Source organism: Elaeis guineensis, chromosome 5 (assembly GCF_000442705.2).
Source record: "Elaeis guineensis isolate ETL-2024a chromosome 5, EG11, whole genome shotgun sequence".
NCBI lineage: Eukaryota > Viridiplantae > Streptophyta > Magnoliopsida > Arecales > Arecaceae > Elaeis > Elaeis guineensis.
This window is the reverse complement of record NC_025997.2, coordinates 41,525,267-41,597,355: the sequence shown is the minus strand read 5'-3', so window position 1 is coordinate 41,597,355 and position 72,089 is coordinate 41,525,267. Positions and strand designations below refer to the sequence as shown.

At 35.7% G+C, this 72,089-nt stretch overlaps 1 pseudogene; it reads left to right on the top strand.

The window, feature by feature from the left end:
* Positions 1 to 30,613: 30,613 nt before the first annotated feature.
* On the top strand, positions 30,614 to 31,170 carry LOC140857994 (uncharacterized; annotated as a pseudogene).
* Positions 31,171 to 72,089: the final 40,919 nt, after the last annotated feature.

Sequence of the window (72,089 nt, the reverse complement as noted above, 5' to 3'; positions counted from 1 at the left end):
TGATCATCTTAAAAGTAAAGGTATTCTCTCTGAATGGATCCCTCCTAATATGCCTCAGTTAAATGGTGTAGCAGAAAGGAGAAATCATACTATGATGGATATGATGCGGTCCATAATATGCTTCATTGATCTCCCAATATCTTTCTAGGGATAATGCCCTAGAGACTGCCACATATATATTAAACAGAATGCCTTCAAAGTCTGTTGCAAGCACTCCATATAAGATATGGAATGGAAGGAAGCCTAATCTTAATCATCTTAAGACTTTGGACTGTCCTACTTATGTCAAAAATATTTTTTGAATATAAACTTAGTGCTAGATCAGACAAGTATAGGTTTGTAGAGTATCTTAAAAAAATAATGGATACTATTTCAACCATCCTACTGAACAAAAGGTGTTTGTTAGTAGGCACGCCACTTTCTCGAAATATGAATTTATCCAAGAAGGAGGCAGTGGGAGGAATATTGAATTTATAAAAGTTTATGATCTACAAATCGATCCAGAAATATCAGTGGTTGGACCATAAGAAGATCCTCAATCAAAAGTATCCAAGGATGAGGTACATCCACTATACACACCTCCTCTCTGAAGGTCAGATAGAGTGTGTCAAGCATCTCTGAGATATAATTTTGTCATTGAGAATAATAATTCTATCAACATCATTTAGAATGTTGATCCACTGATCTATTCGAAAGCTGTCATGAATAGAGACTCAAACAGATAACTGGAAGGTATGAAATTTGAGATGGACTCGATGAATACCAACCAAGTGTAGACCTTGGTTGATGCACCTGAGGGTGTGACCCCAATAGGGTGCAAGTGGATCTTCAAAAGGAAGATCAGAGTAGATGGCCAAGTAGAAACCTACAAAGCTAGGTTAGTGACGAAGGATTTTAGTCAAAGGCAAGGAATTGACTATGATGAAACCTTCTCACCAGTGGCTATGCTCAAGTCCATTCGGATTTTTCTTGCTATAGCAGTATACTATGATTATGAAATCTGGTAGATGGATGTCAAGATCGATTTTCAATAGTAATCTAGAGGAAGAGGTCTATATGACTCAGCCAAAGAGATTTGTCTCAAGTGGAAGAGCAAATCAAGTATGCAGGCTAACGAGATCCATCTATGGATCGAAGCAGATTTTGAGGAGCTAGAACATCCAATTTGATATGACAGTCAAAGAGTTTGGCTTTATCAAAAAATGCGGATGAACCATATGTATATAAGAAGACAAGTAGGAGTGTTATTGTCTTCTTGATTCGGTATGTCGGTGACATACTGCTCATTGGGAATGATATCCCAATGATACAATTGGTCAAGACTTGGCTATCAAATAAGTTTTCCATAAAAGACTAGGGTGAAGCATCCTATATACTGGGTATAAAGATCTATAGAGATAGATCTAAAAAGATGTTAGGCTTATCCCAGTCACAATACATAGACCTCATATTAAAGAGATCTAATATGGAGGCAAGTAAGAAAGGTTACTTATCTGTAAGTTATGGTATACGTGTCTCTAAGAAAATATGTCTTAAAGACACCAGAAGAAAGGAAAAGGATGAATGAAATCTCTTATGCTTCGACTGTGGGATCAATTATGTATGCCATGCTATGTACCAAGCCTGATGTAGCTTATACTTTGGGCATAGCTAGTAGATTTTAGGCTGATCTAAGGAAGGATTATTGAAAAGTAGATGATAGCAAGTCAATATCAGGATATATATTTATCTTAATTAATGGGGTAGTGAGTTGGAAGAGTTCCAAACAGCAGATAGTAGCTGACTCAACTACTGAGCCAGAGTATGTTGCTGCTAGTGAAGTCATTGAGGAAGCTGTCTGGATGAAGAAACTCATCATGGATTTAAGAGTCGTTCCTAAGATTGAAGGATCGGTGTCACTCTATAGTGATAACACTGGAGCCATTATTCAAAATAAGGAACCTAGGTCTCATTATAGATCCAAGCACATCCTCAGATATTTCCATCTCGTTAAAGATAAGATGCTGTCTTTGAACGAGTAGACAGAAAGAACAATATAGCAGATCTATTTACTAATGTCATACCAAAGCAGCTATATGATCGCTATCTTGATTGTATGAGATACAAAGGTTATTGACTTTAGTGCAAGTAGGAGATTGAAAGAAGAGTACCCTATAAGCCAATCGTAAGTGTGTTACGATGGGACTTTCTTTAAAATTTTCCAACTCATGAAACGATATTTATTATTTGAGGTATTGATTCATCATATTAACTGTATCTTAATATATCTAAGATTATGATGAACCCCAAAGATTAGGATAATGATTTTAGGAGACATAAATGGGTCATACTAGTGAGACCTAAAATCTTAATCTTAAATATTTCTGATCGTAGGAGCATTGAGTCGGGGATCAATGTTCTAGATAGACTGGCACATCCTATGTATACTCAATGGAGAGGGTGGTAGATTTCACTAGCCACTTGTGTGAAACACTAATATAAGGATGTAGGTGCTCATTTGAGAAATGAGTCCACTGATTTGACTCGATGAAAGAGAACATCTAATGGAAGTCTTATTTGCATGTCAAAGATGATTCTCTAAGTGGGAGTTATGCAAGTGATCCTTAGACCTGAAACCATCATAGAATCTTGTGCACATGAATCAATATTTTGGTTCATACCCAGGCATGGCATTAAGACATGTACAGGGTGTTCTGGATATGGTAGTGTGTATGAAGGTTGTGAGTAGGTCAATATAGAATCGATCACTCTTAGTAAGAGAAGATCGCATCCTGTATATTCTCAATCCTAGATGACTCAGAAAAGTCTTTTGGACAAAAGTAGGAAAGAGATTAGAAAGAGTTTCTAATGCTTCTTTATTGGAGTCATTATTGCTCAATTGAGAATCGATATGAATATGTGTTTGAGTTTGATATGATTCCATACTCATGAACATATTCAGGGTGTAAGAATGATCGAAGGATTGAATTGCATGGTAATTTATCACTGAAGGGTAGATTTGGTATTTCTATTAAATTTCACATCTTCTGGGTAGTCATGATATATTGCTAGACATCAATCTTGACTTGTAGATTTTTGACCGAATTAAAGAGTTTAATTCGATTGTCAATTAGAAATGATTCTAATTATTGAACTCGGATTAGCTCGATTGGATCAAAATCGATTAGATTGAAATCTAATCAAATTTGGTCAACTTATACCTGGACCTACTACCGACTAGATGTGGAACCCAATGGGTCACACACATATAGAAATTGGCCAAGGACCCTTTTGAAAAAGGTTGATTGAAATTTTGGATTCAATCAGGGTTTCGATAAGCATGCTAGCACGTGTGGAAACCCTTGCTCCTTTGGAGATCAATTTGGTCCCATCCCTTTGCTAATTAGCTAGCCCAATTTGGTAGACAATTGGGTCAGGTCATATCACCTGGAAGCAGCCCAAATTGGGGCACCACATCCCATGTTAACACCAATTATGAAGAGTCCAAGTTGTGGTGGACTCTTGGTGCAAAACAGGTTCTACGTACAAGTGTTGGCATGGGCAGAAGAAAAAATATTATTTTTTTATGAGATTAAAATTATGTGTGGTAGCTCACATCACCCTCCATCCTCTAGTACACATCTCAAAGTATGAGATATATTTTTTCTAAAATTTTTGAGGAAGAGAAAAAATTAGAAAAAGAAGGATGTCTCGCGCATGCACCCAAAAGTGTCACATCTCTCCATGATTTGGAGACTCTTTATCCCTATCAAATACTTTTAGATTGGAACAAGTTTTGATCATAACATTATACATTAGATAAGATATTTTTGATAATTTTTTTAGAATTTTTTCAGACTTATCTAGATGCCAAACGGATGCCATAAGTTGGTCCTGATGCCTGCATGTGTGGTGATCAGCACTCACATGAAGAGGTGCGAGGATAGCATCCTTCCTTGATACTTTTATCACTATTTTTTATTTTCTGGAATCTAGATTGAATCTCCAATCTATGTGGATTTTTGAGGATTTTTTTGATTAGAGAAGGGATATGAAAATATCCCTTCTTTGGTTGCATGCGTGCAGACCAGGGTGCTGATCGACGTATCATGGATAAGAGTCCTTCTGCTTGAAGGAACTCTTATCTCTGATAATCAGATCAAATATGCCTTTTGGATAAAATATGTCCCTCTCTTTTGGCATCCCTCTAGTGGCTATAAATAGGCTGGGGTGCTGGGTATCCAAGGAATCGAAGAGGGGTTTCCAATTTCTCTTCTGTTGCTCTCCTTTCTTTCTTACAACCTATCTTAGTTATAAGACAAAACCTTATCTAGTCCTAACAAGGGTTGTAAGGGTCCTAAAGAATGAGAATTAGAAGTCCAGAGGAGGTTCTAAGAGGGTGAGGTTATGTTCTTAAAGAAACTTGACCGGTACGAGGCTAGTCTAGTTCTAGGGGCTAGAACTCTTGAAGCAAGGTGAAGAAGGAGCGCTGTCTTTGGTTCAATTTCCATGTAGATCACCATTGGAGGGCGAACACTTGGATGCCTTGTGAAAATTAAAATTAAAGGTACAAGTATTCTTCTTATCCTAATTTATATTTATTATGCTTTGATTATTATAGTCAAGAGTTTCTGGGCATTAGGGCTTCTGGTGCATTGGGTGTTTTGAATGAAAATTTTAAACACCTAACCCTTCCGCTGTGCCACCGAAACCCAACATGGGCATTTTCTAAGAAGTTCCTTAAGTCTCTCCTATGATTCATGAATTTGTTCTCCTGGAAGCTGAGCAAATCCAGTGATGGCTCGCCTCATGGTGTTGGTTCGACCTATGGGATAGAATTTTTTAAGAAACTCATGCTGCATTTCTGCCCAAGTTTGGATTAGTCTCCCTATTATGCCAAGCCAATACTTGGCTTTGTATTTAAGTGAGAAGGGGAATAAGGTCAATCTAAGTGCATCATCAATAAAATTTTGAATTTTCATCGTTGAACAAATTTTTAAAAATTCATCCAAATGCTTGTAAGGATCTTCATTAGTATTCCCATAGAAAGACAGAAGCATCTGGATTGTGGTCGACTTGATCTCATAGTGTTGGGTGGATGTCTGGCCAGGACACCACCTTCCAAGATCTTTTCAGTACCACACGATGCAGCAGGAAGAAAGAAGAAACAAAACAAAAAGAAAAATAATCAAAATACGTGGATCAGCCACAAAAGGGCTTGCCTCCATGGGGCATGCAAACTTCACTATGAAAAAGAAAATTTTACAAGAGGAGACCTCACCCTCAACCCTTGTACACCGAATTCTCTCTCACTAGAAGTTTCCCTCACAAAAGCTCTCTCTCTCTCTTGGAAGACCCCCTAAACCCCTGAAGTGCTTGGCGACCGCTATCCAGAAGCCTCCTGCTCCTTCTCTCTCAGTGCTTTCACCTCTCTCTTCTCGGGTTCGTACGGCTCTGTACGGCGAGAAAACCTGAACCACCCCACTCTGTTTCACGCACAGGCCCTTTTAAAGGGTTAAAACCCAATTAGATTAGGTTTAAGAGTCCTTAATCAATCTAAATCAGATTCTGAACCGTCGGATCAAAAAATAGATCAACCCATGCCCTCCGATCGTGACCGATCCACAGAATAGTATCGTGGACCATGCAAAATGCATGGAAAATGCCCGCACGATCCACAGGCCCAGCCGTGGACCGCCCGGTCCACGATGGACTGGGGCAAAGGGCCAGCAGGCCACTAGGCCTGGGCCGGCCCGCTCCCGCGTGCGGGCCTGCGCGCGCCTGGGCCGCCCGCCCATGTGGGTCGCACATCCCGCGCGGGCCTGGGTCACGCGTCCCACGCGCCGCCGCCTGCGACCGCACCGCTGCCGCCCACCGTCGGTCACCGGTGGTCCTTCGCCACCTCAAATCTCGTGCCGACTTCAAAAGCTCGTATCTCCTCCATTCGAGCTCCGTTTCGGGTGATCTTGGTCTCATTGGACTCCATTTTTTACCACGAACCTCACTGTGGGCTCAATGTGGGCTGAATCTTAAGGCATCAAATCCTAACAATCTCCACCTCGACTCGATATTCATCCTCCTCCAAACTTTGAGAGCTTCTGGATCTCCTCGCCCCCTTGCCCTGGGGCAATCGCCTGCTGATCATGGATGGACAAACATGGGAGTCGAGCCAGGTTGCTCGATCTCATCTCCATCGTATGCTGTGCTCCTCCTGACCTGAGACCTGCTCGGGGCATCGTTCTGCGGCAATAGGAATCTCACCTTGCGACGTCGCCTCTCGTCCTCCCGAGTCTCCTATCTCGTGCCCGATCCGCCTCCTGGAGCTCCACCTCGCTCTGGACTCCGCCTGACTCCCAAAGCTCCACCTCGCACTGGGCTCTCCACTAGGTAATAATGTCCTCTGCCCCCCTTCTTCCCCTCCAACATAATCCTATCACCGCGTAGTACCCTCAGAATTTCTCCACCAGCTACCATCCTGTAGCCTCTCGAATCCAGTCTGCTAAGTGAGATAAGATTCCGCCTGAAATCGGGTATGTATCAGACCTCCCCCAATCTCCTCGCTATACCGTCATGTGTCCTCCAGCTGATCGTCCCAATGCCTCTTATCGCACAGCTCGATCCATCCGGCAGATATACAGTGCCCTCACTGTTCTCCATGGAGTCAAACTGCTCCTCTCTGCAACATACATGATAGGGGCATGTAGAATCTAATATCCACTGCTGGAAAGAAGTAGATACCTCATCAGATATCTCCAGGATATCTCCATCTAAATCGCTGCCAGCCGTCGCTACAGCAGCCACCGTCCGATTTTTGAGTTGAGGACAATCTCTGGCTAGATGCCCCAACTCCTCACATCGGTAACATCTAATTTTGCTCAAGTTCCTCCTGGACTTGGATCACCCTCGTTGCGATCTCCTATCGCTCCGTCTACCACCTCCTACTTCTTCAGTAGCCACCAAAGCTGAGCTACCACCACCTGAGCTCGAAGCTGGGTTCTCCCTCCTGAGAACCTCGTTCTGGAGTATCGCTGCGGTGACCTCATCCATCTTGATAGTGCTCTTCCCCACTAAAAGAGCAGTCACCAAGGACTCGTACGAAGGGAGAAGCGACGCCAGCAAAACTAGTGCCCTGGTCTTCTCCTCAACATTCTCGCCAACGCTGAGGAGGTCGGTGAGGATCTTTTGGAAGTAGCTCAAATGCTCCTGCACGCTTTGTCCCTCAGTCATCCGTAGTTGGTAAAACTGCCTCCAGAGGAAAAGTGTGTTAGTGAAAGACTTCGCCATGTACAACTCCTCGAGCTTCGACCACAGCATTATCGGAGAAGTCTCGCTCAGCATATGGATCACCATCTCATCCACCAGGTATATGCGGATGGTACTCACCGCCTACATCTGTAGCCATTTTCAATCCCGCACCTCCATGGTGGTCGGCTTCTCATCGTACAAGAGAGCATCGATCAACCCTTGTTGGATGAGCACGTCCTTCACCCTTGCCTGCCACAAGGAGAAATTGCTCTTACCATCAAACTTGTTGATCTCCATCTTGATTGTTCCTATCTTCTCCATCTTCAATCTTGCTCACCACCATTGCAATCTGCGTCCTTGTACCGCCTTGCTCTGATACCACTTGTTGGGTGGATGTCTGGCCAGGACATCACCTCCCAAGATCCTTTCAGTACCACGTGATGCAGCAGAAAAAAAGAAGAAATAAAATAAAAAAAAAATAATCAAAATATGTGGATCAGCCACAAAAGGGCTCGCCTCCATGGGGCATGCAAACTTCACTATGAAAAAAAAAATTTACAAGAGGAGACCTCACCCTCAACCCTTGTACACCTAATTCTCTCTCACTAGAAGTTTCCCTCATAAAAGCTCTCTCCCTCTTGGAAGACCCCCTGAACCCCTGAAGTGCCTGGCGATCGCTATCCAGAAGTCTTCTGCTCCTTCTCTCTCAGCGCTTTCGCCTCTCTCTCTCTTCTCGGGTTCATACGGCTCTGTACGGCGAGAAAACCCGAACCACCCCTCTCTGTTTCATGCATAGGCCCTTCTAAAGGGTTAAAACCCAATTAGATTAGGTTTAAGAGTCCTTAATCAACCCAAATCAGATTTTGAACCGTCGGATCAAAAAACAGATCAACCCACGCCCTCCGATCGCGATCGGTCCACGAAATAATGCCGTGGACTGTGCAAAATGCGTGGGAAATGCCCGCACGGTCCACAGGCCTAGCCGTAGACCGCCCGATCCACAGTGGACCGAGGCAAAGGGCCAGCAAGCTGCTGGGCCTGGGCCGGCCCGCTCCCGCGCGCGGGCCTCCGCACGCCTAGGCCATGCACCCGGCTGGGCCGTGCACCCGCCTGGGCCGTGCGCCCGCCTGGGCCACCCGCCCACGTGGGTCGCGCATCCCGCACGGGCCTGGGTCGTGTGTCCCGCGCGCCGCCGCCTGTGGCCGCACCGTTGCCGTTCGCTGTCGGTCATCGGTGGTCCTCCATCGCCTCGAATCTCGTGCCAACTTCAAAAGATCGTATCTCCTCCATCTGAGCTCCATTTCGGGTGATCTTGGTCTCGTTGGACTCCATTTTTCATTGTGAACCTCGCTGTGGGCTCAATGTGGGCTGAATCTCGAGGCATCAAATCCTAACACATAATGGCTTGTAGGGATATCAGGTAAGTGGATACAAGTTGATGGGTTATAAGTGGAAGGAATAAAATATTCCTTCATCTGCCTAGGTGGTTCTCTAGGATCTCCAGCCATCTGATTTTTAGGTTTAATATGAATTAACCGTTCAATCTCAGGATTGGGTTCAACTAAATCAGAATAGAGAGATCTTCTACCTTGCATATACCAGTGCAAACCCTAATGTATGATTCAAGTTTTATTTTTATTTTATTTTTTTTAAGAGAAAAAAGAGAGAGAAGAAAGAAAGAGCCCTAGACCTAGATACGTAAGGTGAAAAGAATTAGTTGTGGTTTAGTGTTAATTACAATCAAGTTAGCAAACAATTAAACCTAGACACCTATGGATTTCTTAGACCTAACAGTTTGATGTAGAGTGGCTTAGTCTAGATACAAATTGGGTTTGTTTTCACTTCCTTCAACTAGCCAGATAAGAGGTGGGATCGTGAGGGTCCTCCCGTTGCTTGCCTTAGATACCAATTGAATTGGCTAGGTAAGCTAACGAAACCAATTAAATAACTACAAATCCACTTAGGCTGAGCCTTTATAACCTCTTGCCTTAGACACCAGTTTCAGGAGTGAGTCCGGACTTACTTTGCACTTGATTTGACCATAATACTCAGAACTGAACTCGATTAATACTAGGGGCCAATGTCTACTTGATTTTAGTTAGGCTAGGGTTAATGTGGGATGCTGATTGGTTATTTTTGGGCCAAGGAAGGGTGATAAAATTCCCACCTTATCTTGTTATGGGTGTTGCCGTTAAATTGATTTGAGATAAATATGCACAACCAATTTCAAACAAGAGGTTCTATGCAACTAAATTAGATGCATGAAACTAATAAAACTTGAAAGCTTACCTTATCTCCAGCGATCATCAAAAATAAATCTACAATGATGAATGTTTCTAAAAATTAAGTTTCTACTCTTGTCATATAATTTTTATTAGGTTTATGTCGATGGATTTTAGATTAATTAAAATAAAAATAGTAATTAATATTAAAAAAAATAGTTAAGGCTAGGGTTAGGATTGATCTCATCAACTTGGAAGCTTTCTATCTCCCTTTTCTTTCTTTCTTTTTTGAATTTTTTTTGCAAAAAGATAAAAAAAGTTAGTAAGCAATAGTCACAAAAAAATTAAAGAAATCAAATATTAAAATTGGTACCTTCTCCGGCAACGGCGCCAAAAATTTGATAGGCTCAAGATGCTGTCGTTAGGACACCATGATTATCAATCAAATTCTGACTTCAATAAAAATTAAAAATATATAGATAGTAGTGAGTTGGATCGAATCCACAAAGAAGGTAGGATTTTAATTTAAAATTTTTGATTTTATAAAAAAAATAAAATTTTGGAGAAAGCAATTTAAGTCAAAAAATAAAAATTAAAAGTATGAAAAATAAATAGGGTACTAAGATCTACTAACCAGATCCTAACATCTACTTGTAATAAAAATAAATAATAAAAATTTAAAAAGTATAAAAATAAATTGGTACTAAGATCTACTAATTAGATCCTAGCATCTACGTGCAAAAAATAAAAGACAGGAATTTAAAGTACAAAAAAATAAATTTTACATTAATTGAAATTAAAATTTAAGTACAAAAAATTTAAAAGAAATAATAAAATAAAATAAAAATAAAATTGTAACAAGAATCTGAAGTTGATCAGTCAAGCTTCGTCAGAAAGATGGTTGATGATCTCTCCATCTTCTATCGTACTCCGTAGAGCGAACTGACTTCTCTCCTTTTTCTTGGGTCCCTAAAATTATTTTATTTTTTTTTATTTTTTTTACTTTCTACTAAATTTTTCTACTCTCAAAGCTTATTCCTAGACCCCCTATTTATAGATAAATTTTTCATAATTTTTTGGTAGAAAAAGGAGTCCTAAAACCCTTATAAATCATATTAATCCTCCTAGGAATATTCCTGGCCATCGGATCAGCTTTGGACTGCCCAGATCTGATCAAAATCCATAGTTTTAATCCTTATCAAAGTCAGACTGAATGTCAGCCATTGGATCTGGGTTCTGATGAAGTTTTGGCCGTCGGATCATGTAATTTAAATCCTTAACACAGTCGAGAGCATCCTCAGCCGTTCGATCACATGATGGATCACTTCTGGGCCATCAGATCATGCAAAAACCCCTCTTTATAAACCGACAATGGATGCTGACCGTCAGATCTAGGTTGGGATACATTTTAGCCATTGGATCACATCCAGAATCTTTCTCTCACTGTGAGCCATGCCTGTGGACCACGTGAAATTTTTTGTGGACCGCGCCCTAGCTCTGTGGACTGACCGACTAGTCTACCGTACATCGAAGACTATTTTCTTTATTTTTTAGGATATTTTAGCTCCATTTTTACTTCAATTTTTACCTGAAAAATTGGAAAAAATATGTATTAAATTTTCAAAAATTTTTCTTTATTTTGATGCTTAAATTACTCAATTAAATTAATATTTATTTTTTTATAAATATATCTAATTTCATATTTTTTTAAAATTACTTATTTTTTTAAGAAAATTCAATAAATTCATGAACTTAAGGTTTTTAAGAAGATGTTAGCACCATAAATTATCAAAAATATCTACAATAAATATAAAAATATATCACTTATCACTAATCTAATTTTTATCTTAAAAAAGATAAAAAAAATTTAAAAGAAGAACTCCTTCTTCTTCAAGGCTGCGCATAAGAAAGAATACTCTTCTTCTTTCTTAATCTTTCTCTCTTTAGAAAAAACTTTTTTTCTCTAATTTTTTTCTATATAACTAGTAGAGAAGTCTCTCTTTGATGCTAAAAAATCAGCAAGCAAAGCCTCACAAAATTTCTTAGAAGAAGAGAATAAAGAGGATGTTGGCGTGAGGGATGTTGGGGCGTCCAACTCTTGGATGCCCCCTCCTTATTTTTGGGCAACAAGAAGAAGGGAGGGATGCCTCCTTTTTCATGGAAGAAAGAGAGGAGAGGGGTGCAGCACTTCTTCATGGGGCATGAGATGCTTGCAAAGTACTTGATTGCACTCAGACTTCACAAGTACTTGATTGCATCCAAAAATCTTTCATCATCGAATTAGAAATTTAGGTAGTCCGACATCAAAGCACAGTGAGATGCTTGCAAGTCACCAAAGCAGTCTCAGATCAGAGGAACACATATACTTATATCCCATTAGAGCAGCCCTTGACAGCAGAGTGCTCTAGAAGTGGTCACGCTCCATGAAATATACTCCTACATATCACCCGTATGCCATATTCATATCACCATATGTCTTGGTTAAGAGGACAACCAACTAAGATGGCATACAACAATCTACACTCAATACAATTATCGTCCTTGTAATAATTGTATCATTTGATCACAAGCAGGATTTAAGAACCACACGATAAATCTTTCTTTATCATTTTGGTAATTGTTCTAAGGACTTCATCATAATATATGAGTTTTATTTTGGAAGATATATTTTTTATGATAAATTTGTTAGATAATATTTATCATTTTATAATTCATATATTTATATAGAGCACAATCATTTACAATCTAGATGATTGGCTTTAGGATATATTTTTCAATAGTAGGTCCATTGTAGGAATATAGTGTGCACCAAGATGAAATCTATCGATCTTGATAGATAGAGAGAGGTACTATGTAGTTCTTGAGACTGAGTCTTAAAATCCATGATCATGATAGGTGAATGATGGAAAAGAGTTTTCATAAGATTTTACATGGACTCGAGTCGATTGAATCTCACATATGATAGATGAACGGATTTAACGAGTTATCCTTGACCTGCATCTATCAGGACTCATAATAGAAGAATCAGACTACATGGTAACTGCACCTAGAAGTTTAATAATTTTATTTTATTAGATTGCCACTACATACTGCTAAATATCACTGATTAATTGTGAGACTCATCAGGCATCATCTTGATGATCGATGACCCTCGATGGATGGAATTGAAATTGTTCTAATCCATCCAAAAAAATTTTGATGGTATTATGATAAAGATCACAGTATATATCACTACCAGATAGAATAGAACCTATGGGGTCATACACAAAAGAGATTCTTGTCTGATCAGATGGCTGATTAACAATTATGAATCGTTGATGGATAAAATCATCAATTTGATTGGTGATTAACCTTATGCAAAAATTGTAACAATATAATTTGCTAATGGTTAGTAAATTATTGAAGGATTAATTAATAATTGGATTGCTAATAGGCTCAATTTGATTGAGCAAAGAGGTTTGGATCAAGTCTAATTGAATTAGTTCAATTAGATTTGATCCGATTAGATTATGAGATGACCTAATTGCTAAGGAAGATTAATTTCTAATTTGATCAAGACTTGGGTTCAATTAATTTTTAATTTGATTAGAATTTAATTAAAAATTTAGAAGCTTAATATGATTAGGTTCACTAATCTATTTGGACCCAACTAGATGTGATTTGGTTTGGGATCAAATATGGAACCTTAGAGTCCAAACAGGAATGGACTCTTCAACCCTTGTGCCACCCCACTTATGGATGCCGACTACTTTCAATGCTTTTTTTTTTTTTGTGTGAGGTTTATTCAGCACTCATATCCCTTCTGTGCATCCCCTATCTCTTCTCAATGCCCCACATATGGATAAGGATGGAAGGTTTTAAATTTGATTTAAAAACTATCCTTTTCTAGATGGGATTTGATCTTATCTCTACTTCTCTTGATCGCATACCTTAAATGGCTTTTCCTTTTGCCTAATTATTTGAGAGAGGAATCATGAGAAATGTTTTCATTGTGAAATACATCCGAGTGGGGCATGGGTTCGGGAGAGGGGCCGTGAGATATCTTATGGCATGTAAAAAACCCTAGGGTTCTAGGGTTTAGGGTGTGGGGATTCTAGAAGAGAGAAAGGGTTCTCGAGAGTCTTCCATTTCCTCATCTTCATCCTCCATTCAGTCCTTCTTCTCTTCCAGAAGAGTCTATGAGATCTGTAGAAGGAGTCAATCAAGCCATCAGGAGCAGAAGTCTGCAAGGGAGCTAGCATCCCGGTGACTTCGACAACCTTTGATCGGGCAAAGGATCTCGTGTGGATACTTATGGAGGCCAGATGTATGTGCAACTCGATAAGGACCTCATCAGGCTACCCAGATCATCAATCATAGTGGATTGCTACCTATGCAAAGATATCGAGATCTAATCTCAATTAGTACTCTGTTAAAATCTATTTTAATATCGACATTACATGCACGTGAACGATCCTGTTAAGAGTTGATTAGATCTACATAAAGCATACTGGATAGATTAAATTTGTTTAATCTATATCTGATTAAATTTTGCTGCATATAAGAATTTTAAATGTTAAAATTTTGTATACTATAAATTCTGCATGCATGTCATCAAATATGCGACATCCTTCAATATATAGCTTAGCATAAGGAATAGAGCAAAAAGGTAACCACTTCTGGATTGTGTAGAGAAGGTGACCCTTGCAGTCTCTAATAATAAAGCTAGATCCACCTTATAACTTACTCATAAATCCATCAAAATTCACCTTCAAACTCTAAGGGCAAGGGACATGCAAGTGATAGTAAAATCATTGTGGGACATAAAGTGCAGGATTACCTCTGTGCTTTGAAACAAATTTAAAGGAGTCCTTTTGATGAATTTGGAGACACTTGATTGCTAATTGAGGATCTCCTTATTGCTAACCTCTTCACTAGGGGAAATAGGTTCTCCCTAATACAATATATCATTCCTTGTAGTTTTTAGATTCAAATGGTCAACAATCGATGGCAGTTAAGCACAGTATTCCTTTCCACCACCCAACAATACCATCTTCGAGGAAGAGAAACCTTTCTCATAGGCCAGGCATGGGAAAACTACTATAATTGCTTCTATGGTGAAGGATAAAGTTCCTAGATTAGATGGCTTCCCACCTTTTTTCTTCGAAGATATTTGAGGACTATTCGTTAGCATGTGGGCAATTTTTCAATACTACAAATATGCCTAAAGAGTGAAAATAGACTGATGTTACACTAATTCCTAGGATATTCATACTAGGAGAATATAAGACATTCAATTTAACCCCCCCCCCCCAACCCCTCCCAAAAAAAAAGAGAGAAAATTCCAAGTAGGCCTTACTTGCTTATAGGGCTAATTCCTATAAGATGTGTGGCCATTTTTCACTTGCCCGGCTCGGACTTATACTTCAAAGCATGACACAACACCACCACCACCTCAAGATGAGACGATGATGCCACCACCTCAAGATGAGATAAAACCACCTCAACTATCACAACAATAACTGCCAAATAAAGATGACAAAGCCATGTCCTCCAGATGAAGATAATACCACCACCATCATAAAGATAGCCACCACTTCAAGATCAGATAGCTCTACCGCCTTAAGATAAGACAACACCATCTCTATTATGACAAATAGAGCAGTCAAAAAAAATGATACCATACGACTACTATTTCAAGATGAGATGACACTGATGCCATTAATATAAGAATAGCAACCACCTCAAGATGAGACAGCACCACCACCACCTCAAGATGAGTTGATACCACTCCTTCTGATGGGAAAACATCACCTCCATGATGGCTACTAGAAGCTAAAAATCCTTTTTTTAGAATGGACATATTTCATGTGCATGTATTAATACCATTGCTTCCATCTCTTTGGTCAACTATTTTAATTAAAAGAATTAAAATTTCAACATTCTTTTTTGGTTCAAGAAGTCAAGAAATTTTAGTCCATTAAAGGTTGACATTTGTGTGAAAGTGCTAACAGCTTATTTTGGTGAAATCCTTTGATTTGGGTCTATCCTACCCTCACTTTCCACCTCTATAAGTTAGCAAAACTAATGGAACGCAATATAATTCATGTCGTACCTTGTTAGAAGGTAATCTTCATAATTAATGATAAAGCAATCATTTATTTTTCTTTTTAAATGGTCACATTTCTAATGACAAGTAAGCAAACATTCTCATCATTTCAATAGTTAAGAATATATGTTTGATAGAAATGAAATTTCATTTTCATAGGAAAGGCACATTGATGGATGAAAAAAATATGAAGATAAGAGAATGAGGGCTTCCAACTTTTCATAACTAAAATTGCATGGCATGAACTAAAAAGAAGTTACCACATGATAGTTTGATATGCCTTGTTTCAAATACCACAAACAAATCTACAAATCAAATGAGAGATAGAAAAAGGAATGAAAAAAAAATTGAGTTCAACATATGTAATTCAACTACTATTAGATCAGATTTGATGCTTTCTTACTCAAATTAGATTCGGTAAGCTCTCAACCCAACCTAGCCCAAACCAACCAAGTTGCACCCATTAATGTGCCCTCTTAGAGTTCATGTATGGCATGTTAGGAAATATGTCCTAAAGCCAATCATTTGGATGATTGTGCTCTTTATAATTTGTATATGAATTATAAATGAATACAAGTTATTTTGATATTTTCATCACAAGATGTACATCTTTCTTATTTGAACTCTTATGATATGATGAAGTCCTTAGAACTATATGACAATCGATAAAGAAAGATTTATCGAATAATTCTTAAATATGTTGGAGACCAAATGATACGTCATTAAGGGATGATGATGTTTATCAAGTGTAGGTCGTTATGTGCTATATAGGTTGGTTGTCCTCGTAACCAAAGAGTATGAAGATACTAGTATGGCATACAGATGTGATCTAGGAGAATATCATCACTAAACAAATGACTCACCTGCAGAGTGCTCTGCTGCCAAGAGCAGCTCATGAAGCATATGGGCATAAGTGTCCCTCAGACCTGAAATCACTATAGTGACTTGCAAGCAACTCACTGTGCTTTGGTGCCAGACTATCTGTATTTCTAATGCAGTGACGGAAGGCTATTGGGTACAGTCAAGTACTTATGAAGTTTGTGCATGGATCAAAATAAGATTGACCCCTCCAAATTATAAGAGTTAATACAGAACTGTATTTCAATTTAGTAAAATCTGGACCAAAATAATTCATGTGATGGATGTGAAAGATTAAAATATAATGTGGATGATTTATCTAGGATTGACAGTTAAACCCTAGATTATCCTTGAGCATTCGAGGTCAAAGAGATGAATTATGCAGTAACCATATATGTAAAATTTTAAATATTATCTTACAAATATTTGATCTATCCGAACATCGAGAACCAATGCTAGATGGCAACTTCGATTAGCACAAGAAGCTGTTCCTATGCTACCGACTTAGTATTCGAACCTATGGAGTCACGTCCAAAGTCGAGCAATGTAGGAAGACTTGACCGAAGTCTATGAGTTCAATTTGAAAGTATGTGACTTGATTGAATGAATAGATTAGCTTAATTAAAAATTAAGTTAAAGATCATACAAAATTAACAGTTGACTATGTCTAGCTAGCACTGGACATGAGGTTCAGATTTAATTATGGGAATGCTAATGATCTTATTTATGATCCAAAGGATTTATAAGAGATTGAATTTAAGAGATAAATAATTTTAGATTAGATCTAATTTAATTAGGCTTGATTTGGTTGAAAAATTCAAGCTAGACTTAGACCTGAATCCTAATCAGATCGGGATTGACAGCCTATTCGAATTTGATTCGAATCAGGTTCAAATTAGATTTGATTTGATCCAAATTTGGATTAAATCTTTAGAGTCCCATTTAGCTAAGACTCTCTCTCATAGTGGCCGATCAAAGGAGGGAGGGGGCTGATTTATTTTTGCCCCATATTGTGCATGCATGAGGGCTTCATGTGTGAAGAAAGGAGGCATCCTTTCTTTCTTACATCTCCTAATTGGATAAGGTTTGGACCAATTCAAAGTTTGTTTGGATTTAGAGTCCTAATCTATGATGTCCTTGATCAGATTTGTGGTGCCTCAACTAGTTAAAGGGGACCTCTTAACTATCGATGTGATAGAGAATTTTTTGTGCGACAAAAACAAAACTACCTACTGTGAGTGAGAGGGTGTGTGACACAAAAGAAAGGAGGCACTATTCTATCTTGGTGTGGGACTTCCTAGGCATTGGTTTCTTAGCTTGAAGGTCACATCGTAGGCATCCCTAAGGAGAGGAGATCCAATCTTCTCCCTCCTTTTAAACCCCTTCTGAAAGATTGGTGCAAAGATTTCATCCCACTTCCCTACGGAGCTTGGCATATGCGTAAAGTAGAGACTTTGTATGTTCAAACCTCGTGAGGCATCGGATTCAAGTTCTCCTAAGAATTTTGATCCATATTTTACTGCATATTAGATAAACATAAAATTTATATTAGCTTATCATAGAAAAATTTTTAGATGTATCTTGACGATCCAATCAGATTGGATGATTTTTCTTTCAACTGGTATCAGAGCCAGGTTCTAGGGTTACAATGCATAGTTAATTTTTTTGATATTTTTATATGAGATATATAATCAAATTTTTATGATAGATAATAAATCTAATTTATACCTATTAATATAAAATTTATAATCTAGTTTTGACCATGATTTCAGGATCCAAATCAATAGTTGATTGAAGTTTGTTATAAATCTATTATAACAAAATTTTCTTGATACAGATTTTTATAGGATTAACAATCTAATTACATATTTGTGTTAAATTAATTTTAATAAATTTTTTTATGAAATATTTTAGGTTAGATATTTGACATAATCAAGATTTGAATTGAATCTATTTTGATAGATTTTCAGATCGATTTCAAACAAAATTCTGTATAACACAAAATCAGGTCTAATCAGAAATTTTATTTTTATGCATTCATTTGTGTGTTTGAATATTTTTTTATCTGATTCCAAATATGAAATAAATATTTTATATACTATATAAAAATAGACTCAGATCTAAAACTTACCTGAAATTATCTGAATTAAATCTGATGCATTGATCTAATTAGATTAGATACATAATATGAATGATATGATCATGTTCATATGAATGCATGACTATTTCATTCATTATATATGTAGATGCAATTAATTTTAAAAATTAAATTTCTAATCTTAGTAGCCTAGTACATACTTAAATTAAGATAATCACCAAGCCGTCCGATCATAAGAGGAAGCAGAATTGAGTTCCTCTTTTGTCCATTCGACGGATTCTCTTATGATGTATAGGAGTACTACTATGATCAAATCTCATGAAGAAGAATAGCAAAATAAATTTTAAAATTATTTTGATCATGAATATATTTAGATTAGATCTAAAATAATTTATGATTAATTATAATTTTAATGAGATAAATTCATATATGAAAATTTACTTTATGATCTAAATTAAGTGTTGCATATGTTGTAATATGTAGAGATCTAAATTTTTTTATGATGCATATGATGTATAGATTATTGAGATTTATTGTCTTAAGATTCAATCCACATTGAGCCTACAACGAGGTCCAGGATGACGAATGGAGTCCAACAAGCCCAAGAACAGTTTAAACGGAGTTCAGACGGTGAAGATACATACAAAAGAAGATCGGAGAAGGTGGCACAGTGCATGAGGTGGTGGTGAGTTGGTGGTGGGCCGGCGGTGGCTCGATAGAGATGCACACATGCAGGCGCATGCGGCCAAGTGCATGGGTGGGCCAGCACAAGTGCATGCGCGAGCTAGCCCAGTGCACACACACTTGGCTAGCACGTGCGTGAGCGCCTAGGCCCAGCACCCCTGCACGGTCCACCATGGACCGTGGGGTGCTGGGCGGTCCATGGGGCCACGTGGACCGAACACGTGGTCCACGCATGGTCCAAGAGCATTTTTGCACAATCTGATGGTCCAAATCATTGCTGATCATGATCGGATAGCTGAAACTCAATCCAGATGTGATCAGGCATGATCAAAGGCTATTTTGCATGATTGGATGGCTTTAGTGTGAGCCGATCATGATCGAACGACCATGGATAGTTCTAGGGTTAATTGGAACTCTATATTCCTACTGAAATAATATTTTTTGAGATTCTAGAGCTTATATAGCACCAATTGATGAGCTATTTATTGCGTTGGAGAGCTAGTGATATCTTGAAGGTGTAAAAAAACTTCAAGAAAGATTTTAGAGAGCTTTTATAAGGATTTTGGGGCTTCTTATTGAGAGACTCTTGTACAAGGGTTGAGTGGTGAGTTATTCTTGTATTGATTTTGTTTTATTCTCTCATAGTGACGCTTGCACATCTCGTGGAGGTAGGCTTGAGGCCAACCATGTATTTGTATTGTACTTCTTATTTTATTTCTTCTTTCTTTCTGCTACACCGTGTGGTACCAGATATTGCACAACAATTGGTATCGAAGCAAGGTTGCACCAGAGCGTAGGTTGCAGTGGTGGTGGTCAAGATAGAAGATGGAGAAGACAAGCACAATTAAGGTGGAGATCAACAGGTTTGACAGAAAGAGCAATTTCTCCTTGTGGCAGGCAAGGGTGAAAAATATACTCATCCAGCAAGAGTTGATCAATGCTCTCTTGTGCGAAGAGAAGTCGATCACCATGGAGGTGCAGGATTGGAGTTGGCTCCACATGCAGATAGTGAGTATGATCTACTTGTACCTGGTAAATGAGGTGGTGATCTATGTGCTTGGCGAGACTTCTCTGACGATACTATGATTGAAGCTCAAGGAGCTGTACATAATGAAGTCTCTCACCAACACCCTCTTTCTCTGGAGGTAGTTCTACCAGCTGCAGATGACTGAGGAACAGAGCATGCAGGAGCATCTCAGCCACTTCCAGAAGACCCTCACCAACCTCCTCAGCATAGCGAGAAAGTTGAAGAGAAGATCAGGGCATTGGTCTTGCTAGCATTCCTTTCCCTTTGTATAAGTCCTTGGTGATTGCTCTTCTAATGGGGAAGAGCACCATCAAGATGGACGAAGTCACCACGGTGATTCTCCAGAATGAGGTTCTCAGGAGGAAGAACCTAGCTTTGAGCTCAGGTGGTGGTAGCTCTACTTTGATGATTTTTGGAGGAGCAGGAGGTGGTAGACGGAGCAACAGGAGATCGCAACGAAAGCTGTCCAAGTCTAGGATGAGAGACTTGAGCAAGACCAGATATTACTAATGTGATGAGTTGGAACATCTAGCTAGAGATTGCCCTCAACTCAAAGATCGGACAAGGACTATTGCAGTGATGGCCAGTAGTGAGTCAGAGGATGATATCCTAGAGATATCTGACGAGGTGTCTACTTCTTTTCATCAGTGGATTTTATATTCTACATGCACCTATCATGTATGTTGCAGAGAGGAGCAGTTTGACTCCCTAGAGAGCAGGAGGGTACTGTTTATTTGTCAGATGGATTGAGCTATATGATCAGAGACATCGGGACGGTTAGCAAGAGGACATATGATGATGTAATGAGGAGATTGGGGGAGATTTGATACATATCTAATTTCAGATGGAATCTTATCTCACTGAGTAGACTGGATTTGAAAGATTATAGAACGGTAGCTGGTGGAGAAATTTTGAAGGTGTTGCATGATGATAGGATTATTCCAAAAAAAAAGAAAAGGATGAGAGGATATTACTACCTGAAGGAGAGCTCAGTGTGAGGTGGAGCTTCAGGAGCTAGGAGGAGCTCAGTGCGAGGTGGAGCTCCAGGTGGAGATGGATCGGGTACTAGACGGAAAACTCGAGAGGACGAGAGGCGACGTCGCAGGGTGAGATTTCTATTGCTGTAGAAAATTTTTTTAAATAGATCTTTGGTCAGAGTGGACACAGCCCATGATGGAGATAGGATCGAGCGACCTGGCTCGACTTCCACACTTGCCCATCCATGAGACAGTAGGCATGCCCTAGGGCATAGGGGTGAGACAGATCACAGGCTCTCAGAGATAGGTGAAGGTCGAATATCGAGTCGAAATAAAGATTGTTGAGATTTGATACCTCAAGATTCAGTCCATATTGAGCCCACAGCAAGGTTCAGAATGACGAACGAAGCCCAACGAGTCTAAGAACAGCCCAAACAGAGTCTTAACAGTGAAGATACGCATGAAAGAAGATCAGAGAAGATGGCACGATGCATAAGGTGGCGGCGGCTGGTGGTGGCACGACCGAGCCCGATGGAGATGCACATGCGCAGGTGCATAAGGCCTAGCATGCGGGTAGGCCCAATGCAGACATGCATGCAGGCCAACCCAGCACATGCAGGCACCCAAGCCTAGTGCCCTTGCACGGTCCACCATGGATCGTGGGGTGCTGGGTGGTCCTTGGGGCCGCATGGACCGAACATGCTTTCCATGGATGATCCAGGGGTATTTTTGCATGATCCGACAGTCCAGATCATAGTCAATCATGATTGGATGGTTGGAACTTAATCTAAGCATGATCAAATATGATCAAAGGCTGTTTTGTATGATCAGACGGCTCTGGTGCAAGCCAGTCATGATCGGATGGCCACGGATGGTTCTAGGGTTGATTGAAACTCTGTATTCTTATTGAAACAGTATTTTTTGAGATTCTGGAGCCTATATAGCTCTGATTGATGAGCCATTTACTATGTTGGAGAGCTGGTGATGTCTTGGAGGTGTAGAAAGGCTTCAAGAGAGATTTCAGAGAACTTTTGTAAGAATTTTGGGATTTTTTATTGAGAGGCTCTTATACAAGGTTTGAGTGGTGAGTTTTTTTTGTATTTATTTTATTTTATTCTCTCATAGTGAAGCTTGTACGCCCCGTGAAGATAGGCTTGAGGTCAATCCACATATTTGTATTGTATTTCTTATTTTATTTCTTCTTTCTTCCTTCTGCACCGTGTGGTACCGGATCTTGCACAACCTAGATAAAATTTAGATCAAATTGATGCATGTTTAATAGTTAAACTAAGATATGAAAAAATAAATTTTAAGATCTAAAAATTGTATGACATATGATGTATGCTTCATTTAAAATCCTAGTAGAATAGTTCTACAAACTGAAACATATATTTCACACACTTAATTTAGAATTAAGTGATCTAGATTTAAGAATTAAAGATGTTAAGATACCTCATAAATCGATAGACAATGGGTTAGCATGAATCAGATCTTCTAACTAAGTTAGACCTAAGATTAGAAATAAATTGGATCAATTAGAGAAATTAATTAAATCTAATTAAGAGTTGAGTTAGATTATGTTAGAATTTTTCTAAGATCAACCTCAATAGTTGTAGCTTGATCAAGTCCATATTTTTGACCATACTAATTGGACCTAATTGTAGCTTAATAGTTTAGTCCAAGTCCTTTGGTTGATCGAATCGAAACTGATCGGTCAATTGGTGTCTAAGATAAGTTTGACAATATCACTTGATAATATAATCGATGATTTTTAATTGATAGTCTACTTATCTGACCATTTTGATAGTATCTAAGGCAAGTCGAGGCAGACCCTCCCACCGATCTCACTTACCTAGCCAAATCGGTAGATTATATTTTGATTAGATCACTAGTTGATTTGAGCTAACCCATGCCATTAAGATAAATTAGTATGACTGATTTAGATGTCTCTAGATTAGGCTTGTCTCTAGTGCTCTTCATGACTTGATAAAGTCAGTAAGAGGATTTATGACTTGCTGATTAATCTCTTCTCTTATTCTCAAATCATTAAATCAATTCGACTGAGTTAGGTGCTATGGACCAACTTATCAATAGTCATCTTCATGACTTGGTGAAGTCAAGAGGAGGATTTAAGACTCATCGATCAATTGCTTGTCAAATTATTAAAATCAAATCCTCTAAATTATTAGATTCTTAAAATGATAATGTTATGAAGATAACAAAGTCATAACCTCCTATTAAGATGGATGGTAATGGGTCCAGTAGTCTAAATAAACATTGTAGGCACTCTACGTCGGGTGTTTATCTGGATATTAAAATTATCATTCATTATATGATGATTCTATTGTATTATCTGATGAATGATTGGGTTAGCCAAAGTTCTACTCGAGCCTGATCATTCATTAGTTAGATTCACTGAGTATATTCATGTTAATGGTTGGACCTAACCGAAACTTTTAGTGGAGACCATAGCCTACTGAAAAGGAATCCAAAGCAAAATCATTATTAGAAATTATTTGAAGAAATAATTGATTAAAAATTGATCCATGAATACATATGGGTTAGCCAGAGCTTTACTCGGACCGATATGTAGTCTGTGTAGATTCTAGTATCCACTAAGGAATTAAAGTAATTCCTCAAATTAGAGGTAGAGACTACTGATTCATATAAAATAGTGAGAGAAACTTTAGCCTAAAGTTCAAATCTTTAGAATTAAATAATTCATATACTAATAGATTTTTATTTTTCTTTCAGGATGGCTAGTAATTTATCACTCCGCTCATTGTTGGATAGTAACAAGCTTATAGGATCAAATTTCAATAATTGCTATCGAAAGTTGAGAATAGTTCTTGAACATGAAAGGATCTTATATGTGATTATAGATCCAACACCTGGACTATAGCTCCCAATGCAGATGCGATGGTTGGAGACACTTATCAGAAGTGACGCAATGACTGTACAACAATACATTACATAATGAGAGCTACTATGAGTGATGAATTTAGTTATAAATTCGATGATGTTCAATAGAAGGAGATGCTCCAAATGTTGAACAAGTCTTTTGGCATACTTGAGGATTTGTCTTCAACAGGGCATCGGTCCTTTGAGAGAGGAAAGAAAAGGATGGTGCATAGATATCGTGCTCGAGCTTCTAAGCCCAATCGAGCTAACTAGTCTAAAATAGATCAGAGTCAGATAGAATACTTCTTTTGCAAGAAGTTGGGGCACTAGAAGAGAAATTATCCTTTGTATCTAGCTTCCCTTGATCCGAACAGACCAAAGAAGAAAAATCAACAAGAGGTTGCTGGATGAGATACTTATATGATAACACCTTATAATTTTTCTATCTATGATACTACTATTTGGGTATTGGATACCGAAAGTCTGATTCATATCTATAATTCATTGTAGGGACTTCAGGTTAATAAAAAATTTAAAAAAAATGAATGATTCCTAAATATTGGAGATGGAGGAGCTGTTTCAGTTCTAGCTATAGAAAAAATTCAATTTACTCTCAATTCAAATATCATTATTTTAAATGATTATCATTATTATCCATCATTCCTTATAAATATAATTTCTATAAGCTTTTTGGCCAAAGAGGATTATAGCTTCTCAATAAAGGAAGAATTTTGTGATATCATTATGAATAGTATCACAATTATGCATGGACAATTGAAACATGACATTTATATTTTATCACAACCTGTTAGCGTAATGTACATATCGAACAAATATCCTAGAATAGATAATGTTAAAGCTGCCTACCTTTGGCATTATAGGCTTGGTTGTATAAATAAGAATAGGATAAATAGGTTAACTAAAGAGAAAATTCTCGACATCAATGATTGAGAATCATTGCTAACCTATGAGTCCTATCTTCTTAAAAAGATGACTAAATTGCCCTTTACTAAGAAGGATGAACGAGCTAATGATGTTCTAGATCTAGTACATAGTGATATATGTGGATCTATAAACATAAATGCTAGACGAAGATATTACTACATTATATTTATTGACGACCTATCTATGTATTGGTACATTTACCTTATGAAATATAAGTCCGAATCATTTGAAATATTCAAACTATTTCATAATGAAGTAGAGAAACAAACTAGGAAGAGTATTAAAACTCTTCGATCAGATCGAGAAGGCGAATACCTTTTCAATGAATTTTTGATATATCTAGAAGAGAATTGGATTCTCTCACAATAGATCCCTCTAGGGACACCATAGCATAATGGGGTGTTAGAAAGAAGGAATCAAATTCTGTTAGACATCATTCGGTCTATGATGGAGTTTGCAAGTCTGTCAATTTCTTTTTGGGGTTACGCTCTTGAGACTGCATGTATGTTCTGAACAACATTTTGAGCAAATCGATTACAAAAACACCATATGAGATATGCACTGGATGTAGGTCGACATTCTCTCACCTTAGGATTTGAGATTGTTCGGCTTATGTCAAACATTTGCATACCGATAAGCTTGGACTTTAGTCTAATAAGTGCTTATTTGTAGGATACACCAAGAAATCTAGGGCATACTACTTCTACCTTGCTAAAGAACAAAAAGGTTCATTAGCAAGAAGATAGCCTTTTTGGAAAAAAAAATTTTTAGTGAAGGAACTAATGCCTCTAAGGTTGAACTTGATGAAATTTGACAGGTAAAAAAACCAACACAGATCAGTAGAAATATAGAACCAGATTTAATTAGAAAAATTTAGAGCCCATTGTTGAGGTATCTTTAAGGAGATCCTGTAGAGTATCGTGTCAGTCCGACAGATACTATAATTTCTTAGTCTGAGATGGTAATCCTATTGAACTCGATGAGAACAATAAGGATTCGATCACCAATATAAATGCCATACAAAGATCCAACTCTGAGAAATGACTTAAGGCTATGAAATATGAAATAGAGTCCATAGAGATCAATAGTATATAGACACTTGTTGATCCACCCGAAGGGATTAACTCCACATGGTGTAAATGGATATTCAAAAGAAAAATAGACACAGACGAGAAGGTGGAGATCTATAAAATCTGTTTGGTTGCCAAGGAATATCGTCAATATTATGGAATTGACTATGATGAGATATTTTTTTCTGTGGCAATGCTCAAGTCCATCTAAATTATGCTTGCGATAGCGGTATATTTTGATTATGAGACCTGACAAATGAATGTCAAAATTATTTTTCTTAATAAGAAGCTGGAAGAAGAGGTGTATATGATACAACTTGAAGGGTTTACATCCACAAATGAATCAAAGGTGTGCAAGCTTCAGAGATCCATTTATGGATTGAAGCGGGCATCTCAGAGTTAGAATATGCATTTTGATAAGATGATAAAAATATATGGCTTCGTTAAGAATAGAGAAGAACCATACATTTATAAATGGGCTAATAGTTTTATAGTCATCTTTCTTGTACTGTATGTGGATGACATACTGTTAATGGAAAATGACGTTCCTGCTTTACAAAGTGTAAAGCTTTGATTGTCTTCATAGTTCTCTACGAAAAATTTGGGAGAAGTATTCTACATCCTAGGTATAAAGATCTATAGGAATAGATCAAAGAGGCTGCTTGGATTGTCCCAATCTATATACTAGATATCATGCTGAAATGGTTCGGTATAGAGAATTTCAAGAAAGGCTATCATCTGATAGGCCATGGAATTACTCTTTCTAAGAAGGATTGTCTGACAACTCCACAAGAGAGTGTATGAGTAGAATTTCATATACTTCAGTAGAGGAATTTATCATGTACGCTATGACATATATGAGGTCGGATGTGGCATACTCACTAGGGATAGTGAGTAGATACCATCTGATCTCGATGAGAACCATTGAAAGGTTGTAAAGATAATCTTTAAGTATTTAAAAAATACTAAGGACCCATGATTAATCTATGGAGATGCTAACTTGAAACTTATGGGATATACTGATTTTAGCTTTTAGTTATATCATGATGACAGCAAGAGCATGTCAGATTATGTATTTATCCTGAATGGAGGAGTGATCTGTCAAAAAAATTTCAAACAGCACACCATAACCCATTCAGTATACGAGGCAGAATATATTACGGCATTCGATGCTATCAAGAAAGTGGTCTGATTGTGAAAGTTTATCAATAAGCTTGAAGTGGCACCCTCTATTGATAGTCCTATTCTGTCGTACTATGACAGTACTGAAGCCATAGCTCAAGCGAAAGAATCAAAGTCTCACCAGAGAATCAAGCATATTCTACATCACTATCACCTTGTCTGGAAGATCATGAATCGAGGTGATATTGATCTTCGAAAGATCGACAAAAAGGAGAACTTGACCGACCTATTTACTAAAGTCCTTGAAATTAAAGAGTTCGATGAATACAAATGGAAGATGGATATTAGATACTGTACCGATTGACTTTAATCTAAGTAGAAGTTGTTAAGAAATATATCCTAAAGCTAATCGTTTGGATGATTGTGTTCTTTATAATTTATATATGAATTATCAATGAATAAAAATTATTTTGATATTTTCATCACAAGATGTACATCTTCCTTTTTTGAACTCTTATGTTGTGATAAAGTTCTTAGAACTATATGACAATCAATAAAAGAGGATTTATCGAATAGTTCTTAAATATATTTACGATCAAATGATACGTCATTAAGGGATGATGATGTTTATCAAGTATAGATTGTTGTATACCATATAGATTAGTTATTCTCATAACCAAGGAGTGTGGAGACACTGGTGTGGCATATAGGTGAGATGTAGGAGTACATTATCACTGAATAAGTGACTCTCCTACAGAGCACTTTGCTATCAAGAGCAGCTTACGAAGTGTATAGGTATAAGTGCCCCTCAGATCTGAGATCACTATAGTAACTTGTAAGCAATTCACTGTGCTTTGGTGCTAGACTACCTGTATTTCTAATGCAGTGACAGAAGGCTACTGGGTACAATAAAGTACTTGTGAAGTCTGTATATGGATTAAGATGGGATTGACCTCTCTAAATTATAGGAGTTAATGCATTACTGTATTTGAATTTAGTAATATCTGAGCTTGAATAATCTATGTAATGGATTTGAAAGGTTGGAATACAATTTAGATGACTCATCCAGAGTTGACAGTTAAATTCTAGATCATCTTTGAGCATTTGAGGTCAAAAAAATGAATTATGTGGTAACCATGTATGTAGGTTCTTGAATTTTACCTTGCAAATATTCGACCTATTTGGATATTGGAAATCATTACTAGATGGTAACTTCGATTAGCATAGGAAGCTATTCCTGTGCTACCGACTTAGTGTTCAAATCTATAGAGTTACACACAAAGTCAAACAATATAAGAAAGAATTAACCTAAGTCTATAAGTTCAATTTGAAAGTATGTGACTTGATTGAATGAATAGATTAGCTTAATTGAAAATTAAATTAAAGGTCATACGAGATTAAATAGTTGACTATATCTAGCTAGCACTAGACATAAGGTGCAGGTTTAATTTTGGAGATGATAATGATCTAATCTATGATCCAAAAGATTTATGAGAGATTGAATTTAAGAGTTAATTAATTTTAAATTAGATCTAATTTAGTTAAGCTTGATTGGGTTGAAAAATTCAAGTTAGACTTGGACCTGAATCCTAATCAGATTAGGATTGACAACATATTCGAATTTGATTTGAATCAATTTTGAATTGAATTCGATTTGACCCAAATTTGGATTAGATCCTTAGAGTCTCATTTACCTGGGATGCTCTCTCATAGTGGCTGACCAAAGGAGGGAGGGGGCTGATTTATTTCCGCCCCATATTGTGCATGCATGAGGGCTTCACTTGTGAAGAAAGGAGGCATCCTTTCTTTCTTACATCTCCTAGTCGGATAAGGCTTGGACCAATTCAAAGTGTGTTTGGATTTAGGAGTCCTAATCTATGATGTCTTTGATCAGATTCATGGTGCCTCAACTATTTAAAGGGGACCTCTTAACTACCAGTGTGATAGAAAATTTTTTATGTGACAAAAACAAAACTACCTACCATGAGTGAGAGGGTGTGCGACACAAAAGAAAGGAGGTGCTATTCTATCTTGGCATGGGGCTTCCTAGGTGCTGGTTTCTTGGCATGAAGGTCACATCCTAGGCATCCCTAAGGAGAGGAGATCTGATCTTCTCCCTCCTCTTGATCCCCTTCTGAAAGATTGGCGCAAAGGCTTCATCCCACTTCCCTATGGAGCTTAGCATGTGCGCGAAGTAGACGGTCAGTACGTTCAAACCTCGTGAGGTATCAGTTCAAATTTTTCTAGAGATTTTGATCTCTATTCTACTGCATATCAAGTAAGCATAAAATTTATGTTAGCTTATCATAGAAAAATTTTGAGATGCACCCTGATGATCCGATCGGATCGGACAATTTTTTCTTCATGGAATGATTTGATCGAGCTATTTTCTAGCTTACATTTGATTCAACCAAAAGGGATGTCCTTCTCCAGCCACCAAAACTGCCTCATGGCTCTAAACTATGGTGATCATAAATCAATGGGTGAATTAATTGGCCCCTTGGTTTTGAATTAGAAAGATCATAAATCAATTTATGGGCAGATTAAATGATTGTGCACTGGAATATATATTTCAGCATATCTTCAATGAAACTTCTTATTACTATAGAGTTATATTCTTTCTATTGATAAAATTACCTTCGTCGTTAAGAATCTTCCGACTTCCCTTTAAAATTCTAGCCCGATGCATCTCCAAATCTATCTACCAGACATGCGAGCCATTTTCATTTCTTGTTGATCTCTACTTTAAGTTCAACAATTTCCCCTCCAGGAGCTAAGATGGATCATCTCATAGAGCATTTCCCTATAACCAAACTACCCAATGATCTCCTCATTGAGATTCTATCTCATCTGCCAACCAAATCCATTCTTCGATTCAATTGCATCTCGAAATCATGGCTTGCTCTTACCTCCAATCCTGACTACCACAAGAAGCTCCCACTGACCGCATCCGGTCTCTTCTTTGAAGATACCAACATTTATGAGAACATACCAGAAACAAAAATCTTTTATATTAGTCTATCATTAGCTAATGGAGACACCATCGATACCACTTTCGATTTCACACCATTGCATAAAGCTCGAAGCCTCATTCACTATTGCAATGGGCTTCTCCTTTTATGCTTGTGGAATATGGAGTCATTCAAAGATTGGTTATCGAGCCACTACTATGTTTGCAACTCCACCCCCAGGGAATGGGCCCCTATCCCAATACCAAGTGTGGACTTCAGGCCTCTAACCTGGCTATTTGATCCCCCGTCTCTCCCACCACTATTATATCCTTGGCTATAATTATCAACATTCCAATTTTCGTTATGTCTTAGAGATCTTTTCATCTAAAACAAGTGAGTGGGTGAAGACTACAGTTCATCCTCCCAAATTTTACACGAGCTATGACATGGTTGAAGGAGGTGTTTTCTTCAATGGAATTTTCCATATGCTAGATTGTAAAAAAAAATTATTTTGGGTGTTGATGTTGATAAGGGGGATATCTACTGTAAAGTCAAGCTACCAGGAAGAAGGAAATGTCGTAGGCATTTCTATGGGTATCTTCGTCTTCCTATTATTACACTAAAAGAGTGCAATGGGTACTCTGGGGGTTGCTTGCATTAAATGATGGAAGATGAGGATGACATAATAGTTTGGATTTTGAAGAACTATGATGGACATAATGATTGGGTCTTGAAACATAGTATTCATATCAAAGCCAAGACGGAGAGACATAATGTTGAGTATAAACATCGCTTTGTTTGTCATAATGGCTATCTTAGTATTTTAGCAGTTCATCCAGATGTGGATGTTATTTTCTTTCAACCCCAAGAAAAGATCCTTTGGTACCACTTGAGCAGTGGTAGATCAGAAAAAATTTTCAGCTTGCCTTATGAAAACCTGCATGGGGTTTTTGTTTACTCCCCTTGCTTTTTAAAAGGCTTATTGCAGGGTGAGGGAGCCTAGTAGGAGGGTCATGTGGTGGATTTCTCACATCCTTGATCATTTGCAGAAGATTTTGATCGACGTCATACAAGATTATAACTATGTTCATTTGTAGATGATCTCTTGTATTCCCAGGTTGCTACTGTAGCTTGGAGCTTAGAGATTCATGCATGCAGTACATTTCTAGTTATACCTACAAAATTTGAGAAAGATTTTGGATTTAATATGTTGTCTTGTATAATTTTATATTTCATCCTACTAGGTATCGTTTGGTAAGTTTGAAATTAATTATTTGCTTGCTTACTAGATGATCTTTCGGTTCGATGTCTTTTGCATTTCATTTTCTTTCCTAAACTAAGAACCATACATGGGGATGGAGGACTGACTCCATATGTTCAAAGAAAAAGAGCAAGGGAAGCTGGAATTCATTTCATCTATTTTATTCTCTTAGTGTTAGATGCTTGAAGAGGTGCAAAGGAAAAACATGGTAATAGAAGGGCTAATAGTCTGTTCCTATGATTTTTGAACTTGATCTTTATCTTAACCAGCAACTATTTATTTTGAAATACTCAATTATTAATTTGATGAAATGATATGGCCATTCAGTTAGCTGATTGACTCTAAAATGTCCATACCTAATTGTTCAATAGGCATCCAATTTTCCACTGGCTCTATTAGGCCTTTGTAAAGCTGATGTTAGCTCAATTTGGCTTTCGGAACTTCATAATAATCTGCCATCTAATTATCCTCTCTGTAGATATGTGTGGCTTTGAAGATCTACATGGATCTTTTAAGCTACCACATATATCGGAGTTGAGGAATGTACCTTGGAGTTTTAGCAAAGAATGTACTAATCCAAGTAATGATAGTCATAAAGTCATCCACCAGCTAGATTTGTGCTCTTCTTAATTTAAACAGCATGCCTTCCTAAGCTGTAATATATATATAGCTCGGCATAAGGAAGAAAGCAAAAGGGTAACTAGTTCTTGGTAGTGTAAAGAACTTTTGCAGCCTCTGATAACAAAGCTAGTAGCTCCGGCTTCTATAACTTACTCATAAATCCATCAAGATTCACCCTCGGAACTCCAAGGGGAAGTAGAATTTGGAATATCTGAGATCAAAGTAGAACACAAAATGCAGGATTACTCAAGTGATTTGGAATAGATTTGAAGTACTCCTTTTGATAAATCAAAAAATAATCACTAAATTGAGGATCTCCTTACCGCCTCATTAGAGAAAGTAGACTTTTCCTGATGCAATTTGTCATTCCCAGCCAACCATATATACCGGCTAGCCACCGCCAATAAAACTTTTGATTCTTTCTGGACATGAGAATTTGCCAAGGTGGAGAAGAGAGTTTATAGATTGAGGAATGTACGCTTTAGCTTTGTACTATTGCAAACCCCTCCATGCAAGCTCTTGATTTGACTTGATTTATTAGTAAGCCTGAAAAATTAATAATAGTTGGTGATGGAAAAAAAGTCACCATAAAAATGCTTTGTATATAAGTGATGCAATATTTTGTTATCAAATGGTAATTATACATGATTTTTAACTTTTTAAAAAAATAAAAATAGGCAATAAAAAATCAACATCACTAAATGCATAAAAGTTTAATGGCACAGTATATTGCACCATGATTTCATCTCTTGCTTATCAAAAGAAGTTGATACTCCAATCCCACTTCTAACTTTGATGAAATTTCATGCACCTCTTTTTGGTTCAATCTTAAGCTATAAAGCATTAAGATCTTTTTCTTTTTAAGGTTCAATTCAGTATCTTATTTTGATCCCAGTGATATATATATGATAGAGAGAGAGAGAGAGTCTACACTCCATTTAACCAGATCGAGGGGCAAATTCAGTCACCTCCAGAATCATTTAATCCGCATAGATCCTAAATTGTCCAGCTTTCCACTTTACCATTAACGGACTGTCCATCTCTTAATCTAATCATTTTAGATGATCACTCTCCCAACACCACAATAGATTAAAAAAAGAAAACATTTCCTTAAATGCTCACCACTCTCCCATGGCCATGTTAGAGCTTTAAAAAAGAAAAAGAAAAGAAGACATGTAATTAAATGTCAGGACCCATATAACCTGTCCCTCATTCTCATCATCTCAAAACAACACTCTCTCAACGCCACATTGGATCTTAAAAAATTTAAAAAATAGATTTATTAATTACTAGGACCCATGTCTGTGCTATTTATCTATCTCTATACAACTTACATGGTTCTCTTAAGCTACCATATATCTCTAAATTGGGGAATGCGCTTTAGAGCTTTAGCAGAGAATCTATTGATCCAAGTGATGATAGTCATAAAGTCATCCTCCAACTAGATTTGGGCTACTTCAAATTTAAGCACAACAGTGCAAAGGCCTTCCTAAGCTACATATAGCTCACATTATAAGATTATAGTTTTTTAATGGTATCAAAAGTCATCACAAAAAGGCCTAAATGTTGCCACTAAAACTGATGATTTATACCTCATCATCATAAAAGCTCATACTATATATGGTAATTGAATACCATCACTAATACACAAACAAGTAGTGACGTGAATTATTACTACTATAACTCCTACTTTTTATGATAATACTGTATGCCACTTATGAACTAACTTATCTATGATGATATTTGTTATAACTAAATATGAAACTAATGGTGACAACCTATTGGTGTCACTGATACTCAATCTTAACTAGTAATACTTTTTGCAACCATTAAAGGCATTACTTTTTAGTGATAACAAGTATCAATATTGTAACAAAAAAATATAACATTAATAGTAGTAGTCATCACTATAAATATAATTTTAATTATAAAGCAAGAAGGAGATTCTTATAGGGAGGGAGTAACCTAAATTGTAGAAAGCTTAGCTTGATCAACTGGGAGCAAGCATATCATCCAAAGGCTTATAGAGGTTTCGGCTTTGCAAACCTCCGTCTTCTTAACCATTGCCTACTCACGAAGTGGTGGCGGAGATATCACCAGGAGCCCCAAAGGCCATGGAGGCAATTAGTGAGTAGAATTTATTTTGAAATCAAGCCATCGAGTCAAGTTTCCTATGACCGACTCAGCTACACCTCAAATATATGGAAAGATATTCAAAACCAGGCACTGATTCTATAGCAATACATATGTAAGCTTGGGAAATGGCTGCTGCTCTGCTTTTTAGTATGACTCATGGATCAACAAGGAACGTCTCAAGGATCTCTTCCCATCTTTGTTCATTATTTCTAAACAACCCCAAGCTTCGGTGGCTTGCATATTTAAACTACAATTAGAAAGAAACAAAGTTTTCTACGCCCTGAGCCCAAGAGGGGAGATTGAGTTCCTAGCCTTAAAGAAGATGTTAAACTCTTTAACCCTTTCAACAGAAGCTGACAGGATTGAGTGGAGATGGTGTCCTTCAAAGAATTTTTTAGCTAAAAATAGTTTTAATTTTGTTAGTCATACAGGGGTTACATCCTTCTTTGCAGAAATTGTATAAAAACTTCTATTACCAAAAAAAATAAAAATTTTCAACTGATTAGTATTCCACAACAGAATTTTAATAGGAGAGATTTTTAAAAAGAAGTTGCAAGGGCTAGCTATATGCATCATGTGTGTGGAAGCTGAGGAAACAGCAAACCATCTCTTTGCAAGATGTTCCTTCACTCGCTTAGTTTGGGCTCAGCTTTCAGAAGCATTACATCTCCCTCCGATCCCTAATTCCATTGAAGATCTTTGGTCTACTTAGAGAAACACCATGTCAAGTAAGATAAATAGACATACAAAAGATTGTTTATTAGCTACTGTCAACTGGTGCTTGTGGTTAGAAAGGAACAACAGAGTTTTTAAAAGAGAAGCGACATCTCCCATTTCTATCATCTACCACACTATTTTTTTGCTACAAAGTTGGACATCAACAAACACAAAGAAGAGTCAAGCCGCAATCCTAGTGATGCTGGAAGGACTTAGAAGATTCAGGGCCTCCCACCGACTGTTACAAATTTGAAAAAAAAAAAAATAATAACTTGTTGGAGGGTGCAACCTCATTTCATTTCTTTGGTCTCTACGACAGGCACATTTCTTGCTTGGGAACTTTAATCTGACCACATCCTCAACATGGGTTTTGGTCCCTTTGAATGTGAACCCCTTGCCTTTGTAACTATGCAATATTTTGGGCCAATGACATTGCCAAACGTTGATGAGTCCTCATCGTCGATGTTGGGACCAAAAATGAGCCCATTTGTAAATACTAAACTATTTTATAATAAATTACTGGATGGATCATCCTCCCTTTCTCATCAAAAAAAATATAATTTTTTTATTGCTATTTAAACTTTTATGATACTCTTTTTTTTTCACTTATGGATCCATAATAGCCATCTCTATTTGTACCATTCATTGTAAATGGAATTTATTTTATTGGAGTGCATAATAACCATATACAAGTTATGAAAGCTATATTCGTTTACATAGTTGTAAAATCTTCATAAAAAATCAAAATATGCATCATCCAATAAAAATGTAGATTCAAATCTATGCTTATCCATCTCTAAAAACTTTGTAATATCAGTCTTCATCTAAATTCTAGTTGTAAGTGCCAAAAATAACATAAGCCAAGATTTATTTCCTTAATATATCAACTAGCAAATAGCAATTGCTAAGTATGTAACCAAAAGGAGTAGCATCCATTTATCATCCAACGAAACTTAATCATCCACTGGATCCCTACACAACAAAGAATAAAGAAATATATCAATTAACTTAAATGCCAAATCTAAGCTATGAATGAATTTATCATGCAAGCTTAAGATAAAATTATAAAAGTTATAAAAGAAAACTAACTAATTAATAATGTTATCTACTCTAAGCCTCTCAGCCTCTTGCTCTAATGTATTTGCATGGTTCAAGATATCCTCTTTCTCATGAAGTCTTTCTTTATTATAGAAGCTTGAGAGCCCTCCTTTTAATCCAATGCACCTTGTATAGCCTGACTTTTTTCCTAATACAATAGTAGAGTATTCAACTAATGGCATTTATGCAATAGTTTTCTTGATGTGTTTCAACCATTTCTGTATTAATATATAATAATTAATAGAAGGATATAATAACTTCTAGATTAATTAAAAAACTCAAAAAAAAAAAGGTTATACTCCCATATATGAATCAAAATTAGAGATATTTGAATCCAAATAGTATTCTCCTTTTTTTTTTACAAAAAAATATATACATACTAGTATTTTTGAAAGAATAGTGCCCTATAAGCCAATCATATAGATGATGCGATGGGACTATTCTGTGTATCTTTCTACTCATGTGTATGATATTGATTATTTTATACATTTATGAGGTATTGCATTTCATCATTTGCTATATCATATTTATGATTATGATGAGTCCTATAGATTAGGGTAATAGTTTTAGAGTCATGATGAGATCATGCTAGCGAGATCTAAAATCTTAATAGCCCCAGTCTAAAATATTTTTAGTCGAAGGATCATCGAGTCGAAGATCGATGATACTGGTAAGACTGGTACACCCTATGTATACTCGATAGAGAGGATGATTAATCTCATAATCACTTATGTGGTGACACTAATACAGGGATGTAGGTGCTCATTGGAGAATAAGTTCAATGAACTGATCCACAGGAAGAACATCGGATGGAGCCTTATCAGCATATCAAAAGATGGTTCTCTAATGGGAGTGGTGTAAGTGATCCTTAGACCTAAGATCATCATGGTATCTTATGTATGTGGATCCATACTTTGGTTTATACTCTAGCATGACTCTTTAAGACATGTGTGGGGTATTTTGAGTGTGGTGAAGTATGCATAGAGGTTGTAAGTGGTCAACAAAAAATCAATCACTCCTTATAAGAGGAGAGAATATCCTATATAGTCTCATATGATGATGACTCAGAGAGTCTATGGTTAGAGTAGGGTTGAATATTAGAAAGAGTTTCTAATGGTTCATCAATAAAGTCATCATTATCAAATCGAGATATATATGGATAGATATTTGGGCTTGACATGATTTCATGCCTATGGCCTATCTAAGATGTTGTGTAATCAAAGGATTGAATTACCTAGTAACTCACCATGGAAAGATATTTTTAGTATTCCATCAAATTTCATATCTTCTGAATAGTCATGACATGTTGCTAAATGTCAATTTTGACTTGTAAGTCCTTATAAATGAAAGAGTTTAATTCAATAATTTAATTAGAAAGGAGTTCTAATTAATTGGTGCCTTTGGATTGAATGTGTCTTGAACCTAATTGGATTATGTGCACTTGAACCTGGACCTACTGCTAGCTAGATATAGAACCCAATAGATCACATACAAAAGAAAATTGATTTAGAACTTTTGATTAGGTCTTGTTGAATCTAATTCAATTAAAGTTTGGTTGAAATCCTAAATAGATTTGAGTCAAGCATGCTCGCACGCATCTAAACCCTAATCCCTAATCTATTTAGATTCATTATTGGCAATGGACTTTGATTAGTCAAAGATCAAATTCTATTAGACTCTTTATCAGATTTTAAATGGTTTAAGTCCTATCTTAGACTGAGTCCAAGGCTTCTTGATTTATGGGCATCCAAGAATTGGATGCATGAAGGATTTAACGCCAATTCACCCACGCGTGAAGGGTTCATGCTAAGAAGGTTATTTTCTTTTGGTTTTTGTGCCTCTTCATAGGAGTCCTTCTAAGAGAAGGAACTCCCTAATGCCTCCTTCTTATCTCAATGTGGAAACCAAAGTGCCAAAGATTGCTTGGTACTACAAGGGAAGAATCCTTCTCTGAGAAGGAAGTATTCACGCCCCTTTGGAGTCCATGCATTTCCTCTTTCTTTTATGTTGTGTGAAAAGTTTTTTTCATGCATCTTAGAGGTTGGTGTGTTCAAGAGTTGGTCGCCATAAATAGTTGTGACAACTTGTCCCTTCTGATTCCTATTAAGTATAAGAGTCCATGTTATTTGGAGAGTTGATCTCTTAGGATTCTTGACACCTTACAAGGAGTTTTTTTTAAGGAAAGAATGCTCACACCCTTTTGGAAGGTGTGTGGCGTCCAAGTGTTGGACACCAGAAGGAAACTCCACACAAAAGAAAGAAGATTTTATATGCCTCCTATTTCATGTGAAGAGGGTCTTCATGCATCTATTTTTGTGCCCAAAGGGAGAAGTCCTTCTGAGAGAAGGACTCCACATCTTATGCCAAATATGGTTTTGTGATGCTGGTTTTCACGTCCAAGTATTGGGTGGTTGGAGGGTGTTTGACACCTTTCATGACTCTTGTTTGAGTCAAGACTTGGGTCATGATTTTGGGCTGAAAAGGGACTGATTTTATAGGAATTTTGTGTGAGTTCCTAAGGTCCAATTGTTGGATAGAAAAAGGTTCAAATGTTGGACAGCAAAAGGGCTAAGTGACATGAAAATTTACATGTCCAAGAGCGAGAAGAAAGGAGTCAGAAAATCAGCAAGAGTTGGTGATACATTGAAAGGAGCTGCTATTGAATTTCTAGAAAAGAAAATTCAATGAATTTGGATTGGAGAGAGTCCTAGATCGAGACTCGTGTGGATCACCATTTGAGGGCATACACTTGGATGCCTCAAGGATACCATTCGGCGGGTAATTCGAATCTTCGAGTATGGTATAACATTTTTTATCACTCTTTTATCTGCTATGTGATTTATGTTTGATTGAATACATCAAGGTGATTTTAGATTTAGGATTCGGATCGCTTGTTTTCAATTGTTGATGCACGTTAAAAAAATTTTTAAATCTATTTCCACTACACATCCTAATCTCAATAATTTCTTTTCCGTTTGAAGTAGACCAACTCCCATTAGATCTATGCCTAGTTAACTCCCATACCATTATAGCATTAGGCAATTTTCCAGTGTCTAGATCTCTCTATTGATAAACCAAAGAATAGCTTTAAAAATAATTTAACTAAGATCTTAATATAGATAAAAAAGAAGCATCTTGCTACATGATAATGGAATAACTAAGTATAAAGCATTGGTCATAATACTTTCTAGTTGAGCCCTTTACAACATCATTAGTAATTATACTGGTGGTATCAACTGAAAAAGTTTGTAGCAATTAGTACAAGATAAAATATGATTTATCCAAAAATAATAATTTTAAATTTTAAAAGATATTTATGATCTATAAATATTTTTATGTCAACTCAAAATGATTATTATCAGTGTGAAAATAAATTTTTCTCTTACTAGTTTTCATAATCAAAAGAAAATTGCATACTACCTAAAGAAATAATAACTAATACTAATGCTTTTATATTAATTAATTCTACATTTAAGGAAAGAAAAAAAATTCCTTCTGAGCATTATATTACTAGTGACAAATGAATCCATCACTAATATCCTTGGAAGTAGTGATGATGCATATATAGCATCACAAATGCACTGAATTGATATTTGTGATAGTAGAATATTGCCACCATTAATCACTACAATATTAGTGATGATGCTATTATCTTCACCTATAGTATATGGTATTAGTGACGATATCTCCATTGCTATCACTATTGTAATAAATATTAGTGATGAAAAATCAAGCTGTCTTTAAAAAATATTACTATTAGTGGCAATGTCTCATATTCGGCACTAAAAGTGATTTTGCCATCAAAATTTTTTACCTATGTTGTCACTAATACTAGACATTTTATGGCAAGAAGTATTATTATTGCAAAAAAAATTCGTATTAGTGACAACTTTGAACAATCATCACAAAAAGCATAGTATTAGTGATGACTCCAGCTAGTTGCCATAAAAAAGTTGCCATTGAAAAAATAAATTCTTGTTGATCAGCATAATTAACAGAGTTAGAGTGTAACCACTTCCTAATAGTGTGGAGATAGTGACCCTTGCAATCTTTAATAACAAAGTTGGCTCCAGCTTCCAAGTTATAGATCCACCAAATTCACATTTAGAACTCCAAGAGGAGGGGATAAGCAAGTGACACTAATACTTAGGATCAAAGGTGGGCACAAAGTGTAGGATTACTCCAGTGCCTTAAAATAGTTTTAAAGGAGTCTTTTGATGAAGTTGGGCATACTTAATCACTAAAAATAAGGATCTCCTTATGACCTCACTGAGGGAAGTATAATTTTTCTAATACAATTTGTCATTTGTAGCCACCCCATATGTACCAACTATCTAATTCAATAAAGCTTTTGATTCTTTCTAGACTTGCAAGTTAGTGAATTTGTGGAGGAGAGAGTTTATAAATTGAGGCATATACTTTTTAGCCATGTATTACTGCCAAACCCCTCCATGCAAGCTCTTGGTTCGACTTGACTTATTAGTGGGTCTAAAATATAATAATAGATGGCAATAAAAACAAAGTCGTGATAAAAAATACTTTGTAATCATGAGTGATGCAATTTTTTGGTTATCAAATAGTAATTATAGATGATCGAAGAAATAAAAAAAGGTAATAAAAAACATCACTAAATGCATAAAGTTTACTGATACAGTATATTGTATCATGATTTCATCTCTTACTTAACAAAATAAAAAAGTTGATACCCCAATATAATCCCTCTTCTAATTGTGATGCAATTCCATGTGCCACTTGTATCTCAAGTAATAAAATCTAAAAATATAATCTTAATACAAGTATTAATGTTTTTTTCTTCTAAAGGCTCAATTTAGTATCTTATTTTGATCCTAATAATATTATATATAGAGAGGGAGAGATGGACTACACTACACAACCAGATTTGGAGGCCAATCCCGTCACCTCCAAAATATCCGATCCATATGAATCCCAATGTATCCAGCCTTCTGTTTTACGATTAATGGACTATTCATTCCTCAATCTAATCATTTTAAACAATTACTCTCCTGGCACTACAAAGGAGGTTTAAAAAGAAAATGTTTCATTAAATGCTGAGCACTCTCCCTCACCACATCGAAGCTTAAAATATATATATATATTTCATTAAATGCTAGATCCATGTATCCTATCCCTCATTCTCATCATCTCAAAATAGCACTCTCCTACTATAATGTTGGATCTCAAAAAAATTATAAAAAGAAGATTCATTAATTGTTGTGACCTATAGCTATGCTATTTCTTTAGTCCTATCCATATCAGTCAAAGTTCTCCCCTTATTAGCTGAGTCGATATTTTACCAATACCCTATCCATATCAATATGTTGCATTTTTTTTTCTCTTCATCATGGATCTCAGATCTAACAATGGTACATTCACCTTCACCTCTGAAAAAGGATTTCCATCTACCAACATCATGCCTCTGTGTCTTTTTTAAAAAACTTCAAACTTGCATCCACAATTGCTTTTTGGTTAGCATTCCAAAAAATGATTCAATTGGTAATATAATGGCTCCACTTATTATGTCATTTCAATACCTTTTATCCCTTAATTCTTCTTGCAGAGGGATTCTATGCCCTTTAAGAACTTAAATTGGCCTATCATTGAACAGATGATCAAAAATCTACTTAATTTTTATAATACCAAAGGAGTACTTTATATCTCTCTTTAGGATCAGCTATCCAAATTTTGGCCAATTCTGAGGAGTCGGCCTGCTCGATACTTTGTAGATATACGACTTCATTATAAAAATTTTTGCCACATCAATTTCATTACAGTCCTCTCATTCAAGACTGCACTAATCAAAATTATTAGTCTAGAAGGCTGAAATCTCATAATTAAGATTTCAAAAATATGTCCCCTTGGATGCTTTCCTTTGCTTCTCTTTTTGCAATAGGATTTTATAATTCAATATTTGTGTTGTCAGAATGGCCTCCTACAATACTTTCCTCTTATGGCTCTCACCTTGATTTATAATAGAGATAACTTGGGAACCTCTAAGATATGCAATCTCTCTCATGTGCTCCTTTTCATCTGTTCTACAAATTTTTGACTTATATGTTGGAGGGTCCCTGCTAGAGCCAATTTCCATCAGGGACTTGTTTTGTAGATCCAATTGTCATCATCTTGCGGATTGCTATCCAACTCTAGCCAATCCGGCCCAAGCCGTGGATCTACAGCAACAAATATCTTTTGATAAGTTCAAAATTAATCATTTGCTTGTTCACTAGATGATATTTTAGTTTGATGTCTTTGCATTTCATTTTCTTTCCAAAACTAAGAACTTTATATATGGATGGGGGATTGACTCTATATGTTCAAAAGAAAAGAACAAAAGTAGCAGAAAGTCTTTTCATCTATTTTATTCTCTTTAGTGTTAAATACTTGAATAGGTGCAAAGGAAAAAGATGGTCATAGAAGGGCTAATAGTATGTTCCTATGATTTTTGAACTTGATCTTCATCTTAACCAACAACTATTTATTCTAAAATACTCAATTATTAATTTTGAGGAAATAATATGGCCATTTAGCTAGCTGATTTACTCTAAAAAGTCCATACCTCATTGTTCAATAGGCAGCCAATTTTCCTCTAGCTCTATTAGACCCTTGTAGAGCTCATGTTAGCTCGGTTTTGATTCAGAGCTTCATAATAATCTGCCATCTGATTACCCTTTCGATAAATATGTGTGGCTTTGAAGGCCTACATGGATCTTTTAAGCCACAACATATCTTTGAGTCGAGGAATGTACATTGGAGCTTTAGCAAAGAATAAATTGATCCAAGTGATGATAGTCATAATGTCATCCTCTGACTAGATTTATGCTCTTCTTAATTTAAACACAGCATGCCTTCCTAAGCCACATATATATAGCTTAGCATAAGGAATAGAGCAAAAGGGTAACCACTTTCAGATTGTGTAGAGAAGGTGACCCTTGCAGTCTGTAATAATAAAGCTAGATCCACCATATAACTTACTCATCAATCCATCAAAATTCAACTTTAGACTTTAAGGGGAAGGGACATGCAAGTGATAGTAATACCTAGGATCATTGTGGGACACAAAGTGCAGGATTACTCCTGTGCTTTGAAACAAATTTAAAGGAGTCCTTTTGATGAATTTGGAGAAACTTGATTGCTAAATTGAGGATCTCCTTACTGCTTACCTTCTCACTAGGGGAAATAGGTTCTCCTTAATACAATCTATCATTCCTTGTAGTTTTAATTAGATTCAAATGGTCAACAATTGATTGCAGTTAAGCACAATATTCTTTTCCACCACCCAACAATACCATCTTCGAGGAAGAGAAACCTTTCTCATAGGCCAGGTGTGGGAAAACTACTATAATTGCTTCTATGATGAAGGATAAAGCTCCTAGATCAGATGGCTTCCCATCTTTTTTCTTTGAAGATATTCGATGACTATTCGTCAAGATGTGATCTCTACTATTCAGCAATTTTTCAATATTGCAAATATGCCTAAAGAGTGGAAATAGACTGATGTTACACTAATTCCTAGGATATTTATACTAGGAGAATATAAGCCATTCAGTTTAACCTCCCCACCCCTCCCAAAAAAAAAGAGAAAAAATTCTAAGCAGGCTTTACTTGCTCATAGGGCTAATTCCTATCATATGTGTGGCCATTTTTTTTTTGCCCAGCTCGGACCTATACATCAAGGCATGACACAACACCACCACCACCTCAAGATGAGACAATAATGCCACCACCTAAAGATGAGATAAAACTATCTCAACTATCACAATAATAACTGCCAAATATAGATGACAAAGCCATGACCTCAAGATGAAGACAAGACCACCAGCATCATAAGGATAGCCACCACTTTAAGATCAGATAGCTCCACCACCTTAAGATAAGACAACACCATCTCTATTATGACCCACAGAGCAGAAAAAAAATGATACAATACTATCATTATTTCAAGATGAGATGACCCTGATGCCACCAATATAAGGATAGCAACCATCTTAAGATGAGATGGCACCACTACCACCTCAAGATGAGTTGATACCACACTTTCTGATGGGAAAACATCACCTCCACGACGGCTACTAGAATCTAAAAATCTTGTTTTGAGAATGGACATATTTCGTGTGCATGTATTAATACCATCACTTCCACCTCTTTGGTCTACTATTTTAATTAAAAGAATTAAAATATCAACATTCTTTTTTGGTTCAAGAAGTCAAGAAATTTCAGTCCATTAAAGGTTGACATTTGTGTGAAAGTGCTAATAGCTCATTTTAGTGAAGTCCTTTGATTTGGGTCTATCCTACCCTTATTTTCCACCTCTATAAGTTAGCAAAACTAAAGGAACACAATATAATTCATGTCGTACCTTGTTAGAAGGCTAATCTTCATAATTAATGATAAAGCAATCATTTATTTTTCTTTTTAAATGGTCACATTTTTGGTGACAAGCAAACATTGTCATCATTCCAATGGTTAAGAATATATGTTTGATAGAAATGAAATTTCATTTTCATAGGAAAGGCACATTGATGGATGAAAAAAATGTGACGATAAAAGAAATGAGGGCTTTCAAATTTTCATAATTAAAATTGCATGGCATGAACTAAAAAAAAGTTACCACATGATAGTTTGCAATGCCTTGTTTCAAATACCACAAACAAATCTAAGAATCAAACGAGAGATTGAAAAAGAATGAAAAAAAATTTGAGTTCAACATATGTAATTCAGCTACTATTGGGTCGGATTTGGTGCTTTCTTAGTCGAATTAGATTCGGTCAGCTCTCAACCCAACCCAGCCCAAACCAACCAAGTTGCACCCATTAATGTGCCCTCTTAGAGTTCATGCATGGCACGACTTGATCGGGCTAATTTCTAGCTTATATTTGATTCAACCAAGTGGGACATCCTTCTCCAACCATGTCTTTAAGTAAACCGAAATTGCCTCATGGCTCTAAACTATGGTGATCATAAATCAATGGGTGAATTAATTGGCCCCTTGGTTTTGAATTAGAAAGATCATAAATCAATTTATGGGCAGATTAAATGACTATGAGCTGGAATACATATTTCAGCATATCTTCAATAAAACTTCTTATACGAGTTATATTCTTTCTATTGATAAAATTACATTCATCATAAAGAATCTTTTGATTTTTCTTTAAAATTCTAGCCTGATGCATCTCCAAATCTATCTACCGGACATGCGAGCCATTTCTATTTCTTGCTGATCTCTGCTTTAAGTTCAATAACTTTTACTTCAGGAGCTAAGATGGATCATCTCAGAGAGCATCACCCTATAGCCAAACTACCCAATGATCTCCTTATTGAGATCATATCTTGTCTACCTGCCAAATCCATTCTTCGATTCAATTGCATCTCGAAATCATGGCTTACTCTCACCTCCAATCCCGACTACCGCAAGAAGCTCTCACTTACCATGTCCAGTCTCTTCTTCGAAGATGCCAACATTTATGAGAACATATCAAAAACAAAAATCTTTTATATTAGTCTATCATGAGATGATGGAGACACCATTGATACCACTCTCGATTTTACACCACTGCATAAAGCTCGAAGCCTCATTCACTATTGCAATGGGCTTCTCCTTTTATGCTCATGGAATATGGAGTCATTCAAAGATGGGTTATCGAGCCACTACTATGTTTGCAACCCCACCACCAAAGAATAGGCCCCTATCTCTATACCAAGTATGGACTCTAGGCCTCTAGACTCGCTATTTGATCCCCGTCTCTCCCACCACAATTATATCCTTGGCTATAATTATCAGCATTCCAATTTTTGTTATGCCTTGAATATCTTCTCATCTAAGACAAGTGAGTGGGTGAAGACTACAGTTCATCCTCTCAAATTTTGCGTGAGCCATGATAAGGTTGAAGGAGATGTTTTCTTCAATGAAATTTTCCATATGCTAGATTGTAAAAACAAAATTATTTTGGGTGTTGTATTGATAAGGGGGATATCTACTATAGAGTCAAGCTACCAGGAAGAAGGGAACATCATAGGTGTTTCTATGGGTATCTTTGTCTTCCTATTATTACACTAAAAGAGTGCATTGGGTACTTTGGGGGTTATTTGCATTACATGATGGAAGATGAGGATGACATAAAAGTTTGGATTTTGAAGAACTATGATGGACATAATGATTGGGTCTTGAAACATAGTATTCATATCAAAGCCATGACGGAGAGACATAATGTTGAGTATAAACATCGCTTCGTTTGTCATAATGGCTATCTTGGTATTTTAGCACTTCATCCAGATGTGGATGTTATTTTTTTTCAACTCCAAAAAAAGATCCTTTGGTACCACTTGAGCAGTGGTAGATCAGAAGAAATTTTTAGCTTGCCTTATGAAAACCTGCATGGGGTTTTTGTTTACTCCCCTTTCTTTGTAAAAGGCCTATTGCAAGGTGAGGGAGCCTAGCAAGAGGGTCATGTGGTGGATTTCTCACATCCTTGATCTTTTGTAGAAGATTTTGATTGACGTCATACAAGATTATAACTATGATCATTTGTAGATGATCTCTTGTATTCTCAGGTTGCTGTTGTAGCTTGCAGCTTAGAGATTCATGCGTGCAGTATATTTCTAGTTATACCTACAAACTTTGGCAAAGATTTTGGATTTAATATGTTGTCTTGTATAATTTTATATTTCATCCTAATAGGTATCATTTGGTAAGTTTGAAATTAATTATTTGCTTGCTTACTAGATGATCTTTCTGTTCGATGTCTTTTGCATTTCATTGTCTTTCCTAAACTAAGAACCATACATGAGCATGGAGGACTGACTCTATATGTTCAAAGGAAAAGAATAAGGGTAGCAGAAAGTCATTTCATCTATTTTATTCTCTTAGTGTTAGATGCTTGTGTTGGAATTTCTATATCGGGGCATACATGTATGTTTCAAATTTTTTTTCTAAACATGACAGTGAAATAGAAGATTAAAACTCTTTTTAATCTATATCATACATGTATAAAATATAAACCACAAGGATCTACTTCATATGCTGAAATTGAACATATACTGAAATTTAATATATGATCAAATCACATACTTATTTCATAATTTCTTTCTTCAAATCTGGATCTGAAAGAGAAGAGGCTTTCTCTTAGCCACGTAAGTGCCCGATCTCTATGGGTATTCACTCAGGATTAGCCTGGAACAGCTCTCTGAAAATTAATTTTTTTTTCTCTAAGAAAAATCAGCTTGCGAATCTGAACGAAGCTTGGATCGCGATCAACACTTTAATCCTTTCCTTGATCTTCTTCTTCTCTTCTTCTCTTGCTTTTCTTTCTTAGATGATGCTACTACCATGGACCAGAAACCAGCACAAAAGGGATGCCCAACAGCCCCTAGGCATGGAAGAGAGAGGATGCCCAAAAAGGGTGGGATGTTTGGATGTCCAAGGGAGAAGAGAGGAAGAGAGAGTGTGGGGCTCTCCTAAGGTGGCGTGGGGATGCTGATTCAAGTGCCTAGGGATCTTAGGAGAGGTCCTTTTAAATAGACATAAGATTTGAATCCTATTCAAAATCAAATAAGCACTTAATACAAGTCCTACTTGCATTAGATTTTCTAATAACTTAAGTTATTCAATTTCTTTTAGGAAATCTATTAGGTGCCAATAATTGAAGCCCTTGCACCCACAAAATTATATCTCCTTTTGCACCCAAGGGATGCCCCATCAAAAATCCACAAGCCCTCTAAATATGGGACATGTCCAACTTGATCAAATCAAGTGGTGCCCCATCAAAACTATCAAGAAAATAAATTAAAGATTTGCACCCTTAATTCATTTGATCTAAAACCTTAGGCACCCAACAATTGGAGCTCAATAAATCTAATTTATTTAGATTATTAGTAAGTAATTTAATTTAAATTAATCTTATCAAATAAAAATTTCAAACATAAAGAAGAAATTGGGTCCAACCATGTGCTAGCAAGGTTATCTTGAACCCAACAGGATTTCTCTAAACCCAATTGACACTGCATAAGCTCAATTGCTTATTCTAGATCTAATCTCTTTGTTGTGTAATCTCATAGATTCAATTCTATCTGGTAGTGAGATATACAATGATCTCTATCAAAGTATCATTGAAACTCTTTCAGTGGGTCAGAACAATATCACTCTAACTCATCAAGGATTGTGATCCAAAACAACCCTAGTGAGCTCTCACAATCTTAGTGAGCTCTCACAATCCATCAATGATACCTAGTAGTATGTACCGACAATCCAGTAGAACTGAAAAGAACCTCAAGATGTAGTTAACCTATAATTCAGTCTCTCTATCATGAGTCCTGACTAGATGGCAGATCATAGATAAATCGTCAAACCTCATTATTAGTCATATGATAAATTCGATCAGCTCAAGTCCAACTGTTATCCATATAAAAATTTTTTTCCATCAATCATATTACTGTGGCTACAGATTTTCGGATTTAACCTCTTAAATTTCATAAGACTACTCCTCTCTATCAAGGTCGATAGATCCCATCTTGATGTATACCCTACTTCTATAGTGGACCAACTGTCGCCAACATCTACTACAAGAGCTCATTGAGACCATGTTTATGTGTCAATCAAACTCTAGCAACCTCACTTGAGCAATCATACCATCTCAGATCAAAAGATCATTCACACAACTACAGCATTGAGATAATTACTGACGATCGAGTAGAAATCTAAGTGATCTCTCATATGGTCATGCTCAGTACTAGTTGTTCTCTAACAACTATCCATACTCGTCGCTCAGTGTCTCTATACTATAGATCAGAGATTCATCTATCTTGAAGGAAGCGATCTGTACGTCAGTCTATCTAGATCGATCACCATCCTCATGATAATCTATGACCAAGAGCATTTAGGAATTAAATACATGTCTCTACTTCTCAATACTTTGAGAATATATATCGAAAAACTAATTTCATGGACGATTCAAGGACAATCAAACTTGAATGAAAAATAAATTTATCCTTTTATTGATCAAATCAATATATTAAGTATAAAATTGTATCCTAGCTTTATTACAATATGTCAGCTATATTAGTTTCTAGGACATATATCTAACAATCTTTCACTTGGATTAAAACCAATTGACCACTAATCTAAGCCCCATCTTGTCAAGGTGAACTTTCATTTTCGACTGGCTCAATTGCTTTATTAACGAGTTTGCCATATTATCCGTGGAGTCTACTCTTCACATCTCGATATGTTTCTTTTTGAGGTAGTCGCATATGATATGATACCACCGCTCAATGTGCTTTGATTTCTGATGAGACCTCAGCTTCTTAGCAAACACTATGGCTCCATTGTTGTTGCAGTAATGTGGTATGGCATCCGATGTCATAACCTCAAGTTTCGTGATGATCTTCTTGAACCAGAAGCCTTCCTTTGCAGTATCTGAAGTAGCGACATATTCAACCTCTGTGGTCGAATCCACTATAATGGGTTGCTTGAAACTCTTCCAGCTAACTGCACCACCATTGCAAATGAACACATATCTTGATGTAGACTTTCTATCATCAAGATCAGATAAGAAGTCTGAATCAGTATAACCCACGACTCGTAATTCAGAACCTTCTTCAAAGATCAAGCACAAATCCTTAATCCTTCTCAAGTACTTAAGGATATTTTTCACAGCTACCCAGTGCTCATCATCTGAATTTGACTGATACCTACTTGTGATACTCACAGCAAGAGCAATATCAGGTCGTGTACATAGCATAGCATATATGAGGCTCCCTATGATTGAGGCATAAGGAATCCTACTCATGTGCTGAACTTCTTCAGATGTGGTCAGATACATCATCTTGAAAAGATTAATATCATGCCTAAGAGGTAAAATTCTCTTTTAGAGTTTTTCATACTGAACCTCAGCACCTTTTCTATATACAGCTTTTGTGACAGACCTAGCATTCTTTTAGATCTATCCCTATAGACCTTTATTCCAAGAATTAAAGATGCATCCCTTAGATCTTTCATGGAGAATTTCTTGGACAACCATCTTTTGACCATGGTCAATATAGAAATATCATTTCTAATATGGAGAATATCATCCATGTACAGTACGAGGAATATTATTATGCTCTCACTGATCTTTTTGTACATACAAAATTTCTCTTCATTTTTGATAAAATCAAACGATTTGATCGCATCATCAAAATGATGATTCCAACTCTGAGAAGCTTGCTTTAATCAGTATATAGACCTTTGAAGCTTGCAGACTCTGTGATCACCATCATCAGATATGAAATTCAAAGGCTGCTCTATATATATATATCTTTCTCAAGATATCTATTTAGAAAAGTAGTTTTCACATCCATCTATCAGATTTCATAATCACAATAAGCTGCAACAGCAAGCAGAATGCGGATAGATTTTAGCATGGCTACGGACAAGAAAGTTTCTTGATAGTCAATGCCCTCACACTGGCTATAACCTTTTACCACAAGTCTAGCTTTATAGGTCTCTACCTTACTATCGGTATCTATTTTTTTTTGTAGATCCATTTACACCCAATGGGTACAATATCCTTAGGTGGATCCACTAAGGTCCATACTTGGTTCAAGTGCATCGAGTTAATTTCTGACTTTATTGCATCTAATCATTTCTCGAAATTGATGTCAGACATCATCTCATCAAAGATATTAGGATCATCACCATAATCCTTATCTCACATAAGAAATATTTCTTTTACTTCCTCCATAAGCATACCCATGTACCTTTTAGGATGTCAAATAGAAGTAATATCCCATGGATTCTTTTGGATACCCTATAAAATGAGCTATTACAGATCTATCCTCTAGTTTATCAACCATCTATCTCTTGACATAGATCGGACATCCTCAAGTCTTAAGATAATCTAGACTCGACTTCTTACTGTACCATATCTTATATGGTGTGCTAGGAACGGACTTTGATAGAACCCTATTCAACAGGTGAATGGTGGTTAATAAAGTATGTCCCCAAAGATATAAGGGTAGATGAGTGAAGCTCATCATAGACCTGACCATATCTAATATGGTCCTATTCCTCCTTTCAGATATCCCATTGAGCTGAGGTATTCTGAGAGGAGTCCATTGAGAGACTATACCATTATCCTTAAGATATTTCAAAAATTTTTGATAAGATATTCACCTCCTCGATCAGATCGAAGAACCTTAATGGGCTTGTCTGTTTATTTTTTTATTTTATTTCTGAATTCTTTGAACCTTTCAAAGGCTTCAGACTTATATTTCATCGGATACACATACCTATACCTAGACAGATCATCAGTAAAGATAATGAAGTAGTTGTAACCACTCCTAGCTTGCAATCAAATAGCCCACACATATTGGTGTGTACTAGGACAAGTAACTCAGTGACCCTTTCCCTATGTCCTACAAAAGATAATTTGACCATTTTTCTTCGAAGATAAGATTTGCAAGCTGGTTATGACTCTTGATTAAAAGAGCCAAGAATCTCTTCTTTTTTCAAATTATTTATCCTATCCTTTCTAATATGGCTTAGTCTATGATACCACAAGTACTTTTGATTAATTTCATCTCTAGATCTCTTTTGACCTACGGCACTCACTATTTGCTCATTTAAATTCACATTCACATCAACATACAAGTGATATAGACTGTCAATTAAAAGACCTCATGCAATCAATTTATTTTGTGAATAAATAAAGTCTTTATTAAAATTAATTTCAAAACTTTTCTATACTAGCACAGACATGAAAATCAAATTCTGACTAGCTACAGAAATAAAATAATAGTCCTTTAAATCTAATCTAAAATCAAACGATAATCGAAGAAAAGAAGTGCCAACGGTTTCTACAGTAATTTTTGCTCCATTACCTATCTGAAGGATCATATCATCTTTCCTCAACCTCCTACTTTCTATTAGATCCTGCATTGAGGTACATATATGAACACTCGAATCAAAGTCTAATATCTAACTAGAAGTAAAAAAAATCGTAAGGTTAGATTCAATTATGAGCATATCTTCTAAAGGTTTATCATCTTTTTTGATCTTTAGACTCTCCAAGTAGAGGGGACAGTTCCTTCTCCAATGGCCTTCAGCATCATAGTGAAAATACTTGTCCTTTGCTTCGGCTTTCTTAGGAATATCCTTCTTTGGCTTCCTCTCTTTCTTCTGCTTCTTAGCGGATTTAGTCTTCTTCTTCTCAGTAGACTTTTTTTTGGAAGAAGTTCACTCCACGGTGAGAACAGTACTCCTTAAACTCTTCAAAGTTTCTTCCGTAGTGACTAACATGTTGACCAGTTCAAGTATAATGCAATCGAGTTTGTTCATATGAAAATTTATAATAAATTGACTATATGAACTCGTAAGGGATTGAAGGATCAAATCCATCTACAATTCCTTTTGCATATCAAGCCCGAGCTTTCCAAGCTCCTCAATGTCCTTGATGACTATCATACAGTGCTTATGGACTGACTGTCCTTCATGCATCTTCAAATTGAAGAGTCTCTGGGATACTTCGAAGTACACAATACAGCTCTGCTCACCATACAACTCTTGCAGGTGAGTTATTATAGCCTTGGCAGTGGGCATATACTCATCCTAACTTTACAACTCATTTGACATAGATGCCAGCACATAGCACTTGACCTGACTGTCTTCATTCATCTATTTTTCAAAAGCAGCTCTTTGCTCAGCAGTAGGATGGTTTGGTAACACTATAGGTTCCTGATCGTGTACATGACCTAATTTTTTTAAGGTCAGGACAATCTTGAGGTTTCTAAGTCAATCTTTGTAATTAGTTTCAGTCAAACAATTAGTTTTAAGGATACATGCTAGAGGGTTTGAGGCAGATATTGTTTAACTGCAAGAATAGAGATTCAAGTTAAACTTTTGTACTTTAATGTTATATTTGCTTCTAGAGACTTTAAGATGCAAACAATGATTTTCATTAATTTTTTTGATCCCTCCACTCTTCGGGTGGGAAACAAAAATCCTAACGTGACAAAAAGATTTCTAGTGGATACCGTGGTCCCACCAATGCCATGCACTTCAAATAATAGTTATTGGTAATATGCATACCGATGTGTAGATAATTTTTTATCCAGATGCTTCTCTAAGTATGTTGCAGCGACTTGGTCTCTAAGTCATGTGGACTCACCTAATAGTTATTGACCATACTCTTTAGTTAAGCCCGACCCACCGTTCACAAGTAGGTGCAAAGTCATCATTGGATCCCTCACCTAACAATTATTGGGCCTAACCCTATCATTATTCTGGAGCAACTCTTTGCTAATAGAGTGATTGCATGTTCCCGGTGTAACTGAACCACTGTAACCAGTCAAGAACAATCAACACCAGTAGCATATCCACACATCTACAACGGTGGAAGACATATGGATTTAATATTTATGGAGAGGTTTAAATTTAGGTCTTATCTAATCAGTCATCATATGATCGATCTAATTGGTATGGGCTAAACCAAAAATACTAAGCAATCCAATTGAAGACTCAATCTTCCAAATTGATCAGATAAGTAGAGATCAGTGGGGGTCTCCCCATTGCTTTCTTTAGACACTAATAAATTGACCAGGTCAGCTAACAGAATCAATTAAATAACCATATCTCAATTACTTACCTTAGATACCAATAGGTCAATTGATCCAAATAGATTAACTCAAGTGAATTAGGCTCAAACCATTGAGCCAAATAAGATCCTTAGGTTAATCGATTCTACATATGAGATTTAATCGATTTGATCAACAGTAATTGCATGATCATTTAACTTAATTGATCTAATTCTAATCAATACTTGATTCAGTTTGATCAATTATTTAATCAAATTAGACCCATAATGTTCAAATCATAAACCTTAGATGCAATCTAATTACATGACCTAACCTTTTATTTTTCCATAACTAAAATTCTCATGCATAAATATAAATTTCAAATCCCAAAACAAAATTTTAGATCTAAATTTTTTATATAAAAGATAAGTTTTAAATCATAAAATAATTTTTAGATTTAACATACAAACATATATCTCATATATCTATGTAAAATTTAGATCTAAACAAAATTTAGATCAACACATGATATCATATATCTCATATACAAATCATGAATCAGATTGAAAAGAATTTTGTGATCTTAACATGTAATCATATATCTCATACATGAATCATGAATTAGATCAAATAAAATTTTAGATTTATGCATGCATCTACATATTATATAATTATGAACCAGAAATCATTCTAAAATAAAATTCAGATCTATACATGCTTTAACATATCAACTATATATTCTAAAATTAAATCTAAAATAAATTTAAAATTTAAAATATTCATCTATATATCTTATTTATCAAGAAAAAATCAAGTTTTAAAACTCTTTTCAAAATATGTATGTCAATTTCATACATAGAAAATCCGTGGTTCTGATACCACTGTTGGAATTTCTATGTCGGGGCGTGCATGTATGTTTCAATTTTTTTTTTCTAAATATGATAGTGGAATAGAAGATTAAAATTTTTTTTAATCTATATCATGCATGCATAAAACATAAATCACAAGGATCTATTTCATATGCTGAAATTTAATATGTGATCGAATCACATACCTATTTCATAATTTTTTTCTTCAAATCTGAATTTGAAAGATAAGAGACTTTTTTTTAGCTGTGTAAGTACCTGACCTCTAAGGATATCCACTCAAGATCAGTTTGGAATAGTCCTCTTAGAATTAATTTTTTTTCTCTAAGAAAAATCAGCCTGCGAATCTGAACGAAGCCTGGATCGCGATCAACTCTTTGATCCTTTTCTTGTTCTTCTTCTCTTGCTTTTCTTTCTTAGATTATGCTACTACCATGGATCAGAAACCAGCATAAAAGGGATGCCCAACAGCCCTTGGACATGGAAGAGAGAGGATGCCCAAAAAGGGTAGGATGTTTGGACGTCCAAGGGAGAAGAGAGGGAGAGAGGAAGAGAGGGCATGGGGCTCTCTTAAGGTGGCATGGGGATGCTGATTCAAGTGCCTAAGGACCTTAGAGGAGGTCTCTTTAAATAGATATAAGATTTGAATCCTTTTCAAAATCAAATAAGCACTTAATACAAGTCCTACTTGTATTAGGTTTCCTAATAACTTAAGTTATTCAATATCTTTTAGAAAACCTATTAAGCACCAACAATTGGATTTCTTGCACCCACAAAATCACACCCTCTTTTTCACCCAAAGGATTCCCCATCAAAGATCCACAAGCTCTCTAAAGGTTGGACATACCCAACTTGATCAAATCAAGTGGCGCCCCATCAAAATTATCAAAAAAATAAATTAAAGACTTGCATCCTTAATTCATTTGATCTAAAACCTTAAGCACCCAATAATTGGAGCCCAATGAATCTAGTTCATTTAGATTATTAGTAAGTAATTTAGTATGAATTAATCTTATCAAATAAAAAATTCAAACATAAAGAGAAAATTGAGTCCAACCATGTGCTAGCAAGATTATCTTGAACCCAACATGATTTCTCTAAATCCAATTGACACTTCACAAGCTCAATTACTTATTTCAGATCTAATCTTTTTGTTGTGTCACCATATAAATTTAATTCTATCTAGTAGTGAGATATACAATGATCTCTATCAAAGTATCATTGAAACTCTTTTCAATAGGTCGGAATAGTTTCACTCTAAGTCATCAAGGATTGTCAATCCAGAATAACCCTAGTGAGCTCTCACAATCCATCAATGACATCTAGCAGTATGTAGTATTAACTCAGTAGAATCGAAAAAAATCTCAAGATGTAGTTAACATATGATTCAGTCCCTCTATCATGAGTCGTGATTAGATGGCAGGTCATAGATAAATCATCAAACCTCATCATCAATCATATGATAAATTCAATCAGCTCAAGTCCAATTATGATCCATATAAAATTTTTTTTCCATCAATCACACTGCTGTGGCCACAAACTCTCAGACTTAGCCTCTCAAATTTCATAGGACTACTCCTCTCTATCAAGATCGATAGATCTCATCTTGATATATATCCTACTCCTACAATAGATCAACTGTCGTCAACATCCACTACAAGGGCTCATTGAGATCATATTTATGTGTCAGTCAAACTCCAGTAGTCTCACTACAGCAATCATACTATCTCAGATCAAAAGATCATTCACACAACTACAGCATCGAGATAATCATTGACGATCGAGTAAAAATTTAAGTGATCTCTCGTATGATCATGCTCAGTACTAGTTATTCTCTAACAACTATCCGTCCTCAGTGTCTCTACGCTATACCAGAGACTCATCTATCTCGAAAGAAGTGATCTGTGCATCGATCTATCTAGATCAATCACCATTCTCATGATGATACTATGATCGAGAGTATTTAAAAATTAAATACATATCTCTAATTCTCAATACTTTGAGAATATGTATCGAAAAATTAATTCTATAGATGATTCAAGGACACATCACACTTGAATGAAAAATAAATTTATCTTTTTATTGATCAAATCAATATATTAAGTATAAAATTATATTCTAGTTTTATTATAATATGTCAGCCATATTGGCTTTTAGGACATACATCTAACAGCTTGAAGAGGTGCAAAGAAAAACCTGATTATAGAAGAGCTAATAATCTGTTCCTATGATTTTTGTACTTGATCTTTATCTTAACCAACAACTATTTATTCTAAAATACTTAATTATTAATTTTGAGGAAATGATATGGCCATTCAGTTAGCCGATTGACTCTAAAAAGTCCATACCTCATTGTTAAATAGGCATCCAATTTTTTGCTGGCTCTATTAGGCCCTTGTAGAGCTGATGTTAGCTCAGTTTGGCATTCAAAACTTCATAATAATCTGCCATCTAATTATCCTCTCTGTAGATATGTGTGGCTTTGAAGGCCTACATGGATCTTTTAAGCTACAACATATATCAGAGTTAAGGAATGTACCTTAGAGTTTTAGCAAAGAATGTACTAATCCAAGTGATGATAGTCATAGAGTCATCCACCAACTAGATTTGTGCTCTTCTTAATTTAAACAACGTGCCTTCCTAAGCTATATATATATATATATATATATATATATATATATATATATATATATATATATATATATATATATATATATATATATATAGCTCGGCACAAGAAAGAGAGCAAAAGGGTAACTAGTTCTCGATAGTGTAAAGAACTTTTGCAGCCTCGATAACAAAGCTAGTAGCTCCAGCTTCTATAACTTACTCATAAATCCATCAAAATTCACCCTCAAAACTCCAAAGGGAAGTAGACTTTGGAATATCTGGGATCAAAGTGGGACACAAAATGCAGGATTACTCCAGTGCTTTGGAATCGATTTAAAGGACTCCTTTTGATAAATCTGGAGACACTCAATCACTAAATTGAGGATCTCCTTACCACCTCACCAGGGGAAGTGGACTTTTCTTAATGCAATTTGTCATTCCTAGCCTACCATATATACCGGCCAGCCACTGCCAATAAAACTTTTGATTCTTTCTGGACCTAGGAATTAGCAAGGTCGAGGTGAGAGTTTATGGACTGAGGTATGTAGACTCTAGCCTTGTATTATTGCAAAACCCTCCACACAATCTCTTGATTTGACTTGATTTATTAGTAAGCCTGAAAAATTAATAATAGTTGGTGATAGAAAAAAGAATCACCATAAACATGCTTTGTATATAAGTGATGCAATCTTTTGTGATCAAATGGTAATTATATGTGATTTTTATTTTTTTAAAGGAAATAAATATAGGCAATAAAAAATCAACTTCACTAAATGCATAAAAGTTCAATGACACAGTATATTACATCATGATTTCATCTCTTGCTTATCAAAGAAGCTGATTAGCCAATCCCTCTTCTAACTTTGATGTAATTTCATGTGCCCCATTTTGGTTCAATCTCAAGCTATAAAATATAAACATATAATTCCCACCACAAGCATTAAGGTCTTTTTCTTTTTAAGGTTAAATTTAGTGTCTTATTTTGATCCCAGTGATATATAGGATAGAGAGAGAGAGTCTACACTCCATGTAACTAGATCTAGGGGCAAATTCAGTCACCTCCAGAATCATTTAATCCACATGAATCCTAACTTGTCCAACTTTCCACTTTACCATTAACGGACTGTCCATCTCTTAATCTAATCATTTTAGATGATTACTCCCCCAACACCATAATGAATTTTGAAAAAAAAAAAGAAAATATATCCTTAAATGCTCACCACTCTCCCATTGCCATGTTAGAGCTTCAAAAAGAAAAAGAAAAGAAAACATTTCATTAAATGACAGGACCCATATATCCTATCCCTCATTCTCATCATCTCAAAATAACACTCTCTTATTGGGAATTGTGTCCCAAAGTCAATCATCAATCTGTTGACGGTTGAGCTCATTATTGTAATTGTACATGAATTATTAAATAATAAATATTATTTAATTTTTTATCACTTTGTATATCTTTTTTTGAACTCTTGTGTTGTGATGAAGTCCTTAGGACTATTTGAATCGATATAAGAGGATATATCATTTAGTCCTTAAATCTAGTTCATGACCAAACGATATGTTATTATTAAGATGATAGCTATATCAAGTATAGGTCATTATGTATCATGGGCATTGGTTGTCCTCTTAACCAAAGAGTGTGGAGACACTGACATAGCATGCAAGTGAGACATAAGTATACATCTCATTGAACGTGACCAATTGTAGAGTACTCTGCTATCAAGAGTAGCTCATGAAGGATATGGGTATAAGTGTCCCTTCGATCTGAGATCACCACAATGACTTACAAATAATTCACTGTACTTTAGTATCGGACTATCTAAATTTTTAATTCAGTGATGAAAGATTTTTGGACACAGTCAAATACTTGTAAAGTCGGTGTATGAGTCAAGATAGAATTGATCCCTTCGAATAAGTAGAAGTTAATATATCACTATATTTCAATTCAGTAAAATCTTGACCGAGATAATCTATGTGATAGATTTGAAAAGTTAAAATATAATATAGATGATCTTTTTTGGGTTGACAGTTAAACTCTAAATCACTTTGAGCATTAGAATCAAATTGATGAATTATACAGTAATCATATGCCAATGGGTTCTTGAATATTGCTTAGCAATCTTTTAACCTATCTGAACATCGGGTACCATTGCTAGATGATCACTTTGATTGGTATAAAAAATTTATTTTTATACTACCAACTTAGATTCAAACTTATAGAATCATACTCAAAAGAAGTTTCTGACTGATCATGTGGCTGATCGACGATTGAGAAGCATTTCAAGATATAACCATCAATTTGATTGATGATTAATCTTGTACAAAAGTTATAATCAATTAATTCACTAATAATTAATAAATTATAAGAGAATTATATAGTAATTAAATTATTAATTAATTTAATTTGATTGAGCATTGAAGTTTGGATCAAGTCTGATTGAATTAGATTCAATTAGGTTTAACCCGATTAGGTTATAAGATGACCTAATCGCTAAGAGAGATTAGTTCCTGAATTGATCAGAATTTTGGTTCAATCAATTCTTAATTGAATTAAAATTTGATTAAGAATATAAAAATATAATTGGATTGGATTTTATTTATTTAATTAGGTCAAACTAAATGAGACTTAGTTTGGGACCAAATATGAAAGAACCTAAGAGTCTAATTTAGTTGGACTTCTCCCTAACGCCACCCCTTGTCCATGCAACATTTCTTCATGTTAAATCTAATTTAATGTGATGATCTCTCATTCCCAGAAGTGATTTGTCGCCCACTCTCTGGTCCCTTTTGGATTAGAATAAGCTTGGTTCATAATTCGAATTCAATCATTTGAATTTGACTTAAAACAACCTAGTTCTTATCCTTATCCTTTTCTTGTCACCTACACCTTGAGAAGGTTGATCATTTGTGTGACAAATGAGAAGAAAATTACATGATAAATGTCTCACACCTCAACCCTTCTGATGCCCCTCTTGGATAAGGATCAAGTGGTTGAGTTTTGAATTCAAATTGATTCAAATTTGAACTAAATCCAACCACCTTATCCTTATCCTATCTCCTCTCCATGCCATGATTAAAAATCTCTCAATTTTGTGCGACAACAGAGAGGCTTTTACCATGGAAAAGAGTTTCTGAGAGAGAGGGGGCATGAAATAGAAAGGAGGCGGATCACTCTGTGCGACAGAAAGAGGAAAATAGCTTTCTCTTTGGGCATGAGTTCTAAGGTGGGGTTCTAGGGTTTCGACTCTAGATTTTTATGAGAAGAAAAATCAAGAGAGTCTTATTTTATACTTTCTATACCACCATCTCCTCCTATTGTTCCATCCTCGAATCTGAAAGAGTCTGGATGATCTAAAGGAAGGAGCACATATCAGCCATCCAATACCTTTCGTGCAAGCTAGCACTCCTGGGGAAGGACGATCTGGTTAGAGCTTCGAGTGGATATCCTGTAGAGGTTGGATGTACTGTACGGCTCTTCAATATCAAAAAAAATCTGTTACTATATCCATCAATAGTGGTGATCATTGACCCATGCTCTGGTAAAGAATCTAATCTCTGTAGATAAGATCTACTATTGATTAGCTTGCATGTTTCAGATTTGGTTTGCTTGCATGATTGATATGATCAATCACATATAAATTCAGATGTTGTATTTATTTATGTCATATGATCTTTGTTTAATAGTTTCTAGATCAGAGGTAGGATATGCTAATAGATTAAAAAGTTTAATCAATAGTCTTCTGTTAAAATTTTTTAAAAATGTATCCTTTGAACTGCTGATTTTTCCTTCAATAGTATCAAAGCCACATTTTTTATGATATGAATATTATGCATATAATCTAATTTTAATTATTTGATTAGATCTGAATAATTAATCTTAATTTTGAGTAGTATAGTAATCAAATTGGGTAGATCGCCATAGCTGTCCGATCATAAGAGAAAGTAGGATTTCATGGTCCTCTCCTCTCATTCGATGGGATTCTCCTATAGCATGTAGGGGTGCTACATGGTTAATTCTCATGAAGATAAACAATGAAAGGAGCTTAAAAATTTTATTTCAGATCTAATATATTGTATGTTAGATCTAAAATTAATTTTTAATTGATTGTATGATAAATTATAAAAATATTTTATAAAATTTAAAATTATTTTTAAACATCGAACCCCAACCCATGTCAATCTAAAACTTAATTAAGAATTAAATGATTTAGATTTGAGAATCAAAGATCTAAGGGCTAATTTTCATAAATCTTGGATTTATGGGTTAGCTCGAGTCAGGTTCGTTTAACTGGATTAGACTTAGGTTTAGAAATCATTGATAATGGACTATATTAGTAATTGATCAAATCTAATTAACGATTAATTCTGATTGGGTCAATTCTTCTCTTGATCAATTTTTAACAGTTGTAGTTGGTCAGAGTCCATATCTTTGGTTAGACCAAGATGGACCTCGATTGTAACTCCGTGGTTGAACCCAAGTCTATAAGTTGATCGAATTAAAACTAATTAACTGATTGGTATCTAAGATAAGTATGGCAGTCTTGATTGATAGTTATTAATTGAAAGCTACTCGCATAGGTTGAGTCTACGATGAGTTAATGGCATATCCCTCCCATCAATCTCACTTATCTGGCTACTGTGGTAAATCATGTTTTGATCAGATCACTTAATGATTAGGGTTAACCCATGCTAGCTAGAAAATTAGTATGACTGATTTAGGTGTCCCTAGTTCGACTTGTCTATAGTCCTCTTCATGACTTAATAAAGTTAGTGGGAGGATTTGTGACTAGTCAGCTGGATCAACTTGTATCTAGTCTTCTTGATCTGACTTGGTAAAGTTAGTGGGAGGATTATGATTAGCTGGTCAGTCTTTTCTCTTCTCTCAATACATCTAACTGAATCCTTTAAAATTATTAGGTCTTTAAAAATAAAATAGTTATGGTGATAACTAGATCATAGCCTCCCATTAAGTTGGATGATAATGAGTCCAACAATTAAGATGATCATTAGAGATGCCACATGCTTGGTGCTCATCTAGCTATCAAAATTATTATTCATGATATGTTGATTTAGATGTGTCTTTCTAACGATGGTTAGGTTACCCGAGCCACACTCGGGTTTGGTCATTCATTTGTTAGATACATTAAATTTTGATATATTAATGGTTAGACCTAATCAGGACTTTCGGTGAAAGTACCACACGCCTGCTGAAGAAGTGCCTGGGGCAAAATTAACTGCTAGAAATTGTTTGGTGAAATAATTAATTAAGAACCTACCTATGGGTGCATAGGGGTTAGCCAAGCCATACTCAGGCCCATGTCTGCCTATAAGGATTCTAGTACTCACTAAAAAATTAGTGTAATTCTTCGAATTGGAGGTAGAAGCTACCAATTCAAATAAAATAGTAGGAGAACCTTCAGACTAAAATCTATATCTTTAGGCTTAATCAATTCATATACTAATTAGATTTTAATTTTTCTTTTTGTAGTTATAGCCACCACTTTGTCGGTCCAATCACTATTGGATAGTGATAAATTAATGGGATCTAATTTTGATAGTTGGTGTCAAAAATTCAAAATCATCCGAGAGCATGAATGGATCTTGTACGTAAAGAAAAAATGGATAATTCAAAGCATGTATATTTAAAATTTTACAGTGAAATAATAAAAGATTAAATATTTTAATCTTCTAAACATACCTTAGATTAGATTTAAACTATCATTAAGAATCTATGACATAAAAAATTTACATATAAAATCTAATAAAAATAGAAAACTGCATCGATCACATTGATGTCCTGAATCTAATCTAACTTTTAGATTATGTCAGTAGAGTTCAAAACTCATCATCTTTTTATAAATCGATGATCTCCACTATTGGTAAGCATGGTACAAAACTCTCATTGATGATGATTAGTTGCATAAATCATCTGGCCTCTGCAGATCATCCACTCAAAGCTCTAATCAGATCTTTCTTTGCGGGAGTGCTAGCTCACGTCGAAGGCTTTGGATGGCTGATTCAAGCTCCTTTCTTTGGATTTTCTGGACTTTTCTAGATTAGAAGATGAAGCTTTACGAGGAGGTGGTAGTGTGAAAGATTAGATAAGACTCACTCTTGTATTTTTCTTCTCATAAAACCTAGAGATAAAACTCTAGAACCCACAGCTCATGCCCAAGAGGAAGAACACTTCCTCTGTTTCTCACGCACGGATGCCCAACCCACTCTCAACTTTTTATATCCCTTCTCTCAAGTTTCTCATGCCAAAAGTCACTTCTAATCTTGCACAAGATTGATCCCCTTTTAAGGTTGGCATCCCATGAAAGATAAGGATAAGAATAAGGTAGTTTCTATTCAAATTCAAGTGTTGGTTGATCTTTATCACCAATTCAAATCAAATTTGAATTAAATTTTGAATCAAACTTTATCTTTATCTTATAAACTCAGAGAGGAGTTGACCAACATCAGAATAGTATAAAAAATCTCACACAAAAATACTTTATGCATGGAGAAATGTGGTGGCATGAAGAGGAGAGTCCAACTCAATTTGGACTCTAGATTTTCATTTAAATTCAAACCAATTTGAACTCAAATTTAAACCAACCAATTTCTAATTTAAAAAGACTCAGATGAGGATGTGGAAAAGGCTTTTGAGTATGAGAAAAAATTATATAAAATATTTTTCATGTGAAGAATAAGAGGACGCAGATAAAGGAGGTGCAGGAGATTCGAATTTGAATTATTTTTCTCATCCAATTAGATTCTTAACTCAACCAAATTAGGTTAAATCCAATTAGACCATTAAATCCAATCTAATTAGATAAAAAATAGTTTTGATCAAATTTTAATCAAATAAAAAATTAAACGAGCTTAAGTCTTGATCATATCAGAAATCGAACACCCTTAACGATTAGGTCATCTCAAAACCTAATCGGATCAAAATAAATTGAATCAATTCAATTAGATTTGATCCAAACCTCAATGCTCAATAAAATTGAGTTAATTAGCAATCTAATTACTAATCAATCCTCTCATAATTCACCAACAATTAGCAAATTAATTTATTGTAACTTTTGCATAGGGTTAATCATCAATCGAATTGACTATTTTATCCTAGAATGATTCTTAATTGTTGATCAGTCATATGATCAGTCAGAAATTTCTTTTGAGTATGACTCTATAGGTTTGAACCTAAGCCGGTAGTATAAAAATAATCTTTCTATACCAATCAAAATGACCATCTAGCAATGATACCCGACATCTGGATAGGTTAAAAGATTGTAAAGCATCATTCAAGAACCTATTGGCATATGATTACCGTATAATTCATCCCTTTGACCCAAATGCTCAAGGTGACCTAGGGTTTAACTGTCAACCCTGATATGGTCATCCACATTGTATTTTAATTTTTAAAATTCATCATATGGATTATCCCGATCAAGATTTTACTGAATTGAAACACACTAATACATTAACTCCTACTTATTTAGAGAGGTCAATTCCATCTTGACTCATACATCGACTTTTCAAGTACTTGACTATATCCAAAAATCTTTCATCACTGAATTAGAAATTCAGGTAGTCAGACACCAAAGCATAGTGAGTTATTTGCAAGTTATCGTGGTGATCTCAGATCGGAGAGACACTTATACCCATATCCTTTGTGAGCTACTTTTGACAGCAGAGTGCTCAGCAATTGATCACATTCAGTGAGATGTACTCCTATGTCTCACTTGCATACCACGCCAGTATCTTCACACTCTTTGGTTAAGAGGACAACCAACGTACATGGCACACAATGACTTATACTTGATATAGCTATCATCCTAATAATAGTATATTATTTGGTCATAAACTTAAGATTTAAGGATTAAATGATATATCCTCCTATATCGAATCAAATAGTCCTAAGGACTTCATCACATAACAGGAGTTCAAAATGAGATGTACACAGTGATGAGAAAATCAAATAATATTTATTACTTCAATAATTCATATACAATTACAATGATAAGCACAACTGTCAATAGACTGATGATTAGCTTTGGAACACAATTTCCAACAACTCTCACTTGAACTAAAATCAATCGGTACAGTATTGTATATCCATCTTTGATTTGTAGTCTTCGAACTCCTTGACACCGAGGGCTTTAGTAAATAGGTCGGTCAAATTTTTCTTTCCATCGATCTTCTGAAGCTCGACGTTACCTCGATCCACGATCTCTCAGACCAGATAGTAGCGGCATAGAATGTGCTTGGTCCACTAACTAATTAATGATGTTAAGTATTATATTTACCTAGTCAGTAACAGACTGTGATGAGGATGAGCTAGAATATGGGTGAGAAATCATATCTCGAGTTGATCGCTCAAACAAAGCAATAAGTTGCGGTTGGTTGCATTTTCTTTTGTTGCATTTTAGCTTCCTCATGTTGGGTCTCTTTGTCTTTCTGCTAGGCTTCAAGCTTTGCTCTAAGCCTCTCAACTTTTTGCTCTAATGTATTTGCATGGTTCAAGACAACCTCTTTCTCATGAAGTCTTTCTTTATCATGGAAGCTTGAGATACCCCTTTTTAATCCAATGCACCTTATATAGCTTGACTTTTTTCCTAATACAATAGTAAAGTACTCAACTAATGGCATATATGCAATAGTTTTCTTGATGTGTTTCAACCATTTCTTTAAGTTGGTTCTACATTAATAGATAACAATTAATAGAAGGATAAAATAACTTCTAGATTAATTAAAAAGACTCAAAAAAAAAAGTTATACTCCCACATATGAATCAAAATTAGAGATATTTGTATCCAAAATATTATTTTTCTTTTTTTTTCAATAAATATATACATACTAGTATTTCTTCTCCTTTTGAAGCAGACCAACTTCCATTAGATCTATGCCTAGTTGACTCCCATACCTTTATAGCATTAGGCAATTTCCCAGTGTCTGGATCTCTCTATTGATAAACTATAAAATAGCTTTAAAAATAATTTAACTCAGATCTTAAGATAGATAAAAAGGAAGCATCTTGCTACATGACAATGGAATAACTAATTATAAAATATTGGTCATAATACTTTCTAGTTGAGCCCTCTACAACATCATTAGTAATCATACTAGTGGTATCAATTGAAAAAATTTATACCAATCAGTACAAGATAAAATATGATTTATCAAAAAAAATAAATTTTAAATTTTAAAAGATATTTATGATTTATAAATATTTTTATTTCAACTCAAAATGATTATTATCAATGTGAAAACAAATTTTTCCCTTTTAAGTTTTCATAATCAAAATAAAATTGCATATTACCTAAAGAAATAATAATTAATACTAGTGCTTTTATATTAATTCATTCTACATTTAAGGAAAGGAAAAAAAATTCTTCTAAGCATTATATTATTGGTGACAAATGAATCCATCACTTATATGCTTAAAAGTAGTGATAATGCATATATATCACCACAAATGCATTGAATTGGTATTTGTGATGGTAGAATTTTGCCATCATTAATCACTATAATATTAGTGATGATGCTATTATCGTCACCTATAATGTATAGTATTAGGGATGATGAATCCATTGCCATCACTATTGTCATAAAAATTAGTGACAAAAAATTAAGCTGTCACTAAAAAATATTATTATTGGTGGCAATGTCTCATATTCAGCACTAAAAATGATTTTGTTGCCAAAACTTTTTAGCCATGTTGTCACTAATACTAGATATTTTATGGCAAGAAGTGTTGTTGCTATAAAAAAATTCGTATTAGTGACAGCTCTGAATAGTCATCACAAAAAGCATAATATTAGTGACAACTCTAGCTAGATGCCATAAAAAAGTTGCCATTGAAAAGATAAACTTTTGTAGATCAGGACAATTAACAAACTTAGAGTGTAACCACTTCCTAATAGAGTGGAAATAGTGGCCCTTGTGGTCTGCAATCACAAAGTTGGCTCCGGCTTCCAAGTTACTCATAAATCCATCAAATTCACATTTAGAACTCCAAGAGGATGGGATAAGCGAGTGACACGAATACTTAGGATCAAAGGGGGGCACAAAATGTAGGATTACTCTAATGCCTTTAAATAGTTTTAAAGGAGTCTTTTTGATGAAGTTGGAGACACTTGATCACTAAATATAAAGATCTACTTACCACCTCAATAAGGGAAGTATAATTTTTCTAATACAATCTGTCATTTGTAGCCACCCCATATGTACCAACTAGCCAATTCGATAAAGCTTTTGACTCTTTGTAGACCTGCATGTTAGTAAATTTGTGGAGGAGAGAGTTTATAGATCGAGGCATGTATCTTTTAGCCATGTATTACTGCCAAACCCCTCCATGCAAGCTCTCAGTCCAACTTGATTTATTAGTGAGTCTAAAGATTTAGATGGTGATAGAAAACAAAGTCGTGATAAAAGTACTTTGTAATCATGAGTGATGTAATTTTTTGTTACAAAATAGTAATTATAGATGATTGAGGAAATAAAAAAAGGCAATGAAAAAACATCGCTAAATGTATAAAGTTTACTGATACAATATATTGTATCATGATTTCATCTTTTACTTATCAAAATAAAGAAGTTGATACTCCAATATAATTCCTCTTCTAATTGTGATGCAATTCCATGTGCCACTTGTATCTCAAGTAATAAAATCTAAGCATATAATCCCAATACAAGCATTAATGTTTTTTTCTTCTAAAGGTTCAGTTCAGTATCTTATTTTGATCCCAATGATATTTTATATTTAGAGAGAGAGAGAGGAAGAGATGGACTACACTATTCAACTAGATTTGGAGGCCAATCCCATCACCTCCAAAATATCCGATCCATATGAATCCTAATATGTCCAATTTTCTATTTTACTATTAATGGATTGTTCGTTCCTCAGTCTAATCATTTTAAACAATTGCTCTCCTAGCACTACAAAGGAGGTTTAAAAAGAAAAACAAAAATGTTTCACTAAATGCTAACCATTCTCCCTCACCACATCGAAGCTTAAAAAAAAAGGACAATATTTCATTAATGCTGGATCTATGTATCCTATCCCTCATTCTCATCATCTCAAAATGGCACTCTCCTAGTGCCATGTTGGATCTCAAAAAAATTAAAAAAAAAAGATTCATTAATTGTTGTGACCTATAGCTATGCTATTTCTCTATCCCTATGCATATAAGTCAATGTTTTCTCCATATTAGCTGAGTCGATATTTTACCAATATCCTATCCATATCAGTATGTTATTCTTTTTTTCTCTTCATCATGGATCTCAGATCTAACAATGGTACATTCACCTTCATCTCTAAGAAAGGATTTTCATCTACTAACATCATGCCTGTGTCTTTTTCCAAAAACTTCAAATTTGCATCCACAATTGCTTTTTGGTTAGCATTCCAAAAAATGATGCAGTTGATAATATAATGGCCCCACTTATTATGCCATTTCAATACATTTTATCCCTTAATTCTTCTTGCAGAGGGATTCTATGCCCTTCAAGAAGTTAAATCTACTTAATCTTTATAATATCAAAGGAGTACTTCATATCCCTTTTTAGGACAAGCTATCCAAATTTTGGCCAATTCTCAGGAGTCAACCCTGCTCAATACTTTGCAGACATATGGCTTCATTATAAGAATTTTTGCCGCATCAATTTCATTTCAGCCCTCTCCTTCAAGACTGAGATCAAAATCATTAGTCTGGAAGGCTGAAATCTCATAATTAGGATTTCAAGAATATGTCCCCTTGGATGGTTTCCTTTGCTTCTCTTTCTGCAATAGGATTTTATAATTCAATATTTGTGTTGTCAATTGGAAGAGGTTAGTGAATTCCCATGCTACAAATTTCTTTCTTAATTTCAAGTTTAGTCTATTTTATGCTATCTTCACATATTCGATCTTTTCTGAGTGAAGTATAATAATGATTCCTAGCTTTCTTGAATCGAGCCATGAACCACTCAACTAATTCACTAGGCTACTGAACCAGTCCAGTCGAATAAGCTATCAAGACTTTAGGCTTGATCCAATAGAATTGTGCATGAAATTAAGACTCTAGATCTTGCTAAGTGTGAATAGAATTTAGAATCAAATTAATGTACTAAGTGAAGGTTGATCCTATCAATGAATTAGCTAACGAGTGAAGTATGAGAAAGTCATTATCGCCGACTTTACCATAGTGTACCGAAAATCAGTCAAAATGTTCCATATTAGATAAGTTGACATCTTTTGAAAACCTCAAGAATTCTAGAACTTTATAGCCTCCTGAGAACTTGTATATCTGATCATATCAATCATTTCATATCTTTCTATATACTCACCTTGATGTTGGCCAATAAATCCCAGTTGGTCTCACACCATCTCGATCTGTTGTGCGATATTCAAATTCTCTCTCTCAGCTTCTTAAATGGTAGGTCCTGGCAACGATTGATGAAGTGGTTGTTACATACTTGGAAAGCACCTCAATTATAGTGTGGCTGCCCTCCGGCATAACAATTTTGCACTTCAATTGTTGAAGTGTAGGTAGTGGAACATATTAAGATTGCCCCTCATCATGTGGATTCAATGCTACATGTTGTAATGGTGGAAGTGGTTGGATCAATTGAGATTGGCCCCCAGCCCTTAGTATAAACCTAGAATGCCCCAGAAGCTGAACGTTCTGATCACTCACCTCCATCGATCGATCCACTCTTGTGGGTGGGACTGTAATTGGTGAAGATCTCTGTATTTTACCGCATGAGATATCAAAAGTCAAGGTGGCTACGATGCTCTCTAGGCTCACTTAATAATAGTGTAGGGATTGCAGATTTGCAGCCTTACTGGCTAATAGGTCAAGTGAATGGCTATGATCCACCTTTGTCTCACTTAATGATAATGCATGGACTGTAGCATTGCTAGCAAATAGATCAACTTGATTACTTGGGATACCTGATCCCTGCATAATCTCCTCATCACCTAAAGTGACAAGGTCTCACCATGATAGAATTCGGCCTTGCCCTTATCATAGGCTGAAAGCTCCTAAAAAGTTAGGACTCTATAGCAACCTAATACTCTCATAGTATAAAGATTAATGGGCTAAAACATGATCAATCATATTTGCCACACCGTACACTGGAGTAAATTGCTGCAAAAGGGGAAGACCAGGGAGCAATGAGGTAAGTCGATCAACCTGCTTCATGATTGAAGTTAATGCAGCCTCACTCTGCTTCATGAGTGGTCTTTAACATGGTGGCCACTTGACTGGTGATTGCATCCAAAAATGACTTTCATTCATGAGGAATTTGATCTTTGCAACCACATTATGGAGAGAATTATCTTGAGAATAAGTCACCTTCCATTGAGGGGAATGACTTTATTAAGCAGATTCTTTTGGAGGAGCAGAGTCTGCATAATCAACAAAGCATCCAACTCTCTATGGGGTTGGGGAAGGAAACTCAGATGACCTCAGTTGAGAATATGGAGGTTTCTTGACATGAAATAATGGACTACCTTATTGTCCAGTTGTTTTTCTTTTGGTAACATGAGAAGGTGGAAACCTTTATTTTAGAAATCAAAGCGCAACATATGTTGAGTTTATTCACATATTACCCACCTAGACGGCTAGATACAATCATACTTACTAGTTGACACTATAAGGCAAACCCATATATCAATTACCCTTCCAGGCTAGTCTTACAAACAAGAGAAACGACAAATAAGATCTACCAACATAGAAAAATAGATTGCAACTAAAACTCCTATGACGGCCAAACCCATGTCAGAATCCCAGCCAGCCCAACAAAAAAAAAAAATAGAAAACAGCGAAGGGAGTCTTCTTCCTCCTCTCGCCGGCTCCCAATCGGAGTCGGAGACGAGTTCCCTCCGACTCTATTTAAGGAGGAGAACCCTCCTCTCTCCTCTCATCGAGAAATCCCAGGGCAAAACGGCGGCAATCGCCGAAAATTTCTCACGGAGATCCGTCACTGTGCCGTCCAATTTCTCGCCGGAAAAGCTTCACCGGCGATGGAGGTAAGCCTCCTCCCCTTCCTCTCTTCTCCTCCTTCCTTCCCGTGCCGATGTGCATGCTCGTCGGTGACCGGAGTCGCCAGATTTTGTTGCGGAAGTAACCTTCATTTTTTGACCATTTCCCTTTGATTCCGACGCCGGTGGTCACCACCGACCACCGGTTTGGCCTCCTCTTGCCGCCGGATCGTCTCCCCTCCTGCCGACAGTCGCCCCACGCCGGCTACGCCGCCGGCTGGCCAGCCAATGAGGGGACCTCAAGGTCCCCTGTTTCAGCCCAAAAGAATCCCATGGGGAAGAAGAAGAAGAAGAAGGAAAAGAAAAAGAAAAAGAAAAGAAGAAGGAAAAGAAAAGAAAAAGAAAAGAAGAAGAAGGAAAAGAAAAAAAAAGAAAAGAAAAAGAAGAAAAAAAAGAAAAAGGAAAAGGAAAAGGAAAAAAAAAGAAAGAAGAAAAATAAAATAATAATAATATAATAATATAATAAATAGGAATTTCTCTCCTCTATCTTCCGTGAAGAAAAAGAAAAGAAAAAAAAGGAAAAAAAAAGAAGAAGAAAAAAAATAAAAATAAATTAATAAATAATGATATAAATAATAAAATATGAGAAAGAGAGTTTCTCTCTCTTCCCTCTCTCTCTTCAGCTTGAATTAGTATTTTCTCTCCCTAGAATTGGACTTTCTCTCTCTACTTTCTCTCTCTATAATCCTCTTTCAAGATTATTTCTCTCTCCTAAGATTTTTAGAATTTTGAGAAGAATGATGATGAATTTAAATGATCCTCATGATGGATTTTTGATCTGTGATCGTCGGATGGTACACCGACATCCACTTTGATCAAATGAGGTATTTTTAGATTTTAATTCTCATGATCTTATTGAATTGTCCACATGATAATTTCAGCATGATTTGATCTGATCGATCAAATTTGTTGAATCATATTGTCTGAAGAATTCAAGATGAATTTTCTCTCTCTAAAATTTTCTCTCTCTAAAATTTTCTCTCTCTAAAATATTCTCTCTCTTGATTGATTCTCTCTCTAAAAAAGTTAGTGAATGA